General features: G+C 49.9%; 1 protein-coding gene across 1 annotated transcript; it reads left to right on the top strand.

Annotated features, from left to right (window-relative positions):
* Nucleotides 1-34106: 34106 nt before the first annotated feature.
* On the top strand, nucleotides 34107-35560 carry LOC125554741 (40S ribosomal protein S28-like). Its single transcript, XM_048718183.1, has 3 exons — nucleotides 34107-34127; nucleotides 34454-34554; nucleotides 35126-35560. The coding sequence occupies exons 1-3, from the start codon at nucleotides 34107-34109 to the stop codon at nucleotides 35322-35324; spliced, it is 321 nt and encodes a 106-aa protein (XP_048574140.1). The 3' UTR covers nucleotides 35325-35560.
* Nucleotides 35561-72089: the final 36529 nt, after the last annotated feature.

The raw sequence follows: 72089 nt of genomic DNA, 5'->3' as shown, positions 1-72089 counted from the left end.
GAGAGAGTTGAGTGTTGGGGAGACTATCATTTGAAGCACAAGAGCAAGGAGTTCATTACCTACACACCATTTGTTACTTCTTGGAGAGTGGTGTCTCCTAGATTGGCTAGGTGTCACTTGGGAGCCTCCGACAAGATTGTGGAGTTGAACCAAGGAGTTTGTAAGGGCAAGGAGATCGCCTACTTCGTGAAGATCTACCGCTAGTGAGGCAAGTCCTTCGTGGGCGATGGCCATGGTGGGATAGACAAGGTTTCTTCTTCGTGGACCCTTTGTGGGTGGTTGCTTCTTCGTGGACCCTTCGTGGGTGGAGCCCTCCGTGGACTCGCGCAACCATTACCCTTCGTGGGTGGAGCCCTCCATGGACTCGCGCAACCGTTACCCTTCATGGGTTGAAGTCTCCATCAACGTGGATGTAGGATAGCACCAGCTATCCGAAGCACGGGAAAAACATCCATGTATCCAATTGCGTTTGAATTCTCCAAACCCTTCCCTTTACATTCTTGCAAGTTGCATGCTTTACTTTCCGCTGCCAATATACTCTTGCATGCTTGCTTGAATTGTGTGATGATTGCTTGACTTGTCCTACAATAGCTAAAATCTGCCAAGAACTAAAATTGGGAAAAGGTTAAGTTTTTATTTGGTCAAGTAGTCTAATCACCCCCCCCCTCTAGACATACTTTCGATCCTACATTATGCAACTCCCGTTTGCCGGAGGAACACTTTGTGTGCTACCAAACGTCACAACGTAATTGGGTGATTATAAAGAAGCTCTACAGGTGTCTCCAAAGGTACATGTTGGGTTGGCGTATTTCGAGATTAGGATGTGTCACTCCGATTGTCGGAGAGGTATCTCTGGGCCCTCTCGGTAATGCACATCACATAAGCCTTGCAAGCATTGCAACTAATGAGTTAGTTGTGAGATGATGTATTACGAAACGAGTAAAGAGGCTTGCTGGTAACGAGATTGAACTAGGTATTGAGATACCGCCGATCGAATCTCGGGCAAGTAACATACCGATGACAAAGGGAACAAAGTATGTTGTTATGCGGTCTGACCGATAAAAGATCTTCGTAGAATATGTGGGAGCCAAGATGAGCATCCAGGTTCCGCTATTGGTTATTGACCGGAGACATGTGTCGGTCATGTCTACATTGTTCTCGAACCCATAGGGTCCGCACGCTTAACGTTACGATGATAGTTTCATTATGAGTTTATATATTTTGATGTACCAAAGTTAGTTCGGAGTCCCGGATGTGATCACGGACATGACGAGGAGTCTCGAAATAGTTGAGACATAAAGATTGATATATTGGAAGCCTATGTTTGGACATCGGAAGTGTTCCGGGTGAAATCGGCATTTTACTAGAGTACCAGGAGGTTACAAGAACCCCCCGGTAACCTAATGGGGCTTAATGGGCCTAGTGGAGGAAGAGGAGAGGAGGCCTAGGGGCTGCCACGCGCCCCTCCCCCCCTCCCCCAAGTCCTTATTGGACAAGGAGGGGGGTGGCGCCCCCCCTTTCCTTTCTTCCCTCTCTTCCTTCTTCCCCAAGTCCTAATCCAACTAGGGAAAGGGGGGAGTCCTACTCCCGGTAGGAGTAGGACTCCTCCTACGCGCCGCCTCCTAGGGCCGGCCGCACCCCCCTTGGCTCCTTTATATACAGGGGTAGGGGGCACCCCTAGACACGCAAGTTGATCTCTAAGATCGTTCTCTTAGCCGTGTGCGGTGCCCCCTTCCACAATAGTCCTCGATAATATTGTAGTGGTGCTTAGGCGAAGCCCTGTGACAGTAGAACATCAAGATCGTCACCATGCCGTCGTGCTGACGGAACTCTTCCCCGACACATTGCTGGATCGGAGTCCGGGGATCGTCATCGAGCTGAATGTGTGCTAGAACTCGTAGATGTCGTAGTTTCGGTGTTTGATCGGTCGGGCCGTGAAGACGTACGACTACATCAACCGCGTTGTCATAACGCTTCCGTTGTCGGTCTACGAGGGTACGTAGATCACACTCTCCCCTCTCGTTGCTATGCATCACCATGATCTTGCATGTGCGTAGGAAAATTTTGAAATTACTACGTTCCCCAACACTTTTCGGTCCCTCGATTAACCGTTGGAGTATCAAACGAAGTCCAAATGGCACGAAACTTGAGAGGCGGTCTACCGGTGGTAAACCAAGGCCGCATGACAAGTCTCGGTTCAATCCGAAAACGTTTAACTCCCACACACGAAAAGAGGTAGAAAGGGACACCGGAGGACATAGGAGCGTCGGAATGCAAAACGGACAACAGGGAAAATGCTCGAATGCATGAGACGAACACGTATGCAAATGCAATGCACATGATGACATGATATGAGATGCATGACAAAGACAAAACACACGGAGACAAAAACCCGACAACGATGAAATAAAATGACTTAGTGCCGGAAACGGCAAGAGTTGGAGTACAAATAAGGTAGGTTACATCCGGGGTGTTACAAAAGGGCACTTAAATAATCATATATGGAGTTCGAATTTGAATCATGTATCCAAACCAACTTCACTTAAATCATAGCTAGATGCATTAGCTCAAATCACAGCATATTGCCATGTCATGATCATGCATCATATTGTGGCATTGCATTGATTGTGTTCTTTCTCAGTTGCCGGTATTTGTCCCCTCTCGGAAGATGTGTATCGACGACGAGAACGATGACACCGATCAAGTATGTTCCTCTTCAGAAGTTTCAGGCAAGCAAAACCCCCTTGTTCATTCCGATACAATCCCACTCTCTCGCTCCTGCTCTCTTTTACTGCATTAGGACAACAACGATTCAACTGTTACATGTTGCGGTAGTTGAACCCCTTTCCTCTACATGACCTGTCATTGCCACAGTAAATAGATGAAACCCACTAGCATGAGTAGGATTTGTTTGAGCCCTGATGTGCCTACTCATTCATGCTTGTTGTCATGCCTGCTACTGCTTAGAGTTGAGTCAGGTTTGATTCATCGGGAATGAATTCGAACGTGGTGAACATGTCCTACCATTGAGAGCTAAGTGTGTGGACACGACTTGGTAAAGGTAGCAGTGAGAGGCCATGTAGCATGTAACTGAGTTCTCAGGAACTGAGTTCTGTGTTTGTGATCCATGAACAGTTACTACCACACATTGGGTTCCGGTAGCTCGGCCCCTCTCGGCTTATTAATCAACTCAATCTCTGTCCAGGAGTTGCAACTAGTTTCTGGTGTTTGTAGGTAGTGTTAGTAGTCTACCAAGTGGCACCCGGTACAGGTGGGCTTGGGACAAACTAGGCACAGTGGCACGGTGTACCAAGTTGCACCCGGATGGTGGGCTTGGGAACCCTGCACACATCGTTTGGGGCCGTGAGCGACACCCCGGCCGGATCTCCTTGCGGATGGAACCCGAATAGGTGATAAACCTAGACGAGAGACTTGTGTGGTTAGTCAGGTCGTGGCCGACTCCCTCGCTAGGCTTCCGCTTGAAGGTTGCCGAGGTACACGACGTGTACATGGTGGTAAGTGACGTGAGCATGTGTGAAGAAGTACACCCCTGCATGGTTATCATTATCTATTCGAATAGCCGGATTCCACGGATATGGAAACTTGGACCCCTTGCGTCGTTCATAGACAAGTGAAAGTGGATACTCTAAAACTCGCAAGATAAGTGTGAGTGTTATGGATGGCTTCTCGTAGGGAGACGGGAGCGGATCCATAGTGGTGTATTGGTATGGTGAATATGTGGACTCATGTGCGCCACCTCAAAGAGTTATTTGCAGTAGTAGTTCAGGTTAGCCACTAAGTCAAAGTTGGCTTGCTGCAGTTAAACTCCACCACCCACTTTGTCGCTACCAATGCATATGTAGTTAGTTCTGATGTAAGTCTTGTTGGGTACATTTGTACTCACATTTGCTTAATTTATGTTTTGCAGAGAGACTTCAGTCTCGCTAGTAGTTCCACGTGGACTTTGATGTTTAGCTTGATACCTTAGCTACGATCTTGTGCCCTCGGCAGGATCTGGTAGATAGTCAGGATTCTCGGCCTTTTTCATTTGTAGAAGTCTGTACTCAGACATGTTAAGCTTTCGCATGTGCTTTGACTTGTATGCTCTGAATGTTGGGTCATGAGACCCATGTTTGTATTATCTGGCTCTTCGGAGCCTAATGAATAAATACTTGAGTCATAGAGTTATGTTGTGATGCCATGTTGTATTTACACATATCGAGCATATTGTGTGTATGATTGAAATGCTTGGTATGTGTGGGATCCGACAACCTAGTTGTTCATCCTTGGTAGCCTCTCTTATGGGGAAATATAGTCTTGTGCTTCCATGAGCCATAGTAGTCCACTACAGCCCGGTTCACTGGAGTCCTGCTAGCCCAGCACTACTGCTCCGGAACACTTAGACTGGCCGGCATGTGATTCACTTCGTTCATGTGTCTGTCCCTTCGAGGAAATGTCACGCGGTGACATCCGGAGTCTTTCTAGCCTGCTACAGCCCGGGTTCCCGGAGTCCTGTTAGCCTAGTTGCTACAGCCCGGATTCACACGCTGCTGAACGACATGCTCGATGTTGATTCATGTATGCCTATCCCCGTAGGTTAGTGCCACTTTAGGTTAACGACTAGTCATGTCGGCCCGGGTTCTCTGTCATATGGATGCTAGCGACACTATCATATACGTGAGCCAAAAGGCACAAATGGTCCCGGGCCATGGTAAGGCGACACCCATGGGGATACCGTGCGTGAGGCCGCAAAGTGATATGAGGTGTTACAGGCTAGATCGGTGTGACTTAGAATTGGGGTCCTGACAGTTCGTAGATCTTCCTCGTAGTGTGTCCGATGCCACGGAATTTTACCGGGCCGATGAAGGAAGCTCGACAGAGAAGTTGTTCTGGTCTCAGTATAGTGGGACCGAACATCCAATGCCATTGAGCGACCAGTTGAAGCAATTCGTCGAGCTCCACAAGGCGGCCGAACAGGCCATGAAGGGCCTCATAGTCCGGGTGTGGCCCGGCGAGCCCCTGCCTGGTAGCTACTTTGGCTTGGTGAGGTGGCTTGGGAATGCCGGCCCATGGCTTGAAGTCATAAAGCGGTCTGTCTGCATTGAGGGTGCGCGCAGGGCTTTTGCCCAAGAGAAAGTGCACTGGGCGAAGATGGACGCCAAGAAGCTGATGAAGGAGGGGCCACCGGAGGGCAAGGAGCATCGCCGCCCTAAAAATTATTATGACAGCGTCCTGAAGGGTGCCCGCCTTGTGGCGGAGGAATGTTCTACGGATGTAATATTTGAATGAGTGTACTCATGTGATCCTGTAATATGAAAACGAGTTCGTCTGCGCTATATAACGCTTGTTGATTTAAAATATTACCTTCTGTGCGACCGTTTATAAAATCTGAGAGTTGGTCAGTCATTGGCTTCTGCCCCCATGTAGCTAGTACTGAGGTGTTCGGGGTAAATCTGATCAATCTTTATCCCAGTTTTGGGTCCTTCAAAGGAGGTGTTCAGCGCAATGAACCAGGCAATCGGACTATAAGGCTTTATCGCTCTCACTTAGCCATAGAAGTCTACAATTTTAAATTTTGGCGAAGCCCCTAGTATTCGGAAGGCCAAACTTGGGGCGCTATGAACGCCTAAATCGGACAAGGCCGACTCCTCACCTGAAGCGGAAAAAATATTTAGGGATTTGGGACCTCTCGAACAGCGACCAGCTCTCGCCGCATCATGACAGTCAGTTTTAGGCTTTCTCTACTGAGGTGCTTGTCCGGAAGAACCGGGACACAATCGCAGTAGTTCTCCCAGTGCTACCTTAGCCGATATAGGGGAACGTAAGGCACCAAAACATGGGAGCCGGGCAAACCCAACTATTGACCCAAGACATGACTCGGAGCTGATTCATATAATGCTATAAGTTCGGGGTGCTGCACTGTCGAAAGTGTTCAGACTTTTTTTGTCGTGTTATGGGGTACACTGAAGCCCCTAGCGTACTGAACGTACCAGAATGTACGGGAGAAACTTGTCGTGAATAGACAAACAAGGAAAAGAGAAAAATAAAGGTGAAGAAATGTAATAATAAGCTGACGTTGTGCATTGTTATTTATAGGATACGTCATAGCATATGTGTATAAGTAGTACAATAAGCAAAAATATGACTATCTGACATGTCCGATCCAAGGGCGAGCTGCGTGCGGGTATGTAAAACAGGTATAATGATCGGTATGAGAAACCACCTGGGTATTCCCTTGTACGTCAAAGGTTATTGCTCCCTTGGTGCTTCCCTCCTGGAATGGGTTCGATGATCTAGCTATCAGATAGGGCCTTTAGAGAATAGGGTCCTGAAAGGAAGAAAATGATAAAGATATACTGGTCCTGAGGCGGTTGAACCGCATTGTGGGATGTGCCATAGCCGTGCCTCCGCCTATACCCATGGTATCTTTAGTGCGTAGTTATGTACGCGCGGCATAAATTTCCTCGCTTGACTGGGACTAGGACGGAGGCCGAATTGTTAGGCAAGCTCTGAACGCGCCTGGCGATTCTATTGCAGGTTATTCCGGACTCGCTTGAATGTGTCTGCGGACCTTGACACCGAATTGGCGGTTTGCCTCAAAAGGCTGCTTTGCATTTCTGCTGCAAGGGCCGCAATGTGCTCCTCCGTGCGGAGCGAGCGTTATGTGTTTCCGTTAACTGTTATAACCCCACAAGGTCCTAGCATTTTGAGCTTGAGGTATGCATAATGCGGTACCGCATTGAATCTAGCGAATGTGATTCCTCCGAATAGTGCGTGATAGCCACTGCGGAAGGGGATGATATCGAAGATTAACTCTTTGCTTCGGAAGTTATCCGGAGATCCGAAGACCACTTCCAGTGTGATTGAGCCCGTGCAACAGGCCTCTACACCTGGTACAACACCCTTGAAGGTGGTTTTTGTGGGTTTGATCCTCAAGGGGTCGATACCCATTTTGCGCACCATATCCTGATAAAGCAGGTTCAAGCTGCTGCCACCGTCCATAAGGACTCGAGTGAGGTGGAATCCGTCAATGATAGGATCGAGGACCAATGCGGCAGAACCGCCATGATGGATACTAGTGGGGTGGTCCCTGCGATCAAAAGTGATCGGGTAAGAAGACCATGGGTTGAACTTTGGGGCGACTGGCTCCATCACATAGACGTCCCTGAGTGCACGCTTCCATTCCCGCTTGGGGATATGGGTTGCGTATATCATGTTCACCGTTTTCACTTGGGGAGGAAATTTCTTCTGTCCTCCTGTGTTTGGCAGCCGGGGCTCCTCCTCGTCGTCGCTATGCAGCCCCTTTTCCTTGCTTTCGGCATTCAACTTGCTGGTCTGTTTGAACACCCAGCATTATCTGTTGGTGTGGTTGGCTGGCTTATCGGGGGTGCCGTGAATTTGACACAAGCGGTCGAGTATGCAGTCCAAACTAGACGGGCCCGGATTGTTTCTTTTGAACGGCTTTTTCCGCTGACCGGATTTAGAGCCACTGAATCCGGCATTGAATGAAGTGTCTTCGATGTTATTGCCGTTGATGCGGCGCTTGTATCTGTTGCGACGTGGCTTGCCGTTGCTGTCTCTGGCCTCCGATGTGCCAGGGTTGCTTGCTGTGTTGTTGCTATGGGCCAACCAGCTATCCTCGCCCGCGCAAAAGCGGGTCATGTGTGTTGTGAGGGCTACCATGGACTTTAGCTTCTCTTGGCCGAGATGTCTGGCGAGCCACTCTTCACGGATGTTATGTTTAAAGGCCGCTAGGGCTTCGGCATCCGGACAGTCCACAATTTGGTTCTTTTTGGTTAGGAACCAAGTCCAAAATTTCCTGGTTGGCTCTCCGGGCTATTGTGTTATGTGACTTAAACCATCAGCATCCGGTGGTCGCACATAAGTGCCCTGGAAGTTGTCCAGGAATGCGTCTGCTAGGTTCTCCCAACTTTCGATGGAGTTTGTTGGCAAGCTATTTAGCCAATGCCGAGAAGGTCCTTTGAGTTTTAACGGGAGGTACTTGATGGCATGTAGATCATCCCCGCGGGCCATGTGAATGTGGAGGAAAAAATCCTCTATCCATACCATGGGGTCAGTAGTACCATCGTATGATTCAATATTCACGGGTTTAAACCCTTCTGGGAATTCATGATCCATTACTTCATCAGTGAAGCATAGGGGGTGTGCGGCGCCTCTGTGCCGGGCTATGTCACGACGCAGTTCATACGAGTCTTGCCTGCTGTGTTCGGCCCGGCCGGATTTGCTTTTGGTATATCCGGCATGACGGTCGTCGTCATGTGTTGGGGCGCGTCCTCGTGATCCGAAGATCGATCTTATGTGTCCTGCTTTGTTTTCCAATACGTCTCGCAGGTCCTGCGTGTTACCCCAGGCTTTGCTGTTCTTGTTTGACTGGCGACGGGGTGCGGGCTGGACTTCGGGCTTATATGCCACTTTGTCTCGGCCACGAGGTGGCCGGTCTGCCGCATCATACGCTGGAAGTGCAGGCTTTAATGCTTCCTCATCAAGGTGGGGGAGCAACCTGCGCTTTGGGAAACTTTTGATTGGGCGCTCGAGTTCGTGTTCCTTGGCTGCCAGGACCTCAGTCCATCTATCCGCTAGCAGATCTTGCTCAGCTTGAAGCTGTTGTTGCTTTTTCTTCAGGCTTTTTGCTGTGGCAATAAGCCGGCGCTTAAAGTGCTCCTGTTCTACGGGATCCTCAGGCACAATAAATTCTTCGTCGCCGAGGCTCACCTCGTCTTCGGAGAGAGGCATGTAATTTTCATCCTCTGATTCTCTGTCTGCTGCCTGTTCCTTGGGGCTGGCTTGCCCATCCTCCTGCTCAAAGCCTGGTTGGAGGGGATTGTCTTCGTCTTCGGCACTATTTGCAGCGTTATTGTCTCTTGTGCCGGTATCGCTGTTTTTGCTATGGCGGGGCTTAGAGCGGCGCCGATGACGCCGGTTCATGGATTGCTTCTCAGGGGGATTATCCTCCGTTACCTTGTTGCCATCGCTTTCTTTGGGGGTGTCCACCATGTATATATCATATGATGAGGTGACATTCCAGCGCCCTGTGGGCGGTGGTTCCTGTTCGTCTCCCACATCGTCGTCCATACCGTCGATGTCTTCGGAGTCGAAGTCGAGCATGTCGGTTAGGTCGTCGACAGTGGTTATTAAGTGGGTGGTGGGTGGGGAATGAATTTCTTCGCCGTCCGCTTCCCACTCGAGCCAGACATAGTTCGGCCAAGGGTCTCCTGACAAGGAGAGAGATCGTAATGAGTTTAGCACATCTCCTAGGGGCGAGTGCTGAAAGATATCCGTAGAGGTGAACTCCATGATCGGTTCCCAATCAGATTGGATGGGCACGGACGTGAGTGGTTCGGAGATGTGGCCGGGGATGAATCCGAGTGTCCGGCAACACAGGTCTCATAGGAGGTGAAGTCAGTATTCGGCTCTATCGCCGCTGAGTGTGCGGCCTTCGTGGCGGGGTGCATCCACCCGTCCTCGGACGGTGTGATCTATTCCGGATTGAGGGCCAGAGTAGTTACAGGTGTGATCTCCCGCACACTATCCGATGGCAGAGTTAAATCATGCTCATCGTGACTGTGCGGCGTACCTGACATGGGTTCGAATCCGTCGAAGATCAAGTCTCCGCGGATATTGGTGGTATAGTTCAAGCTTCCGAACCTGACGTGATGGCCAGGGGCGTAGCTCTCAATCTGCTCCAGATGGCCAAGCGAGTTGGCCCGCAGTACAAAGCCGCCGAATACGAAGATCTGTTCGGGGAGGACAACCTCACCCTGGATCGCATCGTTGCCGATGATCGAAGGAGCCATCAAGCCTTGATTGTGACGGCACAGTGGAACTCTCAATGAAAGCACCAATGTCATGTCAAAACTGGCAGATCTCGGGTAGGGGGTCCCGAACTGTGCATCTAAGGCAGATGGTCACAGGAGGCGGGGGACACAATGTTTACCCAGGTTCGGGCCCTCTCGATGGAGGTAATACCCTACTTCCTGCTTGATTGATCTTGATGATATGAGTATTACAAGAGTTGATCTACCACGAGATCGGAGAGGCTAAACCCTATAAGCTAGCCTATGGTATGATTGTTGTTGTCCTACGGACTAAACCCTCCAGTTTATATAGACACCGGAGGGAGCTAGGGTTACACAAAGTTGGTTACAAGGGAGGAGATCTACATATCCGAATCGCCAAGCTTGCCATCCACGCAAAGGAGAATCCAATCCTTACACGGGACGAAGTCTTCAATCTTGTATCTTCATAGTCCAACAGTCCGGCCAAAGTATATAGTCCGGCTGTCCGAGGACCCCCTAATCCAGGACTCCCTCAGCATCCACCGCCAACCCCTCGCCTCGTAGTTGCTTCCAGAAGAACCGCCGTGATGCCCCCTTTGTCGGTGTTCTGGGAACGGGGGTCCCCAGACTTGCCTGCCTGCGGCTTGCGGCGTGGCTCAAAGGGGGGCCCAGCACGGCCCATCTTCACCAACACAAACCCAAGACCCTCGCGAGGGGCCAAGCCTCGCGGGGCGTACGACACAAAGCCTCCTCAGGCACGGCCTCGGCAGGCCGGCTCACGAGGAGGCGGAGAGATCAAGGCGGGGTACCTCATGAGGTGCCCATGACGCAAGCCATGACAACTCAGGGCGCCAGGCGGGTGCTAGCCCGCGTAGCATCCTCCTTTCCTCTTTGGTGCAAAGGGGGCAAGCGCAGCCGCGGAGTACCGAGGCATCAGGCAAACGTTGCCATTTCGGTGCAACGAGACCAAGACCAGGAGGACGACGAGACGGAGGTCACCGTGGAGCCCAAGACGGTGTCATCACCAGAGCTTTGCGCAGGCGAAGACTACTTTTGTCAGGATAGCTGATACTTGTTGTCTCCCTTCAAATTAGCCCGCCATTGTTGGCTCCCTTCCCGTTCAATATTTGGGGAGAGGACCAGGGCCTCTATAAATAGGACCAGCCACCCACATGGCTGGGGAGGACGAAAAAGAGAGAGGAAGGAAGAGGCTCGTTAGAAGGGTCGGCCAAAGGAGAGAGAGAGAGAGAGAGAAAGGTGGCTGAACACCTCCCAGCAGTTCGTCGCCTCAGCCAAGAACAGACCCTCGCGAGGTTGTTCTTCCTTGTATTGTTCATCATCAGCCCAAGAGGCAATCCACACACCACACACTGGAGTAGGGTATTACACCACAACGATGGCCCGAACCAGTATAAACCATGTGTCTCTTGTGTTGTTCTTTCCTTAGTTTAGATATTAGCATGGCGGAGGGGTGCGGGTAGGTAGGAGGCGAAATCTCCGTGCGCACCCCAGTATTCGAACCTCAAGGGTCTGCCGGAACCCGAAATCAGACATTTGGCGCGCCAGGTAGGGGTGCGCCGGAATTCGTCTTCCACCGCCCCGTTCTCCTCCGACCGTCACGCCCATGTCTGACGCTCGTCGGGCCTGCGCCGAGCGCCGGGCCGCGCTCGCTTCCCGCGTCGCCCAGACGGCCCCTGTCGGCGGGCATCCACGCCGTTCCCCGTCACCTGCCGTCAACGCCGCCACCGGCCCGACGGGGGACGAGCGGCAAGCATCGTCCCAGCATCCGTCCGTGCGGCAAGACGGCCGCACCGCAACTCCCTCGCTGGCCCCAGCTGGATCTTCGTCCCGCGCGCTCCGCGCCCCCATGGAGGTTCGGGCTGCACTCATCGCGGCAAACGAGCTCCTGCGGTACCGTCCCGTCGACGACGTCTACGAAGAATGGCTCGACCACATCGCCGAGCTCGTCCGTGCTGCAGGGGGCTCTTCCGCGCCGCCCATTCCGCTGCACCGCACCCCACCCCGCGCGGGCGAAGAGGCTCCATTGGCGCCCCGGCCGCCTCCTCCTCAAGAAGACGCCATGGCTCCAAGGCGCATGGCCCCTGGGCGGAACCCGCTCCGTCAGGTGCCACCGCAGCAAGAACAGCGCTGCCAAGAAGTCCCTCGCCCGCCAGAAGCTGCCCGGGCGCTCCCTGCTCCAGCACGTCGCGACCATCCCCCTGCTCCAGCGCGTGGGGGCATGCAAGACCAGGCTCTCCGTCACCTAAGGCCTCCCGTGGCCACAACAGGCTGCCGCGCCTAAACCACCGAACTACGCAGCATCGCATGGCCCGACAAGGTCAAACCAGACCTGCCTCCTCGCTATGACGGCACGGCCGACCCTCCGGAGTTCCTCCAGCTCTACGAGCTGGGCATCGAAGCTGCCAACGGAGACGAGAAGGTCATGGAGAACTGGTTTCCCATGGCGTTCAAGGACGGGGCCCGCACGTGGCTCCTGAACCTGGCTCCAGGCACAATCTCCTCCTGGGAAGAGATGCGCACCCGCTTCATCGCCAACTTCCAAGGTACTCGCGACCGGCCACCCGCCGTGAGCGACATGCGCCGCATCAAGAAACAACTCGGGGAGACCCTGCAGAAGTACATCCAGCGCTTCAACAACGCACGCCTCAAGATCCCCAAGGTGACTGAGGAGGCCATCATCTCAGCTTTCTCCGACGGAGTGCGCGACGTCAAGATGAAGGAGGAGCTGGCGATGCATGAAGACCTGTGCACTTCCTTGGAGCTGTTCAACTTGGCAAACAAGTGCGCCAGGGCTGAGGAGGGGCGTCTCTCCCTCCTCGAGCTGCCTGCCGCAGAACCAAAAGAGAAGAAGCTCAAGGCCAAGGATGTGAAGCATAAGGGGGCTGCAGTGCTCGCGGCAGAACCAGACACCAAGCGGGGCAGAGATCAGCCCGAACCTCCCAAGGGCAGCCGGTACTGCGTGTACCACGACCTCCACACCCACAACACCAACAAATGCCAAGAACTCCGAGCTGTGCGTGAAGGAAGGATCGGCCATCGCTCCGACCACGGTGACCGGGGCTACGGTCGAGGAGGAGGAAGAAACACAGAACGCTGGGAAGACCATGGGCCGCGCCAAGGGTGGCGCGACCAACCTCGCGAGGATCGCTGGAAAGACCCGCCTCGCGAGAGAGGATGGAGGGATCAGCCTCGCGAGGGAGACTGGAGGGATCAGCCTCGCGAGGATCGCCCGCTAGGCAACGCAGGCCTCCCACCGCTGCTGCCGCAGCCAAGGAGAAACGAGGACCGCCATCAGGACGAGGAGGCTGGGGGCTTTCAGGAGTCGCGCGCGATCGCCTGCATCTTGGGCGGAGCACAAGCCCCAGCCTCTCAGTGCATCTTCAAGCAGTTCGCCCGTGAAGTGAATGCAGCACTCCCCAGACTCGAAGCCACACGCCCTCTCAGGTGGTCGGCGTGCGCCATCACGTTCATCTCGGCAGATTAGCTCAAGTGTGCGGCAACAGCCGGAGTCCTCCCGATGCTTTGTACCCCAATCATCAGCAACGTGGTGGTCACCAAGACCCTCATCAATAGCGGGGCAGGGCTCAACGTCCTGTCCGTGGAGACGTTCAACAACCTCCAAGTGCCCTACAGCCAGCTTCAGCCAACCAAGCCCTTCTCCGGCATCACTGACGGCTCCACGGTCCCGATTGGGCAGGTCCGCCTCCCTGTCACCTTCGGGGGCACGCGACAACTACCGCACCGAGCTCATCGACTTCGACGTCGCTCACATTCGCCTGCCGTACAACGCCATCCTTGGGTACCCAGCGCTGGCCAAGTTCATGGCCGTAACTCACCACGGCTACAACGTCCTCAAGATGCCAGGAAGTGGCGGAGTCATCACGGTGCCCTGTGAAGAGAAGGACGCGGTGTGTTCCCTGGAACGAGCCTTTCAGGCCGCATCACTGGAAGACCCGGATCGCGGAAGCAGGAGGCTTCCCGGAGACCACCCCCAAGAAGAAGAAGACATCGTCCGGCCGACCCTCAGGAGGCAGGCCCCTCTGGGCCCGCGCCTGCCCAGGGAGCCTCCCTCCATCGCATAGGAAAGCGCGCCCGGCGCCCTCCTCAGGCAGGGCTCGGGGGCTCTCCCCTGGAGGGCCACCGACCTAGCTAGGGTCACGAGGGAGGCGCTTGGGCACCACATGGAGGCGTGTTTTGAAGCACGTTTCCCTCAAGAAGGAGCAAGGCAAGGAGATCCAGACCCACAGGAGTTCGTCAGCAAGGCCATTCAGGAGCTACAGGAGTCAAGAGTCATGAGAGGCGCCCGCCGCCTACCAGCAGTGGCCCCCCATCCAGGCGAGGATGGTGGGCTGCGCGTCTGCATCGACATACCAGGGCTCAACCGAGTCGCCTCTCTGGAGCGCCTCTGGCCCTCGCGAGTGGGGCGCTGCGGAGGTCCACCCCACAGCTACGTTCGCATGCCTTACGGCTTGCCGAACGCGCTGACGCGTACCAGCGCCTCATGAGGGGCATCATGGAGGCACGAGAGGCCAGGCGTTCCGCAGCCCTGGCAGAGATGGAGATGGCCCGCGAGGAGCCTGCCAGCGCCTCGGAGCCTCCCGAGGCCCCTGGGCCTGGGGGCTCGTGAGGATCGGCTCCCGCAGCCCCCCGAGCCTGCTACACTCAACACCCCTTCGTCCTCAACATCATCAGGTGACATCTTTCGAGTTTTACTTCCAGCTGGGAGCGCCCCCAGGGCTGCATTATTCCCAGGCCGCGTGGGTCCGTCCCTGCGGCGTGTATCCCTTTATTCCTGTTTGTTAGCTTACCTTGTTGGGGGCGCCCCTCAGGCTGCATGATCCCCAAGCCGCTCGGGCCAGGCCCAGTGGCATGTATCCCATTTGCGTTTATTTCCGATTTGCGTTAGACCCACCATGCTTGATTATTTGACGCCGGTCCATGGCACCTCTTCTCCTCCATGGCCACTTGCACGTTAAAGGGGGGCACCTGAGCATCGCGACTCAGGGCTCTTACTGGCTCTCCAGCCCTCACCCTCTGGCCTTGTCCATGGCATCGCGACCTGGCATACGCGACGGCTGAGACCAGCTCGAGGGCCGGGACCCGAGGACGTAGAGTGCCTACAAATTTGCAGGGACACATCACAAGATAAGGCCCAGTGCCAGGCGCAACCCGCCTAGAGGTAGGGCCCCGTGAGTCCCGCGCTGGCTCACGGGTGCCCAGATACACCTCGCCAAGCCCTACTGTGCCAGCCACGTGTCAGGGCGGGGCTGTACACGCCCCGGGGGCTCCTCCTAGAGGGGGCCCCCCTCCCAACGTACCAGTGGAAGCACCATGCTCCGCGCTGGCTGACGACACTGCCGAGGAGCGGCTATGCCCGTACACATACGGTAGCACTATGCTCCGCGCTGGTGATAAACAACTGAGGGTGGCCCCCGGGCCGCATCAACCTCAGGGAGCCCAGAGCTCAGTGTCTAGCCTCATCGTAACGCCTCCCCTCGGGAGTGCCGCGCGAGGGGGCTGGGCACGGGGGCTGCGCCTGGGTCACACCCAGACGCACGCCGCCCGGCCAGGTCCCCCCGGGCCTGGTTCGTCGCGCGTCTCTCCCCGAGCGGAGCCAAGGTACGAAGGCCGTTTGAGCGTCAAGGGGGACTCCTGAGCATCGCGACTCAGGAGCCTAACTGGTCACGTAGCCCCTCACTCCGTGGCCCCGTCCTGGTTTCCGGTCGGGACCATCGCTGGGTGAGGCACGCGCGCGGCCGGGCTCTGCAGACGTAGAACGGTGGATCCACCCGCATCACACCTCCCTACTTGCTGTTCGTGCGCCAAGGGGGACTCCTGAGCATCGCGACTCAGGAGCCTAACTTGTCACGTAGCCCCTCACTCCTTGGTCCCGTCCTGGTTTCCGGTCGGGACTATTGCTGGGTGAGGTACGCGCGGGGCCGGGCTCTGCCGGCGTAGAACGTAAGCAAGTAGGAAGGAAAAGCGCTAATCTCAAGGAATTCAAAAGCAAATATTACAGTCCACACTGTTATTTCAATGCCAAACGCAAGTTTAAATGCCTCCCCGAGGCATGATACGTGTGCAGGAATTAAAAGCAGGGACAGGAGCCACACGGAGTCACTTCGGCGGGGGAGCAGCGCGGAGCGGGTTCGCCTCACGGAGCAGCAGGGTCGGCAGCGCCTTGCTCCGGCTTGGTGCTGAAGGCCCGGAACTTCCCCAGCAGAGCCTCCGCGCGACCCTTCACGGCCTCGGCAGCGGCAGCGGCACGCTCACCTCACTGGCTCCAGCAGGCTGTCGAGGTCGACACCGGGATCGCGAAGGTAGATGTGGGTGAGGACCCGCGTCAGCGCTGCAGAAGACAGGACACGCGCCTCGGCCTCGGCCGTGGGGCCAAGGCCAAGGGCGATATCTTCAAGAGCGTGAACCAGGAAGGGAAGCAGCTTGGCGGGGCCGTCCTTGGTGCCAGCCAGCGGGCTCTCGAGGCCGCTGTCATAAAGCGTCCTCAGCGAGGAGCGAGCCTTCGCCTCCAACTCCGTGAAGGCCGTGCGGTCCTCGGCAAGAACCAGGGCCTTGCCATCCAGCTCGGCCTTCCTCGCCCCCAACTCCTGCTCCAGCGCGCCTAGGTGGTCGCGGCGCTTCCTGAGCTTGGCCTCCTGGCCCTCGACGGCTGCCTCGCGAGCCTTCACGCCTTCTTCCTGCTCTTGGTGAAGGCGGACCTCTTCCGCGAGCCGATCCCGCAGGCCTTGCAGCTCGTCCTCCAGCGCCTTGTAGCGACCGCGGACGTCGACCACCTCCCCCAAGGCTGCATCACGGGCAGCCTTCGCCTCCAGGACGGCCTGCTTCCCCTCGTCGCATGCCGTCGAGGCCTGGACCAGCGTCGCCCGAATCGAGGCGTCGGAGCAAACCCATCCAGAAGCAAGCTCCAAACGCCCGGCAACCAAGCGGGGGTCGGAGCCAAGAAGATCCTACCGCAGTCGGTCCAGCTCAGCAATAGCACGATCCAGAACGGCAGAAGGAGTCGGAGAGACAGCGGTCGGTGGAGTAGGAGGAGAAGGCGGCGGCGCAGCCGCAACATCCTGAGGCGGAGTAGTGGCGGCGGCGGGCAAGAGCACCTCGGGAGCCACTTGGGCCGTGGGGGCCGAGCTCGCCCCAGCCGGCTCAGCCAGACCTCGCGAGGACGACCGGGCAGGAGAAGCCTATGCGTCGCGGTCACCTTCCTTCGCAGGCAGAAGCGCCGCCACGGATGGAACCTTGGGAGCCCCCTTCGGCTTCTTTGCTGCGGGCGCCAACCTATCCAAAGATGCGGACGTCAAGCCTCAGAAGCAGAGCAAGAGATAAAGACAAGAATTGAATGCTTACGGGTCGTCGCCAGTGAGCCCAAGCGGCCTCCGGCCAAATTTGAAGCCTGAAAGACGGCTGGAAGGGTCAACCTCGGGAAGCTTGGAGGCGGAAGGTGCATCTGCGATTCGCCCCGGGGCCGGGGGAGACCCGCGGGAGATCAGCCCGGTCCTCTCCTTCTTTGGGATCGGGGGCGAGCTCCCGCCGTCCTGCTCGTCGTTGTCTTCATCGTCATCCTTGTCGTCATCATTCGGAGAGAGGCGGAGAACGCAGGACCTGCACCGGGAGAGGGGAGCCCTCGACTCTCCGTTAGTCGCCTCGGAGTCAGGCCCCTTTCCGCGCTCCCCTCCCTCTTCCTCTTCGCTGGAGTCGCCAGAGGGCACGTCCACCGGTTCCTCGGGAGCTTCCAGGGGCACTGGCCCATCCCCGTTGAAGACGGGCATGGACTTCACCACCCGCTCCCAGTCGTTGCGGAGGAACAAGGGCGTAGGAGCGCCCTCCTCCCTCGCCACATTGCCCCCGACCAGAGATTGGAGAACCACAGCCAGGTCTCCGTCGGCCAAGGCCGCGGGGTTCGGACGGGGCCTCCACATTGGAAGCGAGTACTGCCGAAGCGGAGCCAGCTGGTGCTCCAGGAACTCCCTCAGCAGCGACGCGCCGGTCAGCTTCGCCACCGCCATGTCGGTCAGCCTCAGATCCACGTCCATCTTCTCCAGCACCATCTTCGCGCGGGGATCCGTGAGCTCCGCTCGACCCCAGTCGCTGGAGCTCGTGGGCTGCTCCGTGGGCAGGATCAGCCGAGGGTGGATGCGTCCAGCATCCACCAAGACCCACTTGCTCCTGAAGCCCTCAATCCTCTTCCCAGAGTTTGAGATGGCAATGGCGCCGCCGGACGCAACGAAGCTCGCGCACGCGGAAGCAGTCCCACGAGAGGTCCGGAGGTAGAAGTAGTGGTGCAGCAAGGCCACTGAGGGCTGCACCCCAACATGTGCTTCGCAATAAGAAGCAAAGATTGCCAGGAGAAGGACGGAGTTGGGATGGAGATGCAGAGCCTGTAGCTTGTAATGGCGGAGGACAGAGAAGAAGAACTCGGAGAAGGGAGGCACCAGGCCAGCAACAATGGTACTTACAAAGAGCGGATAGAAGGTGCTCCTTTGACCCTCAGGGGAGGCGGAGCCGGCCTTGAACACCTTCTTCCCGTCGATGCCCCACGCCGTCGCCATCTGGTGCAACCGGGCAAGGCCCGCCTCCGACATGTTCGGCGAGTCCAGGGCAGACGAGTACCAAGCTGTGGCCGGGGGCTGACGAGGCGCCATGGCTCCCTAGGCCGCACGGTCAGAGCGGATCTGGAAATCTCGGAGGAAGGAAGGAGAGGCGCAAGAAGGGGGATCTGAGCAGCAACCGGAGAAAGCAAGAAGCGGGGCCTAGGCGGATGCCACACCTTTATCAACTCGCGCGGTCGCTGAGGCGCCCATGTCCAGTCAACCGCCACGCGGCACCCAAGGCCGCAGGCTGTTAGGGCCCGCGGCGCTTCGCTCTTGCCCTTCCGCCTCCCTGCACGGCCAAGTCCGGGCGCGCCTTGGGCCCGGGGGCTGCTGTCGGTGTTCTGGGAACGGGGGTCCCCAGACTTGCCTGCCTGCGGCTTGCGGCGTGGCTCAAAGGGGGCCCCAGCACGGCCCATCTTCACCATCACAAACCCAAGACCCTCGCGAGGGGCCAAGCCTCGCGGGGCGGACGACGCGAATCCTCCTCAGGCACAGCCTCGTCAGGCCGGCTCACGAGGAGGCGGAGAGATCAAGGCGGGGTACCTCATGAGGTGCCCATGACGCAAGGCATGACAACTCAGGGCACCAGGCGGGTGCCAGCCCGCGCAGCGTCCTCCTTTCCTCTTTGGTGCAAAGGGGGCAAGCACAACTGCGGAGTACCGAGGCATCAGGCAAAGGTTGCCATTTCGGTGCAACGAGACCAAGACCAGGAGGACTACGAGACGGAGGTCACCGTGGAGCCCAAGACGGCGTCATCACCAGAGCTTTGCGCAGGCGAAGACTACTTTTGTCAGGATAGCTGATACTTGTTGCCCCCCTTCAAATTAGCCCGCCATTGTTGGCTCCCTTCCCGCTCAATATTTGGGGAGAGGACCAGGGCCTCTATAAATAGGACCAGCCACCCACATGGCTAGGGAGGATGAAAAAGAGAGAGGAAGGAAGAGGCTTGTTAGAAGGGTCGGCCAAAGGAGAGAGAGAGAGAGAAAGGTGGCTGAACTCCTCCCAGCAGTTCGTCGCCTCAGCCAAGAACAGATCCTCGCGAGGCTGTTCTTCCTTGTATTGTTCATCATCATCAGCACAAGAGGCAATCCACACACCACACACTGGAGTAGGGTATTACACCACAACGGTGGCCCGAACCAGTATAAACCCTGTGTCTCTTGTGTTGTTCTTTCCTTAGTTTAGATCTTAGCATGGCGGAGGGGTGCAGGTAGGTAGGAGGCGAAATCTCCGCGCGCACCCTAGTGTTCGAACCTCAAGGGTCTGCCGGAACCCGAAATCCGACACCCGTCCCTCCTGCCGAGCCACGCGAGCCGGGAAGCTCTGCATCGCCTCCACGCCATCGTCTTCAACCTTGGCCATCGCCGATTGCCGACTCCGATTCGCCGTCTTCAGCACCTCCCCGAGTCCTCTGCGAGCTCCTCTGTCGTTCGCCTTTTTTCCTGTCGCCCCGCATGTCCTCTAGCGCTAGTGTCGTCGTGGCCGAAAGCTTGCTCGCCGCCGGCCATGCCGCCATCGTGGCTAGAGCCCACACATGTCGCGTCTGAGCACATTTTCATCCTCACCGCACACCCAGGAACCCGTAGACACCACCAGCTCGCCCAGAGATGCCCCGTAGCGTCATTTCCGTCAAGGTTCGAACTCCGGCCGCCGCGGAACTCGACGCCGTGCCCAACTCCATCAACCTCGCGCCCTCCCCCTACCATAGATGGATGTGCACGAGCCCGAGCTCCTCGTAGATGGGCTCGGCCGTTGTCTTGGTCGCCGGAGCCACCGTCCCGATCATCGCCGCCGCTGTTTGTGGTCGCCGGCGGCTAAACGACGGGTGCTGACGTGGAACCATTAGCTTAGGTGCTAGTCCTGTTTAGCTAGTGCCCTCTGTCGATGACATGTCGGTCCCAGAACCTAATTAGGTTAGTCTAATTTTCCTGTTTAGATTAGTGCTAATCTATGTGGACCCCACGTGTCAGCTTTGACTTTGGTCAAGTCAGCGTTGACCAGTCCCATCTATTATCCACCTAACCAACTCTGAGACACTGACGCGTGGGTCCCAGCCATCAGGTTTGACCTGGTCTGGCATTGTTGACTTGCTGACATCATGCTGCCATCATGCTGACGTGGTTAACATTTTCTGGATTAAAAACAATCCAGGAAATTCCAGAAATTAGTTTAAAATTCTAAAAATCATAAAAATCATCTATAACTCCAAATGAAATAAATTATATATGAAAAATGATCGAAAAAAAATCCAATCTTTCCATCTGTACTGGTTTCATGCATGTTTAAACAACTTAAACTTGCTGTTTAGTTCAAAACATGATAATGCACTATTTGAATCCATAACTTGAGTGTGAATTTGAACCCTTGGTTCAATTAAGCTCAAACCTTCCTATTCTAGTTGCATTAGCCTAAATCAAATCATATTGCCATGTCATGATCATGCATCATATTCTTGCATTGCATTGATTGTGTTCCTTCTCTGTTTGCCGGTGTTGTTCCCCCTCACTAGGCGTTTGTTCCGACGATGAGTTCGATTACACCGATGAAGAGCTATACTATCTTCAGAAGTGCCAGGCAAGAAAAAAAACCCTTGTTCATTCCAATACAATCCCACTCTCTCGCTCCTGCTCTCTTTTACTGCATTAGGACAACAACGATTCAACTGTTACATGCTGCGGTAGTTGAAACCTTTTCCTCTGCATGACCTGTCATTGCCATAGTAAATAGATGAAACCTACTAGCATTAGTAGGAGTTGTTTGAGCCCTGTTGTTCCTACTCATTCATGCTTGTTGTCATGCCTGCTAGTGCTTAGAGTTGAGTCAGGTCTGATTCATCGGGGATGAATTGGAATGTGGTGAACATGTCCTACTATTGAGAGCTAAGTGTGTTAACACGATTTGGTAAAGGTAGCGGTGAGAGGCCATGTAGGAGTACATGGTGGGTTGTCTCATTGAAACCATCCTCAGGAACTGAGTTCTGTGTCTGTGATCCATGAACATCTACTACCACACATTGGGCTCCGGGCACTCCAAGCTCTCTTGACTTATCAATCAACCTGATCTCTATCCAGGAGTTGCAACTAGTTTCTGGTGTTTGTAGGTAGTGTTAGTAGTCTACCAAGTGGCACCTGGTACAGGTGGGCTTGGGATAGACTAGGCACCGTGGCCGGTTATACCAAGCGTCGTCCGTTTGGTGGGCTTGGGAACCCTGCACACATCGTTTGGGGCCGTGAGCGACACCCCAGCCGGATCTCCTTGCGGATGGAACCTGAATAGGCGATAAACCTGGACTAGAGACTTGTGTGGTTAGTCAGGTCGTGGCCGACTCCCTCGCTAGGCTTCCGCTTGAAGGTTGCCGAGATACACAACGTGTACATGGTGGTAAGTGGCGAGAGCATGTGTGAAGAAGTACACCCCAGCAGGGTTAACATCATCTATTCGAATAGCCGTGGCCGCGGTAAAGGACTTCTGGGTTGCCTGTACAGTTCATAGACAAGTGAAAGTGGATACTCTAAAATGCGCAAGATAAGCGTGAGTGCTATGGATGGCGTTCTCGTAGGGAGACGGGAGCGGATCCATGGTGGTGTATTGATATGGTGAATATCTGGACTCGTGTGCGCCACCTAAAAAGAGTTACTTGCAATCGTAGTTTAGGATAGCCACCGAATGAAAGCTGGCTTTCTGCAGTTAAACTCCACCACCCCCTTTGTTGATACTGATGCATATGTAGTTAGTTCTGATGTAAGTCTTGTTGGGTACATTTGTACTCATGTTTGCTTAATTTATATTTTTGCAGAGAGAGTTCAGTCTCACTAGTAGTATCGCGTGGACTTCAATGTTTAGCTTGTTACCTTAGCTACGATCTTGTACCCTTGGGGGGGTCTTGTAGATAGTCAGGCTTCTCAGCCTTTTTCATTTGTAGTTGTCTGTACTTAGACAAGATAAGCTTCCGCATGTGCTATTGCTTGTATGACTTGAATGCTGGGTCATGAGATCCATGTTTGTAATATCTGACTCTTCGGAGCTTTATAAATAAATACTGGAGTAGTAGAGTTTTGTTGTGATGCCATGTTGTATTTACACATAGCGAGCATATTGTGTGTATGATTGAAATGCTTGGTATGTGTGGGATACGACAACCTAGTTGTCTATCATTGGTAGCCTCTCTTACGGGGAAATGTAGTCTAGTGCTTCCACTGAGCCATGGTAGTCTGCTACAGCCCGGTTTACTGGAGTCCTGCTAGCCCAGTTACTACTGCTCCGGAACACTTAGACTAGTCGGCATGTGATCCACTTCATTCCTGTGTCTGTCCCTTCGGGGAAATGTCACGCGGTGACTTCCGGAGTCCTTCTAGCCTGCTACAGCCCGGGTTCCCAGAGTCCTGTTAGCCCAGTTGCTACAGCCCGGATTCACACGCTGATGACCGACACATTCGATGTTGGTTCATGTATGCCTGTCCCCGTAAGTTAGCGCCACTTTGGGTTCACGACTAGTCATGTCAGCCCGGGTTCTTTGTCATATGGATACTAGTGACACTATCATATACGTGAGCCAAAAGGCGCAAATGGTCCCGGGCTAGGTAAGGTGGCACCCGTGGGAATACCGTGCGTGAGGCCGCAAAGTGATATGATGTGTTACATGCTAGATCGGTGTGACTTAGAATCGGGGTCCTAACAGCTGGCCAGGTCTGAGGCCCTCCAGAAGAGAGCCCCCGAGCCCTACCCGAGGAGGGCGCCGGGCGCGCCTCCCTATGCGAGGGAGGGAGGCGCCCCAGGCGCTGGTGCAGATCCTGAAGTGGCGCCGCTGGAAGTGCCGCTCACTTGAGGCCCGGTGCGGAGTAGCTGCTTCTTCTTCTTGGGGTTGGCCTCAGGATGGTACTGCGCACCCACACTGTCAGGGTCTTCGATTGCTGGAGCTTGGAAGGCGCGCTCGAGGGAGCACACCGCGACTCTTTCTTCGCAAGGGACTGTGATGATCCCGCCGCTTTCCCAGCATCTTGAGGATGTTGTAGCCATGGTGGGTGACTGCCATGAATTTGGCCAGCGCTGGGTACCCGAGGATGGCTTGTACGGCAGGCGGATGTGGGCGACATCGAAGTCGACGAGCTCGGTGTGGTAGTTGTCGCGCTGACCGAAGGTGACAGGGAAGCGAACTTGCCCTATCGGGGTGGTGGAGCCGTCTGTCACTCCTGAGAAAGGCTTGGTAGGCTGGAGCTGATCGTATGGCACTTGAAGGCTGTCGAACATCTCGACGGACAGGACACTGAGCCTTGCGCCACCGTCGATGAGGGTCTTGGTGACTTGGACATTGCTGATGATGGGTGAGCAGAGCATCGGGAGGACGCCAGCGGCTGTCGCGTATTTGAGCTAGTCCGCCGAGCTAAAGGTGATGGTGTACTTGGACCACCTGAGCGGGTGCGTAGCCTCGAGCTTGGGAAGAGTTGCATTCACTTCGCGAGAGAACTACTTGAAGATGCGCTAGGACTGGGGCCTGAGCGCTACCCAAGATGCAGGCGATGGAGCGCGGCTCCTAGAAGCACCCAGCCCCTTCGTCCTGTTCATGGTCGTCATTCCTCCTTGGCGGCGGCAACGGAGGGAGACCAGGGTTGCCCTAAGGGCGGTCCTCGCGAGGCTTCTCCCTCCAGGCACCCTCACGAGGCTGGTCCTGCCAACGATCATCGCAAGGCTGGTCGCACCACTCCTGGCGAGGGTCGCGGTTGTCCCAACGTCCTCCACCACATCCACCTCCTCGGTCGTAGCCCCGATCGTTGCACTTGGGGCATCGACCGAAGCGTCCATCTCGAATGGCCCTGAGCTCTTGACAATCGTTGGTGTTGTGGGTGCGCATGTTGTGGAAGGCGAAGAATGTACGGCAGCCCTTGGACGACTCGGGAAGATCTCGGCCGCGCTTGGTGTCTGGTTCTGCTGCGAGTACAGCCACTCCTTTGCGCTTCACGTCCTTGACCTTGGCCTTCTTCTCCTCTGGATCCACAACAGGGAGCTCGAGGAGGGAGAGGTGCCCCTCCTCAGCTCTTGCACACTTGGTTGCTATGTTGAATAGCTCCAAAGTCGTGCACAACTCCTCATGGATGGCGAGCTCCTCCTTCACCTTGAAGTCACGTATGCCGTCAGAAAATGCTGAGATGATGGCCTCGTCTGTCACCTTGGGGATCTTGATACGCGCGTTGTTGAAGCACTGGATGTACTTCTGCAGGGTTTCTCCCAGCTGTTGCTTGATGCGGCGTAGGTCACCCGCGACCGGGGGACGGTAGCGAGTGCCCTGGAAGTTGGCGATGAAGTGGTTGCGCATCTCATCCCAGGAGGAAATCGAGCCTAGGGCAGGTTCAGGAGCCATGAGAGAGGGCCGTCCTTGAGAGCCACGGGAAACCAGTTAGCCATGACCTTTTTGTTGCCGTTGGCCACCTCGATGCTCAGCTCGTAGAGTTGCAGGAACTCTGCAGGGTCGGGGGTGCCGTCGTAGCAAGGAGGCAGATATGGCTTGAACTTGCCTGGCTAGATGACGCTACGCAGCTCAGGAGTGAAGGTGCGGCAGCCCGCCGTGGCCACCGAGGCCCGTCGAGGAGGCGGAGCTTGACCTTGGTGTCCCTGCGCCACCATGACAAGTGGTGCATGGCCTTGCCGCAGCAAGCGATCCTGACATGGTGATGCTGGAAGCGGTGGAGCGTTTTCTTGCGGACGGGGAACCTCCTGGCAACTTCCTTCTTCGCGCGTGGGCACACGGTGCGGTGGATCACGCCGCGGGACCACACATCTTGGAGCGAGGACGCCGTCTTGACGCGAGGGAGGCTGAGGCACCCCATGAGCCATGCGCCTTAGCGCGAGGGCGCCATCTTGGTGCTGAGGGGGCGGAGGCGCTCCGTGAGCCACATCGCCCGCAGTCGGGGGTGGGAGAGGCAGCGAGAGGGTTGGTGCAGGAGAGCCCCCCGCAGCGCTGACAAGCTCGACGATGCGGTCCAACCAGTCCTCGTAGAGGTCGTCCGACCGGGCGGTAGTGCAGGAGCTCACGTGCCATGAGCAGCGCGGCCTGTGCATCCGTGGGGCACGGCGAGTGTGAGACGGTGAGAAGGCCGGAGTAAGCGGCGGGGTGGCGGTGCGACCGTCACGGCGCACGGAGGGGTGTAGTGATGAGGCTTGCTGCTTGTTTGCCGCCGGGCCAGTGGCGGCATTGGCGGCTGGTGACGGAGAACGACGGGGAGGTCCGCCGACACGAGTTGTCTGAGCGACACGGGTGGCGAGAGCGGCCCGGCGCTCAGCGTGGGCCCAATGAGCGTCGGCCATGAGCTTGGAGGAGTGGTGGAGCGCGGATCGACAAAGAGGAAAGCTTAAGCGCACCCCTACCTGGCGCGCCAAATGTCGGATTTCGGGTTCCGGCAAAACCCTTGAGGTTCGAACACTAGGGTGCGCACTAAGATCTCTCCCCCTCTCTAGCTTGATCACTCCGTATGATTTCACGGCCTTGCTCGACGAACCCAAAGAACATGAGACACAAGATTTATACTGGTTCGGGCCACCGTTGTGGTGTAATACCCTACTCCAGTGTGGTGTGATGGGTTGCCTCTTGGGCTGAGGATGAACAATTACAAGGGAAGAACAGCCTCACGAGGTGAGGTGTTCTTGTGCTTGTTGTGCTTGTGTGGTTGAGGATCGGAATCCGATGCCTCCCTATGGTGGCGGCTAGTCTTATTTATAGAGGCCCTGGTCCTCTTCCCAAATATTGGGTGGGAAGGGATCCCACAACGGCCAAATTCGAAGGGAGACAACTAGTACAAGCTATCACGACAAAAGTAGTCTTCGCCTGCCAAAGGCTCTGGTGGTGACGCCGTCTTGGGCTCCACGGTGACCTCCGCCCTGCCTTCATGCTGGTCTTGATCTTGTTGCACCGATATGGAAACCTTTGCCTGATGCCTCGGGACTCCTCACCTGCGCTTGCCCCTTTAGCACCAAGGAGGAAACGAGGACACTGCGCCCGCCTGGCGCCCGCCTGGCTCCAGTCGTCATGGCTTGCGTCACAGAAACCTCACGAGGTGTCCCTTGCCTTGATCACTCCGCCCCTCGCGAGCCAGCCTGATGAGGCTGCCCCTGAGGAGGTCTTGCATTGTCCGCCTTGGCCCTCGCAAGGGTGTTGAGTGTTTGCTGGTGAAGATGGGCCGTATAGGGCCGCTGGTGGAGCCACACTGCGGGCCGCAGGCAGGCAAGTCTGGGGACCCCCGTTCCCAGAACACCAACAGTAGAATATGTAGGAACCAATATGAGCATCCAGGTTCCGCTATTGGTTATTGACCGGAGATGAGTCTTGGTCATTTCTACATAGTTCTCAAGCCCGTAGGGTCCGCACGCTTAACGTTTGATGACGATCGGTATTATGAGTTTATGTGTTTTGATGTACCAAAGGTTGTTCAGAGTCCCGGATGTGATCACGGACATGACGGGGAGTCTCGAAATGGTCGAGACATAAAGATTAATATATTGGATGACTATGTTCGGACACCGAATGAGTTCCGGGGGTCACCGGATATATACCGGAGTGCCAGAAGGGTTATCGGAACCACCGGAGAAGTAATGGGCCTTATTGGGCCAAGGGGAGACAGAGAGGGGCTACCAAGGGCTGGCTGCGCTCCCCCCATGGGCCTAGTCTGAATTGTACTAGGGGGATGGGCGACGCCCCCTCCTTCCTCTCTTCCCCCTCCTTCCTTCTTCTCCTGGTAGGACTAGGAAAAGGGGGAGTCCTACTCCTAGTAGCAGGAGGATTCCTCCCCCTTGGCACGCCTATGAGGGCCTACCGGCCTCCCCCTCCCTCCTTTATATACGTGGGGAGGGGGCACCCTAGAACACATCAAAGTTGATCTTAACCGTGTGCGGTGCCCCCCTCCACAGATTTCCACCTCGGTCATATTGTTGTAGTGCTTAGGCGAAGCCCTGCGTCGGTAACTTCATCATCACCATCACCATGCCGTCGTGCTGACGAAACTCTCCCTCGGCCTCAGGTAGATCAAGAGTACGAGGGACGTCATCGAGCTGAACGTGTGCAGATCGAGGAGGTGCCATGCGTTCGTTACTTGGTCGGTTGGATCGCGAAGACGTTCGACTACATCAACTGCGTTACTTAACGCCTCCGCTTTCGTTCTACGAGGGTACGCGGACACACTTTCCCGCTTGTTGCTATATATCACCTAGATGGATCTTGCATGTGTGTAGGATTTTTTTTTTGAAATTACCGCGTTCCCCTATACGCATGACTTGGAGAAGCTCGGTTTCCAAGAGTTTGAGAATATAAAGACGAGGAGAGCTCACCTTAGGACTAAACATGCTTATGCTTTTCGGGTTAAGCTCTACAATGCACTTAATCACTCACATTTTGGTTGCTCGAATTGGGAGCTCTCTACAAGGCCTATGGATCTGAGGAGAATATGCAAATAACTTCTGATATTCGTCCTGAAGATGATATTGAAGATAATATCGACATTTGGGTGGATGTGGATATGCCTCCAGTTTTGCCTAATGTGAGTTTGTCAATCAAATTTGTTAAGTAATTTATATTTTTTATTTCAAAATATTTGGTGTTCATCCCTACTAAACTTGTTTATTTATAATTGTTAGCTTATTTATTATCTTCAAGAAATAGTCGAAAGGGCTGTAGACAAGACGTACTACAGCTATGGCTCCAAGCTTAATTGTGAGGAGAAGGGATATCTTGTCTCATTTATAGATGATGTTGAGACTTTTAAGACCAGTCACTTTATCAGCCCAAAATTTAGTGGGTACGTGCCACTAGTCCACGAGTTGCATGATGGTAACTTCATTGCCAAAAACTTGGTATTATTTGGTTAATGATGGTGAATTCATTGCATACATTCTTCTTAAGTAAACTACAGTGCTAACTATATATGTTACTATTATGTTGTTCAACAGAAGCTTCCAAAGGAGGTTGTGCCTCACATGATGCTTACCGAAGGTCATATGCATATGGTTAGCTTACAACCATTTTCGCCGATGGCTTACCAAAGTGCATACTCTATTTCTTTTAAAGATGCAAGGCTCAATATCAAATAATGGAGCAAACTAATGAATGCGCACACGCAACCAATTGGAGACAACATGAATGTGTGCAAGCCACAAGTTGGCGACAGGTGGATCTCCATTCTCCATTTTGGAGATGGACTGGTTTACCTGTTTTATGTATTTTACCTAAGAGAGAGGAGTAGGTCCTAGGTAGTAGGAACAATTACATAGTGTTGATTATGACTATGATGATGATGAGGAGTTGTTATTATTATGATGATGAGTTATGTGCTAGAATGTGTTAGAATGATGTGTTGTTATATGACTCATAGATGATGATGATGAGGAGGAGGAGGAGGAGTTGTTATGATGATGAGGAGTTGTTATATGACTATGATGATGGTGATGATGATGGTGAGTTGTTATTATGATGATGATGAGTTGTTATTAGGATGATAATGAGTTATTATATCATTGGGTGAAAAGAAACGCCGATTAGATTCAAATGGATGGATCATGATCATAATGATATAACAATCTCTAAATTGCTACTATGTGAAAACTTGTATAATGGTGTATAAATATAGTACAAAACAAAAGAGAAATGGAATACGGAAGGATAATAGTAGCACAGGGTTAGGGCGCACTGCTAGAAATGAGCAGTAGTGCGTGCTGGAACACGCGCTACTGCTAACTGAGTTAGGAGTAGCGGGGGCTTAACCAGAGCTACTGCTAAAAGTTAGTAGTTGCGCTGGCACCCGCGCTACTACGAGGGTTTTCCCTAGTAGTGGTTGTGAATACATAGCGATCAACGTCAAAATGACTCAACAAAATAGAACACGTAATGACCACCACCCTTGCCTACGGAAGCTCTTTGCTCTGCCAGAACTCATGCAAGCATTCGTCCAACCGGTTGACATGCTCGTGGTACATCTGGAGCACGGCCTCGAGCTCCAAGTTGGCTATTTTGTTGGAGATCACCAGCTCGAGGATGCGACGATGATGTTCCTCTACTGCGCCTAGGTGGACACCTGGTCCAAGGAGGCGCTTGAGCCTAGCGACCAGCACGTTGGCATCGTGCGGGTCGCGGACAAGGTGAATGACATGACCCATGCGAACAGCGTGGCCAACCTCTGGTGCAAGTACGACGCAGATGTCCTCTACCCACTCCCAGCGAAGAATGGGGCTACTAATGGGCCATGTACCCAGCTGCAATGCCCTATCGACAGTAGGCAAGCGTTGATGGATCCACTCTTGCTGTGCGGGGCGCCATGCCTCTCACTGTGTGGCACTCCATCAGTCTTGCTATGTGGCACCCCGCATCCTATTGGCACGGACACGCCTACGGTGGACCACCGATCATGTTGTGCGGCGAGCTATGGCCTCTCGGCGGTGACGTGCCTATCTTGATCGGCGCTGCCTCGCCCAGCGCCAAGGGTATGCTCAACCCTGGCGATGAGGCGCAGCACGACGCCGTCCATCACATTGTCGGGGACGCCTTCGGCCTCGACCGGATGTGGTGCATGCACCGTCCGGCTCGTTTCCCTCGTCGAGGACATTGATGGGAGAGTACTTCGATGGTTTGGCATGCTTGGAAAAGTAGAGGGGTTATAGGCTGCGCTTGTGCCTCCGTGTGCCGCATGCCGCTTAGGCTAATGCGCAATTGCCGGTGGCGGGAATCTGATAGGGAAGTGGCGGGAAATGGTGGCGTGTTCACAAAGCACCATCAATTTATGGAAAAATAGCAAATAAGGAAGCGTGAGTTAGCACGATGCGTGTGCCCAATTGAGCAGATCACATCGCACACGGACAGGACTGCAAAACCAGTTGGTGATGACTTCATCAATTACTGATAATTATATGACAGCATGCGTTTGCTCACAACACACACAGCTTGTTAGCAGGAATCGTCTGTGTTATTATCTGTCTTCCCACACAATTCTGATTACTAACTTGTTTACCGAGTATCAGACACATCTGGTTAAGATGAATCATTTCTATTGTTTTGGTTCATCGCAAACAGTTCATCCAAGTGAACTGTATGCCATCTATCGCACACACCTTGATCTAGCCGGCCATTTCTGTTGTTTTGGCTCATCGCAAGCAGTTTGTATGGATCAACTGTATGCCATGATTCGCACGCAATGCTAATCTGAATCGTATTTGATGTATCCGCCATCGTATACAGTTCATTTTACTGGTGATGGTTTTATTACCATATATTGCTTGCGATTCGTGCATCGTGCACAGTTTGGTCGATTGGTCTCCTCATGTGTCCCGGTAGGACCATCCTGCAGTAGTGATGATTTCTACTTGCCTCATGCTTCGACGCCAAGGACATCATGCACAAATGTAGCGGCACACATATAAGTCCCATATGCCGGCCACCATCCTCGAAACAATCCCTCTCACTTAGCCTTTCGAGATTTGGGGACCTGGCAATGTTAAACCCCTCACAAGCCCCCGGCAGCTTCAACTTTGTCTTGGTCGCCATTGATAGGATTACCAAGTGGGTTGAAGACAAGCCCGTAACAAATGCAGAGGCCGATACAGCCATCAAATTCATCTCAAACATCATCCATTGGTTCCACGTGCCACATAGCATCGTCAACAGCAGCTCCAACTTCAGCGCACTAGTATTCCACAACCGTAGGATCACCATCCACTAAGCATCAGTGTTGCACCCGTAGTCTAACAGACAGGTGGACCAGGCCAACAGGCTCATTATATGAAACTTGGGATACACCGTCGAGCCATCCCGTGTTTCCATCCTTCTAAACTTTGCTCCTACTTTGTTGCAAGTGCTATCTTCCACAATCGTACCCTTGTTGGCGTAGATGTGTTGGTATTTTATATGGTGAAAAAGTCTTGCATAAACTTGCCAACACTAATGTTTTGAGGTATAATTTTTTATAATACCATTCACCCCATTTATTCCGTTGCACTCGATCTTACAATCTTGTTCATATATTTTGGAAGTTGTTTTCTTTGACACCTTGTACCGACTTAAGTAGCATATGGCTTGATTAATTTGAAGTTAGGTAGAATGCCTTCATTATAAAAATATTGAGACGACCTTAATTAGTCATATATTATTGATTTTTTATCCTTTACAAAACTTCGTTCACCAAAGACAAAAAATATCCGGTTCACACAATAGTTTCTTTTGCAGATTAGGGAGCGGAGACAAAATTAACGAGGTATTACTTTGTTCGTATGCCAATTGTAGTTGATCAAAGGAAAACCGGCTAATATTTAATTTATCCAATGTGTGGTCCCGCACAAACTCACATGGTTTCATCTACTTATAATTGAAACCATGCCTAAAAATTATACCAAGTTATTTCCCACAGGAACTCACATGGTTTCATATAGTTATAAGTGAAACCATGCCCTAAATCTTACAATGCTCAATTGGTAGAGAAAAGGAAAGCGACTGAAAACTAAGACATAATAGGAAACTAGCTAAACTCTATGTTGACACTGTAACACGACACAAACATGCAAAATAAAAGCCAATAAGACTCAACACATACAATTTAGGTGCACATTTGCCACGTCATCAACCAATTCACTAGGACAATTTAAGGAGGAAAAATTTCAAGAGAACACTTAGACATAACATGAAACTGGCTAAACTAGGCATGTACACTGCTATCTCTTGAGCACTGCGTTGGTTTTCTCTTGAAGAGGAAAGGGTGATGTAGCAAAGTAGCGTAAGTATTTCCCTCCGTTTTTGACAACCAAGGTATCAATCCAATAGGAGGCCACACACAAGTCCCTCGTACCTACACAAACGAATAAGAACCTCGCAACCAACGTGATAAAGGGGTTGTCAATCCCTTCACGGTCACTTACGAGAGTGAGATCTGATAGAGATGATAAGATACTATTTTTGGTAGTTTTATGATAAATATTAAAAGTAAAGATTACAAAATAAAAGGTAATAGAAATAGCTTGTTGACTGAAGATTAATATGATGGAGAATAGACTCGGGGGCCATAGGTTTCACTGGTGGCTTCTCTCAAGATAGCATAAGTATTACGATGGGTGAACAAACTACTGTCGAGCAATTGATAGACAAGCGAATAATTATGAGAATATCTAGGCATGATCATGTATATAGGCATCACGTCTGTGACAAGTAGACCGACTCCTGCCTGCATCTACTACTATTACTCCACACATCGACCGCTATTCAGCATGCATCTAGAGTATTAAGTTCATAAGAACAGAGTAACGCATTAGGTAAGATGACATGATGTAGAGGGATAAACTCAAGCAATATGATATAAACCCCATCTTTTTATCCTCGATGGCAACAATACAATACGTGTCGTTTCCCTTTCTGTCACTGGGATCGAGCACCGCAAGATTGAACCCAAAGCTAAGCACGTCTCCGATTGCAAGAAAGATCAATCTAGTAGGCCAAACCAAACTGATAATTCGAAAAGACTTGCAAAGATAACCAATTATGCATAAAATATTTCAGAGAAGAATCAAATATTGTTCATAGATAGACTTGATCATAAATCCACAATTCACTGGATCTCGACAAACACACCGCAAAAAGAGTTACATCAAATAGATCTCCAGGAAGACCGGGGAGAACTTTGTATTGAGAAACTATGGACCCGAAGGTCTGAAGTAAACTACTCACATATGATCGGAGGGGACATGGAGTTGATGTAGAGGCCCTCCGTTATTGATGCCCTCTCCGGCGGAGCTCCGGAAAAGGCCCCAAGATGGGATCTCTTGGGTACAGAAGGTTGCGGCGGTGGAAATAGGGTTTCGTGGTGCTCCTGGTTGTGTTCAGGGTATATGAGTATATATAGGAGGAAGAAGTAGGTTGGTTGAGCCACGAGGGGCCCATGAGGGGGGGGCAGGGGGGTAGGCGCGCCCCTGCCTCGTGGACTCCTTGTTCGTTTCTTGACGTCCACTCCAAGTCCTCTAGATCATGTTTGTTCCAAAAATCACGTTCCCGAAGGTTTCATTCCGTTTGATATTCCTTTTCTGCAAAACACTGAAATAGGCAAAAAAATAACAGCAATTTGGGTTAATAGGTTAGTCCCAAAAAAATATAAAAGTGTAAAATAAAGCCCATTAACATCCAAAGCATATAATATAAGGGCCGCATATCTTATCCCACAAAGCCGGCATATGTTATCCCACACGACAAGGCATTGCCGTCCGTTCACCTTATCCTTGCCCGCCCAAAAAAACAACCGCATCCACTTATTTATCTCCTCAAGCACCCAGGCCGAGGCCTCCACAATCATCAGGTGATGTACCGGTCTTGCAGAGACAATAGATTGCACCAGGATCAGTCGGCCAGGTCGTTGAATCACCCCCCTTTGCCATGCTGGAACAAAGTACCTCACTTTGTCCAGCATGGGCTGCCAATCCGCTTGACAGCCTCTTAACCGCAAGCTGTAGTCCAAGGTACCTGCACGGGAACTCTGGCATGTCACACTGCAGCAGCGCAGCCACCCTCTGTTTGTCCTTCATATCGCCCCTAATCACAATGGCCGATGATTTCCGGTAGTTCACACTAAGCCCCGATGCTTCACGAAATGCTTCCAAGGCCTCCTTCACGAAGCTCAGATCCAAGGCAGTAGGTTTAACGAACAACGCCACGTCGTTAGCATATATGGAGATCCTTTGCATGGCCGTGATACCAGGGAAGGTGCTGAGCACGCCAACCTCCATAGCTCTCTACATGAGCTTCGTCAGAGCGTCCATTGCAATGACGAAGAGTAGCGATGAGATAGGGTCTCCCTGACGCAGCCCATAAGCGTGCCCAAAACTCTTCCCAACCACCTTGTTGACGATCACCTTGGTGGTTGCGGATTGGAGTAGAGGCCTAGAATTGCAATGAAATTTTTTGAAAGAAGTCGTGAAAAAACCCTAGAGAGAAGCAGCAGTCGTTTGGGCTTTAGGCCCAACAGACCATTCGCTCGCATACGATGCGGCAGGCAGCGCAACCTTATATAAGCATCAGACGAGCGCTAGGGTTTTACCTTTGTCTTCTTTCCGCCCTACTTGCGCCTGCGCCGCCGCCTCCGTCGTTGTAGCAGAAGCAGCGATCCCCCGTCACCAACAGCCGAAGAAAGGTTGTCACATCCCTCCACTATGCCTATTCACCCGTGGCTCTACGGATCTGCAGGCTTTATCTCTACGTTTGGTGCTGGATTTAGTTGCTGTGATTGATGATCGTGTTGCCTAGTTTCCTTGGGAGTTTCGTTCCCGATGGTGTTGCTTTATCGTTTGTTGAGATGCTCCTTTCATTTTCCACTTGTAATGCTTAGTTTTGTGCCGATGTTGGTAGCCACTGTTTAGATCTCAAATAAACCCTGGGTTCTTAGTTGCAAAATTCTTGCTGAATATCTGTATGGATGAGTAATTGGACCTTATTGTTAAACATATTTTAGTTGGAGCTGTATTATGCCTCGGTAGTTATTTTGCTGCCGATTTCTTGGTTGGACCCGTCAGAAAAGTATGCAAAACAGGGCCTCTGAATTGCTTGCTTTTCGGTGACCGCTTACTTATGGATCACTTGCTAGCATGTAGGCATTCGTTTTTTATTTGGATCTCCATACATGATTTGGGTGCTCTCCTGTATTATCTGAATTGCAATTGAATTGTACACCAGCATTTGCCTAATGCAATTCCTTGCGTTTGCAGCATGGATACCCAGGTCAAGCTCGCAGTCGTGGTGAAGGTGATGGGCCGCACCGGCTCCAGGGGTCAGGTGACCCAGGTCAGGGTGAAGTTCCTGGATGACCAGAACCGTCTCATCATGAGGAACGTCAAGGGCCCTGTTCGTGAGGGCGACATCCTCACCCTGCTCGAGTCTGAGCGGGAGGCCAGGAGGCTGCGCTGAGCGGCTGCTTTTCCTGTCTTCGGAAGTAAACTCTACTGCATTTAAATCAACTTCTTGAATGCTGGCTTTGTCTTTTGCCTAGGCTATGGAAATGTAAGCAGTACTTAATATGTTGCAGTTTTCTTCTGTTGCCTGAATTAAAGTGCACTTGATGTTGTGAGACTTGATAATCCTTGCACACCTCTGGGTTATTTGAATTGATTGGATGAATGATATATTGTATCCTATGATTTGAGGGCTGGTATAAATCTGAATCGCTTCTACTTGTAAATTTATGATGTACCTGTGGTGACCTCTGCCCTTGAACACTTGAACTGGAAAATTCAGCAGTTCTCTCTCACAATATTGCTACCGCTAATAATAGTGAATGCAATTTGGGTTACATGTTCATCTTTTGTTAGCTTATAGTTGTAATTCTCCTGGATTACGAAAGCCTGTTACATGCACTTGAGGTGACTGGCTGATCGTGGGCACGTCTGATCCGAGTGCTTCATTGAGTTGGTTTGGCACAAGCTCAGCTCCTTCGACTTGGCATCATGATCATTGGCATGCTCACTGTGCTCTTTTGGTATCGTTTTAGTAGGAAAGCCAAATCTGCTCATTTCGTTGAGTTGCGCCACTTGTCTGTTCTTGCTCGGCATCAAGTCGACCTAACAACTGCTGCTCACTCAACATCATTTTCACCTTCTGATATGCTCAGCCTTGGCAAAACTGAGAACGAACACAACAAGGATCTCAGTTTGAGTAAATTCGTGTATCATCCTGTAGGATGAGGAGAGGTGTCTAGAGGAGGTAATACACCCTTAACAAAACATTTCAAACAAGCATGACAAGAGTATATGAGACTTCAACCCATAGAGGGTAACGGTTGCGCGAGTCCACGGGGGGCTCCATCCATGAAGGGTCTACAAAGACGCAACCTTCTAAAAGGTAATAAATGGTGTGTTGATGATGAACTCCTTACTCTTGTGTTTCAAATGATAGTCTCCCCAACACTCAACTCTCTCACTGATTTAGATTTGGTGGAAAAATGATTTGAGTGGAAAGCAATTTGGGAAGGCTAGAGATCAAGGTTCTTGTGGTTAGATTGGAATACTATGGTCTCAACACTTGAGTAGGTGGTTCTCTCTCAGAAAATGAATCCTAAAAGTGTAGGCACGTTCTGATGACTCTCTCCATGAATGGAGGTTGGATGAAAGGGTGTATAGCCTCCACACAAAATCTAGCCGTTACACACAATTTACCAAACTCGGTGGGATCGAATCGAGAAACTCGGTCAGACTGATTTAGTTCAAAATTTGAACGTGAGGATGTTCGGTGGGACCGATGTGCTAGGGTTAGGGTAAAACTTTAACTCGGTTTGACCGCTTACGCAAACTCGGTGGGACCGATTTTGATAATAAGCAAAAGAGTTGATCAAGCAAACTCGGTGGGACTGGAATTATTGCAACAGGTAACAGAGAGTTTGCAAACCCATCTCGGTTAGATCAAGATCCCATCAGTGAGACCGAACTGACTAGGGTTTCTAGCAGTGGCTATGTCAAATGAACTCGGTGGCGCCGGATAGATCAAATCGGTGGGGCCGAGTTTGACTTTTGGTTTGGGACATTGTGGATATGAGAAAGTGGTTGAGGGCTTTTAGAGCATATCACTAAGCATTTTAAGCAAGCAAGCCATTAAGCAACACCTCATTCCCTTTTAATAGTATTGCCTTTTTCTATGAACTCAATGTCATGTTGGATCACTAAAATAAAAATATAGAGTCTTGAGCTTTTTGAGCTTTTGCCAATCTTCTGCCCTTAGCATCTTGAAGGGGTTCCATATCCTCTTGTCCATGCCACTTCATTGTTGAACTCATCTGAAATATACTAGATAAAAGTCTTAGTCCAACAAGAGATATGTTGACATTAATTACCAAAATCACCCAGGAAACAGTTATGCTTTCAATCTCCCTCTTTTTGGTAATTGCTGACAACATACATCAAAGATTTAGATAAATATACGAAGACTAGCAAGTAAAGCTTTGGAAAGACATGTAATATGCATAGGCTTCCCCTACATGTATGCATTCATGTAAATATTGAATATAAGAGTATGTGAATGCATAAGCATGATAGAGCAAGCAATGAGTTACATGTATCTTGGCTATATGCATCAGAGCAAATGATGTGAATAAAGGAAGTGTACATTCATGTTCATGAGTCCTTGCAAACAATATGTACATCAGCAAGAGATCATCATGCACATGAGTGTGATGCATATACTTACCTTGTGGTCTTGAGCTGGCTTTGGAAAAGATGAGCCTGAGTAAACAAGGTTAGATAACACAGAAACATATACTAAACAAAGTAAGAATAGCAAACCACAAGAGTACCAAGATTGGAATGACATGTAGTGAGTGAGTACTGGGTACTCTATTTGAGTATAGACATGTCCCCAAAGAGTAAATATATGCAATGAATTCTAAGATTTCCTTCTCTTAGATGTCTTTCTCCCCCTGAATATTATATGGGATACTGGGAGAAGATAGGGACAAGAAAATCAGAGCAAAATGAGAAAAACAACACAAAGCAATCATAACACATACTAACATGCCTTTCTCGTCTTAAAGACATGTGACTTCTCTCCTCTTGAAAACCAGTCATCTGTGGTCTCTCTCCCTTTGATGTGATTAAGCACTCCCCCCTTTGATGTAATTAAGTTTTGATGTAATCTCTCTCTCCCCCTTTGAAATCAATTTCCATGAAGGGATCTTCTGGAGTGTGAGTCGAATAGGTTTGGTCCTTGAGTCACATGACAAAGCAACATATAGAGTATGATGAAGTGGAGCTGAAACAAATATGCATGATGCAAATGACAAAGTGTCTCCTCAGAAGTAAAATCGGTAACACCGAGTTGTTTTCTTCGGTGGCACCGGAGTAGTTTGGTTAGACCAAAAAAGACAAACCGGTGAGGCCGAGTTCATAGAGAGGAAACAGTTTTCATCTCAGCTCACTAGGCAAATAAGATCTCACAAAGATTTGCAAGGAATTTACTAAAGGATTTGCAATGAATTGGGTGCAGGGAATGCAGAACATAATAGAGAAAAGAAAAGAAGTCTGGATGAAGTTTTTTTTGATTAAAGAAGGGGAACAAATATGCAAGAGACAAATGCAAGAACTCAGAGAAACACTAGAGAACTTCATCTAGAATTGATCGGCAAGAAAGTCACCCATGTTAGAGTATATTGACTGAGGAGTCAAGAGAGAACACTTGATCGTAGGTCATACTCATCGTTTAAGCTCAAAATGGGGTTACCATTTTTCATTTAAGCATCTTGATGTATTCACATCTTGTTGAGCTACTTTGACCCATGAATTGGGGTAAAGCTTCTCTAAGATGGAATAACAAACCTTGGGTGGTGGTGTTGATCTTGATCATGTAGTTGAACTTGTGTGGGATGCTCAAGATTGATGTAGCTCATCAATGAGGTGGGAGTACCTCTTGTAGTTTGAGTTCATCTACCTACATGGGTTAGTCTTGCAAGGAAGAGCACTTGTGTATCCAAAATGACAATCATATTTGATATCAAATGAAAGTTGATATGGAGAAATTGTCAAAGGATATGTTGAAAAGGTTTCAAGCTTGTCTTCAACCACCATGTTGTAGAGACTTGGTGATGTAGAGATTGCTTAAGATTTGAGTGAGCGACAATCTCATAGAATTAGATTCATCCAAGTACCTATAAGGGTTAGATAGCATGCAATGGTACAAGTATATTCAAGACATATGATCATCATCATAAGAGAAATATTAAGGATTAGTCAAAGGCTCATGCCTTGCATGTATCCAAATGGAGTTTCTACTCCAAGTTTGAGGCATTAATGATGTTCAATTCACCTCTCAAACGGCAAAATATTTTCTCATCAAGCGGTTTGGTGAATATATCCACTAATTGCTTATCGGTATGAACATGCTTAAGATCAATGTCCACTTTGGCAACATGATCTCGAATGAAATGATGACGAACTTCAATATGCTTAGTTCGAGAATGTTGCACGGGATTGTGAGCAATCTTAATAGCACTTTCATTGTCACAAAGCAATGGAACATGTTTCACATAGATCCCATAATCTTTAAGAGTTTGGGTCATCCAAAGTAATTGAGCACAACATGAACAGCGGCAATGTATTCCGCTTCAGCGATAGATAAGGATACCAAGTTTTGTTTCTTGGAGGACCAAGACACAAGAGATCTACCAAGAAATTGACAAGTACCCGAGGTGGACTTTCTATCAACCTTTTCTCCGTCATAGTCCTAGTCAGAATAGCCAACAAGATCAAAAGAAGACCTTTTAGGATATCAAATGCCAAAATTTGGTGTATGAATTAAGTATCTCATTACCCTTTTCACAGCCTTAAGATGACATTCTTTGGGGGTCGCTTGATATTGTTGGGGAACATAGTATTTAAAAAATTTCCTACGATCACGCAAGATCTATCTAGGAGAAGCATAGCAACGAGTGGGGAGAGCGTGTCCATGTACCCTCGTAGACCGAAAGCGGAAGTGTTTAGTAACACGGTTGATGTAGTCGAACGTCTTAGCGATCCAACCGATCAAGTACCGAATGCACGACACCTTTGTGATCTGCACACGTTCAGCTCGGTGACGTCCCTCGAACTCTAGATCCAGCTGAGGTCAAGGGAGAGTTTCGTCAGCACGACGGCGTGGTGACGGTGATGATGAAGTTACCGACGCAGGGCTTCGCCTAAGCACTATGACAATATGACCGAGGTGGAAAACTGTGGAGGGGGGCACCGCACACGGCTAAAGATTAACTTGCGTGTCTATGGGGTGCCCCTTCCCCCGTATATAAAGGAGGGGAGGAGGAGGAGGGCCGACAACAAGGGGCGCGCCAAAAGGGGGGATTCCTACTCCTAGTGGGAGTAGGTTTCCCCATTTCCTAGTCCAAGTAGGAGAAGAAGGAAGGAGAGGGGAGGGAGAAGGAAAGAGGGGTGGGGGGGGGGGGGCCGCCCCCTCCCTAGTCCAATTCAGACCAGCCCATGGGGGGGCGCTGCCTGTTGGGGAACCCAGTAATTTAAAAAAAATTCCTACGCACACGCAAGATCCATCTAGGTGATGCATATCAACGAGAGGGGGAGAGTATGTCTACGTACCCTCGTAGACCGAAAACGGAAGCGTTATGAAATGTGGTTGATGTAGTCGAACGTCTTTGCAGTCCAACCGATCAAGTACCGAACGCACGACACCTCCGCGATCTGCACACATTCAGCTCGGTGACGTCCCTCGTACTCTTGATCCAGTTGAGGCCGAGGGAGAGTTTCGTCAGCACGGCGGCGTGATGACGGTGATAATGAAGTTACCGACGCAGGGCTTCACCTAAACACTACAACGATATGACCGAGGTGGAAATCTGTGGAGGGGGGAACCACACACGGCTAAACAATCAACTTGTGTGTCTATGGGGTGCCCCCATCCCCGTATATAAAGGGGGGGGGGAGGAGGAGAGGGCCGGCCTAGCAGGAGGCGCGCCCAAGGGGGGCAATCCTACTCGAAGTAGGTTTGCCCCCCCTCTTTCCTATTCCTACTTGGAGAAGGAGGAAGGAGGAGGAGCGGAGAAGGAAAGGGGGGCCGGCTCCCCAAACCCTAAACCAATTTGTTTGGGCCTAGGGGGGCGCCCCACCACTTGCCTACTGCCCTCTTTCTCCACTAGGGCCCATTAAGGCCCATTGACTCCCCCGGGGGGTTCCGGTAACCTCGTGGTACTCCGAAAAATGCCCGAACTCATCTGGAACCATTCCGGTGTCCAAACATAGCCTTCCAATATATCGATCTTTATGTCTCGACCATTTCGAGACTCATCGTCATGTCCGTGATCACATCTGGGACTCCGAACTACCTTCGGTACATCAAAACACATAAACTCATAATACCGATCGTCATCGAACGTTAAGCGTGCGGACCCTACGGGTTCGAGAACTAGACATGACTGAGACTCACTTCCGGTCAATAACCAATAGTGGAACCTGGATGCTCATATTGGTTCCTACATATTCTACGAAGATCTTTATCGGTCAAACCGCATAACAACATACGATGTTACCTTTGTCATCGGTATGTTACTTGTCTGAGATTCGATTGTCGGTATCATCACAGCTAGTTCAATCTCGTTACCGGCAAGTCTATTTACTCGTTCCGTAATGCATCATCCCGCAACTAACTCATTAGTCACATTGCTTGCAAGGCTTATAGTGATGTGCACTACCAATAGGGCCCAGAGATACCTCTCCGATACACGGAGTGACAAATCCTAATCTTGATCTATGACAACTCAACAAACGCCATTAGAGACACATGTAGAGCATCTTTATAATCACCCAGTTACGTTGTGATGTTTGATAGCACACAAGGTGTTCCTCCGGTATTCAGGAGTTGCATAATCTCATAGTCATAGGAACATGTATAAGTTATGGAGAAAGCAATAGCAATGAACTAAACGATCATAGTGCTAAGCTAACGGATGGTTCAAGTCAATCACATCATTCTCTAATGATGTGATCCCGTTCATCAAATGACAACTCTTGTCCATGGCTAGGAAACTTAACCATCTTTATGTAATGCCGTCGATGCGGCTATATCTCCCACGTGTCGAAGTACGACTTAGAGGCATAACCGCATTGAAAGCAATGTCGCAAGTGAGGTAATCTTCACACAACCCATGTAATACATAAGGGAAAAGAGACATAGTTGGCTTACACTCGCCACTTCACACAAATACATGAATAAAGCATTACAACATCCAAATACAGTAAGGTCCGACTACGGAACCAAAATAAAAGAAGAACCCCAAATGCGACAAGGTCCCCGACCGACCCCAACTGGGCTCCACTACTGCTCAACTAGAACAAAACAACACAAAGGACAAGATCTTCATTGAGCTCCTCCTGAGCTTGGTTGCGTCATCTGCACGGACTCATGGGCACCTGCAAGCTGGTTTGGAAGTATCTGTGAGCCACGGGGACTCAACAATCTCCCACCCTCGCGATCAAGACTATTTAAGCTTATGGGTAAGGTAAAAGGTATGAGGTGGAGCTGCAGCAAGCGACTAGCATATATGGTGGCTAACATACGCAAATGAGAGCGAGAAGAGAAGGCAAAGCACGGTCGATAAAAGTATGATCAAGAAGTGATCCTAGAACAACCTACGTCAAGCATAACTCCAACACCGTGTTCACTTCCCGGACTCCGCCGGAAAGAGACCATCACGGTTACACACGCAGTTGATTCATTTTAATTAAGTTAAGGTTCAGGTTATCTACCACCAGACATTAACAAATTCCCATCTGCCCATAACCGCGGGCACGGCTTTCAAAAGTTCAAATCCCTGCAAGGGTGTCCCAACTTAGCCCATGACAAGCTCTCACGGTCAACGAAGGAATAGACCTCCTCCCGAGACATTCCGATCAGACTCGGTATCCCGGTTCTACAAGACATCCTCGACAATGGTAAAATAAGTCCAGGAAAACCACCCGATGCGCCGACATCCCGATAGGAGCTGCACATATCTCGTTCTCAGGGCACACCGGATAAGCTAAGCGTACGGGAGCCAACGTAACCCAAGTTGCCAAGGGACGGCCCCGCACGGTGCTCCGGGTTGGACCAGCACTTAGAGAAGCACTGGCCCAAGGGGGTTAAAATAAGATGACCCTTGGGCTGGACTAACCCAAGGGAAAAAGAGGCTAGGTGGCAAATGGTAAAACCAAGGTTGGGCCTTGCTGGAGGAGTTTTATTCAAAGAGAACTCTCAAGGGGTTCCCATTATAACCCAACCGCGTAAGGAACGCAAAATCCGGGAACATAACACCGATATGACGGAAACTAGGGCGGCAAGAGTGGAACAAAACACCAGGCATAAGGCCGAGCCTTCCACCCTTTACCAAGTATATAGATGCATTAATTAAATAAGATATATTATGATATCCCAACAAGTAAACATGTTCCAACAAGGAACAACATCTCCATGTTCCAACAAGGAACAAACTTCAATCTTCACCTGCAACTAACAACGCTATAAGAGGGGCTGAGCAAAGCGGTAACATAGCCAAACAACGGTTTGCTAGGACAAGGTGGGTTAGAGGCTTGGTTCAACAATATGGGAGGCATGATCAACAACTGGTAGGTATCGCAGCATAGGCATAGCAAAAGAGCGAGCATCTACCAAGCAAAGATAGAAGTGATTTCAAGGGTATGATCATCTTTCCCAAAATCCCGCAAGGAAGAAGAACGAGTCCATGAAGAACATAAAAAGACGAAGTTGAACGAATCCTCACAACACGACGTTATCAGAACCAACCCGAAGAAGCAACACCGGAAAGAAGCAAACAACATAGTAAACAATCAACACATAGACATGGCATGATGCACAATCAAGTATGATGCATGTCCGGTTTAATGAAGCATGGCATGGCAAAGTGCACAAAGAATCCTACAAATTAAGTGGAGCTCATTATGCAACGGAGTTGCATATTGAAGAAAACACCACATGACTTATTTAGTTCTCTCTCGTTTATGTACCCAACAAGATTAAATGTTGTTAGCATGGCAAGAGATGAAGCATAAAGAAACTACACATCTAGTCAAGGTTAAATGAGGCCGGAAGCAACGAACAACAAATCCGGAAACTCCTCATGTGCATATATTAGGTTAGGTCCTGTTCTGCCCTAAACCATATTTTTAGAGTTTTTTAACATGCAAAACAAGTACACCATGTTAAACTAGGCATTTTTCTACCCCATTTACATATAAAGATTATTTAAAACCGAGCTACGGTTATTCAGTTGTGAATTAAATAATTTTAACATGGCATAGGAGCAAATTTAAACAAACATCATTTAAACATTTTGAACCTGGATGAAAGTTGGATATTATGAATCTAGACAAAATTCTAAGCAAGTTTCATGTATAATTCAATTTAATCCGATGCACCAATTGTGAGTTATTATATGCATGAAACTAGGGGGGTTTTCTGTAAAATCTGCCGTCTCAGGATTAATAGAAAAAAACGTTCTGCGAGAAAAACAATATGTCCTGGGCCGAATCTGGCCGGCCCAAAAGTGCACAGAGATAGGGGCTGCTCACTAGGCCTCATGGGCCGGTCGGTGGAGGAGGTTGGGCAGGCCAAATCTGGCTTGGGCCTTGGGAGGCTGCGGTGGCCTAGGCAGGCAGGTCAGCGCGGGCGTTGACTCGATCTTGAGCAGCAGTTAGATGCAGGGGGCTGGGACAATGCGTCGCTCTCCTTGCGAAGCAGAAGCCGGGGATGTCGGGGAATAGGTGGATCCGGGAGATGTGTGGGAGGCTGGATCCAACGGTGAGGAGGACTTGGACGGCGTCAGAGATGTCCGGTGGTGGTGGCCGCGACTCCATGGGGATGGTGCCATGGGTTCCTGCAAGAAGAAGAGATGGAGAGGTGAGGGGCATCCAGAGGGAGCAGATAAAAGAGAAAGGAGGGACATGGCAAGGAGCGGGACGACCTGGCATGAGGCTGCTTTGGCTAGCTCCAGCGGCAGCGCGGTCGACGCCGGAGGGAGGCGTGCGTGCGGAGAGGCGGTGAGGTGACGAGCGGGATGCGGCGCGCGAGGGAGGGGGCTCAGCTGCAGAAGAGGTCCGGTGGGGTAGTTCGTGGAGGAGGGCACATGCACGGCTAAAGCCCCGGTGGAGTCCCGGCGTGGAGATCAAGAGGAGGTGGCCTCGGGCATGAGAAAGGGATCGAGGGGAAGGCTCAGATGGAATCTTGTTGGTCTGGGACCGAGGAGAAGGGGATCGGGGAGGATCCCGATGTTATTTGAGTGTGGCGGCGGCAAGGGGGGAGGATGGGACATTGTCCCTAGATTTTAGGGTTGCTACCTAGGGGATTGGTCTATATGTAGTAAGTGGATTTTTGGATAGGGGCATTAGGTCCCTCCGATCTTAATCGGACGGACGGGAAAATTAGGTTAGGTAGCCCAAAGAGAAAAATGGAGACGTTTTGTAGATGTTTGGGGATGATCTGAGTCCAATGATGACGACTGCCCGATCCTGGTTCGGGTAAGTTTCGGACACGCGCGAGGGGTCGGTGCACTATGCAGAGAGGGTCTCAGGGTCTGGCGGTTGATAGCGGACTATGCAGAAAGCTTTGGGCTGGGAAGAGAGAGACCCGGCGATTGTTTCCGAAGACCGAAAACGTCCGACGTTAGACCGACTATAATGCCGCTATAGTTAATCGTTGGGGCGTCAAATGAACTCCGATTGCGATGAAACTTGACAAGCGGTCTATCTACACTATAATAAGACCACACGCCAACTTTCATCCCATTCCGAGAACATTTTCCGGCCACTTATAAAATACTATTTCGGACATGCCGCGGGCGCGTGCAAGTGTGTCTGGGCTCAGAACGGACAACAGACGGAACTGGGAGACCCGGACTAATGCAAGTTTCGAAAACATGATGATGCAATGCAGATGATGACATGGCAAGATGCAACACGAAAGCAAATGACATGGCAACGACAGCGAATAACTGGAGGACACCTAGCACATCGGTCTCGGGGCGTCACACTTTATTAACGAGCTAGTCTAGTAGAGGCATACTAGTGACACACTGTTTGTCTACGTATTCACACATGTATTAAGTTTCCGGTTAATAGTATTCTAGCATGAATAATAAACATTTTTCCATGATATAAGGAAATATAAATAACAACTTTATTATTGCCTCTAGGGCATATTTCCTTCAGTCTCCCACTTGCACTAGAGTCAATAATCTAGTTCACATCGTCATGTGATTTCACACCAATAGTTCACATCTTTATGTGATTAGTTCACATCTTCATGTGACTAATACCCAAAGGGTTTACTAGAGTCAATAATCTAGTTCACATCGCTATGTGATTAACACCCAAAGAGTGATCATATTTTGTGAGAGAAGTTTAGTCTACGGGTCTGCAACATTCAGATCCGTATGTATTTTGCAAATTTCTATGTCTACAATACTCTGCATGGAGCTACTCTAGCTAATTGCTCCCAGTCTCAATATGTATCTAGATCGAGACTTAGAGTCATCTAGATCGGTGTAAAAAGCTTGCATCGACGTAACTCTTTACGACGAACTCTTTTATCACCTCCATAACCGAGAAATATTTCATTAGTCCTCTAAGGATAATTTTGACCGCTGTCCAGTGATCTACTACTAGATCACTATTGTACTCCCTTGCCAAAATGATGCTAAGGTATACAGTAGGTCTGGTACACAACATAGCATATTTTATAGAACCTATGACTGAGCCAGAGGGAATGAATTTTCATTCTCTTTCTATTTTCTGCTATGGCTGGGTTTTGAGTCTTTACTCAATTTCACACCTTACAACTCAGGCAAGAACTCCTTCTTTGACTAATCCATTTTGAACTCCTTCAAAATCTTATCAAGGTATGTATTCATCGAAAGTCTTATCAAGCGTCTTGATCTATCTTTATAGATGTTGATGCCCAATATGTAAGTAGCTCTACAGGTAATTCTTTCTTTGAAAAACACCTTTCAAATTCACCTTGATGCTTTCTAGAAAATTCTACATCATTTACGGTCAACAATATGTCATTCACATATACTTATCAGAAATGCTGTAGTGCTCCCACTCACTCTCTTGTAAATACAGGCTTCTCTAAAAGTCTGTATAAAACTATATGCTTTGATCAACTCATCAAAGCGTATATTCGAAGTCAGAGATGCTTGCACCAGTCCATAGATGGATCGCTGGAGCTTGCACACTTTGTTAGCACCTTTAGTATTACCAAAACCTTCTGGTTGCATCATACACAACTCTTCTTTAATAAATCCATTAAGGAATTCTGATTTGATATCCATTTGCCAAATTTCATAAAATGTGGCAACTGCTAACACGATTCGGACAGACTTTTAAGCATCGATACGAGTGAGAAAATCTCATCGTAGTCAACACTTTGAACTTGTTGAAAATATTTTTGCGACAATTCGATCTTTGTAGATAGTAACACTACTATCAGTGTCCGTCTTCCTCTTGAAGATCCATTTATTCTCAATGGCTCACCGATCATCGGGTAAGTCAATCAAAGTCCATACTTTGTTCTCATACATGGATCCCATCTCAGATTTCATGGCCTTAAGCCATTTCGCAGAATCTGGGCTCATCATCGCTTCCTCATAGTTCGTAGGTTCATCATGGTCTAGTAACATGACTTCCAGAACAGGATTAACACACCACTCTAGTGCGGAATGTACTCTAGTTGACCTACGAGGTTTGGTAGTAACTTGATCTAAAGTTTCATGATCATCATCATTAACTTCCTCAGTAATTGGTGTAGGCATCACTGGAACTGATTTCTGTGATGAACTACTTTCCAATTCAGGAGAAGGTACAATTACCTCATCAAGTTCTACTTTCCTCCCACTCACTTCTTTCGGGAGAAACTCCTTCTCTAGAAAGGATCCATTATTGGCAACAAATATCTTTGCCTTCAGATCTGTGATGCAGCACTTAAAAGAGTGACAAGGGAGATGCGTCCTCTGGCGAGTCAGCTGGCAGAGGATGCTAACTTGACGGTTCACCGGTCTTATTATGATGCCAACAACAAATGGGTTAACCCTATCATTCTGGAGGCGCAAAATCTTATTCCAGGAATCCGTAAGCACACTTATGCCCCTGACATTGATCCGTCAGAACTTATTAGTGAAGAAGCTATCTTTCAGGCCTTAACCCGGATTGACTGGACCACCACAAACATCCAGCCGCTAGGTGGGGAAGAGGAAGCTGAACCGACGCTAGATGACCCATCAACTTCGCAGCAACATGGTAATGAGACTTGATCCGGCAATTAGAGTGATGCTCTAGAAACCTTGTTCTGCTGGAAACACCATATTTTGGGCCTTCAAGCGCCTTGTAATAAGCTAGTGGAAATGCTTTGATCCGTGGCCCTCGTGCAGCGGGATACACTTTGCATTGATTTGTCATGAGAATTTTAGTACTGGCTTATGTATTTTTACAATATTATGCAATCCCTGTGTCTGCATACAGAAAATCTGTCCAGGTGGTTTACCACCGGACGGGTCAAAATATCCCACTTGGTAAGCAACTATGGGTTACCTATGATATAAAACATTGCTGTCGGTTTACCAATTGTGATTTGAAGAAGGGTGAAAACCCAAACTCCACCGTACCATGTTGGTATATATATGATATAGAACCGGGTTGTGATGAACGCCGGCCGATTGCTGGAGACAAAGCGTCAAAGCCAGACCGGTTTTGAAGGATGCTGGATTACCTTTAATTGTATACTTGAACAGAAGATCCGTAAGCCATGCCGGGTTTAAAAAACTCCGGTTTAACGTAGACCTCATGAAAAATAGAAACCTGGCAGAAAAAAGCAAACAAAAAACTGTAGTCGAGGCTTTTCGAGGGCTGCCAGGCCCAAATCGAGGCTTTTCATGGGCTGCCAGGCCACTGAGTTAAACCATTTTGGCAAAGCCTTTTAAGATGGCCCTCCAACCAACCAATCATCATTTTAACTTTGACAAGTTCAGGGTCTCAATGAGAGTAACTATCAAACATTCGAAGGGTCGTGCCAGGATTACTTGGATAGGAGTGGCTTACTTGATGAAGGCAGGTTAACCCGGGGTTTTAGGTGAATACACCAGGCTTCCAAGCCGTGGGTCGATACCCAGCTACAAGGGTCCTTTCAAACTCTTTGGTATTTGACGCAAAGAGCCCCCAAGTAACTTTGTGAGCTGTGCTCAATGGGTGCCTATGTTTGAGTTGTGCGTAGCAACAAGACTCTCTTTGGCCCCTTGGTTGTGAAGCTCCCAAGCTTTGTTGTGGCGTGATAGCCGCATCAAAAGGGTAGTAACGCTATGTTCTCTTTGGTGAATACACCTATGTTTGAACAGGGAGCCCCCAAGGAGTGATAGCCGCATCAAGAGGGTAGTAATGCTATGTTCTCTTTGGTGAATACACCTATGTTTGAACAGGAAGCCCCCAAGTTAACAGATATTTGAAGGAAGAAAACGGCAGAGGCCCTGCTTGATAGCAAGGATGCCGGTTTATTACATTGATCATAATATATACATTGTTGAAATATGTACATATGAAAAGCCCGTGACTTTAAGTGTAATAAGGCCGTAGGAGAGCTATGTTCCATGGCCGCCGGGTCTCCTCCTCAGAGCTACGTGAGTCTTCTCGAACGTCAATGAGGTGGTATGATCCGTTGTGAAGATTTTTGCTGACCACAAAAGGCCCTTCCCAAGGTGGGGATAACTTGTGCATATCAGTCTGGTCTTGAATGAACCGAAGTACCAAATCACCTTCTTGAAAGGTTCTTGTCCTAACCCGGTGGCTGTGATAACGCCGTAGGTCTTGTTGATAAATCGCCGACTGAGCCAAAGCCATGTCTCGCTTCTCATCTAACAGGTCTAGCGCCTGTTGGCGTGCTTGCTCATTGTCCGCTTCAACATAATTCGCGACCCGGGGCGAGTCGTGACGAATATCACTTGGAAGGACAGCCTCAGCCCCATAAACCAGAAAAAGGACGTATATCCCGTAGATCGGTTTGGGGTGGTATTTATGCTCCATAACACAGATGGTAATTCCTCCACCCAACAACCCGGTGTCCGCTTCAAAGGGACCATGAGCCGAGGCTTGATGCCCTTCAGGATTTCTTGATTTGCCCTCTCAGCTTGACCATTAGACTGGGGGTGAGCCACGGACGCTACATCAAGCCGGATGTGCTCTCGTTGGTAGAACTCCTCCATCTCACCTTTAGAAAGGTTCGTACCATTATCTGTGATGATGCTATGTGGAAAGCCGAAACGGAAAATAATCTTTTTGAGAAATTGAACCGCCGTGGCTGCATCACATTTACTGACGGGCTCCGCTTCAACCCATTTGGTGAACTTGTCAACCGCCACCAACAGGTGGGTCTTCTTGTCCTTAGAACGCTTAAAGGGTCCAACCATATCAAGCCCCCAAGTAGCAAACGGCCAAGTGATGGGAATCATGCGTAACTCCTGAGCAGGAACATGAGCATGACGTGAAAATTTATGACAAGCGTCACACCGCTTTACCAAGTCTTCCGCATCAGAATGAGTTGTCAACCAGTAGAACCCGTGTCGGAAAGCCTTAGCAACCAAGGACTTTGAGCTGGCATGGTGACCGCAATCCCCTTCATGGATTTCCCGTAGAATCTCTTGTCCTTCTTCAGGAGAAACACAACGTTGGAATACGCCTGAAACGCTAGAACGGTGCAACTCGCCATTGTGAACGACCATAGACTTGGACCGCCGGACTATCTGCCTGGCGAAAAGTTCGTCTTCTGGTAATTCGCCCCGGTTCAGATACTATGGAACCGTCCAATCCGGAGTGGCATGTAGAACGGCTACCAATTGGGCCTCTGGATCAGGAACAGCTAAATCCTCTTCTGTAGGCAACTTTACAGACGGATTATGCAAGATATCTAGAAAGGTATTAGGTGGTACCGGTTTACGCTGAGATCCCAGTCGGCTTAGAGCATCTGCTGCTTCATTCTTGCGCCGGTCAATGTGCTCCACCTGATAACCCTTAAAGTGACCTGCTACAATATCCACCTCGCGCCTATAAGCCGCCATGAGCGGGTCTTTAGAATCCCAAGTACCAGAAACTTGCTGAGCCACCAGATCAGAATCTCCAAAGCATCGAACCCGGCTTAAGTTCATTTCCTTAGCTACACGAAGACCGTGGAGCAAGGCCTCGTACTCCGCTGCATTGTTAGTACAAGGAAACATTAAGCAGATAACATAACAAATCTTATCTCCTCGAGGGGAAGTGAGGACAACTCCAGCCCCCGAGCCTTCCAGCTGCCTGGATCCATCAAAGTGAATGGTCCAGTATGTATTATCCGGTTTGTCTTCTGGTGCCTGTAACTCGGTCCAATCATTGATGAAGTCCACAAGCGCCTGAGATTTGATAGCTGTTCGGGGTGTATACCTCAAACCATGGGGACCAAGCTCAATCGCCCACTTCGCAACCCGGCCAGTTGCCTCTCTATTCTGGATTATATCGCCCAAGGGAGCAGAACTGACCACTGTGATAGGATGACCTTGAAAATATTGCTTGAGTTTCCTACTTGCCATGAAAACTCCATACACTAGCTTCTGTCAATCCGGATATCTTTGCTTTGATTCGATCAGTACCTCACTGATATAATAAACTGGTTGTTGAACCAGATATTCTTTTCCGGCCTCCTTACGTTCAACCACAATCGCCACACTGACCGCCCAGGCGTTGGCAGCCACGTACAACAATAGAGGCTCATTATCAACTGGAGCAGCGAGGACTGGCGGTTCAGCTAGCTGCCGCTTCAATTCCTCGAATGCCGCATTGGCGGCATCAGTCCAGACGAATTTATCTGTTTTCTTCAACATCTGATACAGGGGAATCGCCTTCTCTCCCAAACGGCTGATAAATCGGCTGAGGGCTGCAATCCGGCCCGCCAGCCGCTGAACATCATTGATACATGCCGGTTTAGCCAAGGATGTGATTGCTTTGATTTTTTCCAGATTTTCCTCAATGCCTCTGTTAGACACAAGAAAACCCAAGAGTTTGCCTGCTGGAACACCAAAAACACATTTGTCCGGGTTGAGCATCATTTTATAAACCCGAAGATTGTCAAAAGTCTCCTTGAGATCATTTATCAGGGTTTCCTGCTTCCTGGATTTCACCACAATGTCATCCACATAGGCATGAACATTACGCCCGATCTGCTTGTGAAGACAATTTTGCACACTACGCTGGTAGGTTGCTTGGGCACTCTTGAGCCCAAAGGGCATAGAAACATAGCAGAAGGCTCCAAAGGGAGTGATGAAGGCCGTCTTCTCCTAGTCCTTAACTGCCATCTTAATCTGATGATAACCTGAATAAGCATCCAGGAAACTCAGGCGCTCACAACCCGCCGTTGCATCAATAATCTGATCAATACGCGGGAGAGCGAAAGGATCTGCCAGGCAAGCTTTATTCAAATCAGTGTAGTCCACACACATACGCCAAGTGCCATTTTTATTAAGAACAAGCACCGGATTAGCCAACCATTCGGGATGAAACACTTCAACAATAAACCCAGCCGCCAGTAGTCGGGCTACCTCTTCGCCGATGGCCTTGCGTCTTTCTTCGTTAAAGCGGCGAAGCTACTGCTTGACCGGCTTAAACTTAGGATCAATATTTAGGGTGTGCTCAGCGAGTTCCCTCGGTACACCTGGCATGTCAGAAGGTTTCCATGCAAAGATGTCCCGGTTCTCACGGATGAACTCGATGAGCGCGCTTTCCTATTTCGGATCCAGATTTGAACTGATACTAAACTGCTTGGATGAATCACCAGGGACGAAGTCAACAAGCTTAGTCTCATTAGCCAGTTTGAATGTCAGGGCCGGGTCATGTTCAGTCGTAGGTTTCTTCAGAGGGGTCATATCCGTCGGATCAACATTGTCTTTATAGAATTTCAGCTCCTCTGTGGCACAAACCGATTCTGCATAGGCTGCTTCACCTTCCTCGCAATCCAAGGCAATCTTTCGGCTCCCATGTACTGTGATCGTCCCTTTATAACCTGGCATCCTGAGCTGTAGATAGACATAATAGGGCCTCGCCATGAATCTCGTGTAAGCCGGCCGTCCAAAGAGCGCGTAATATGGACTCTGGATTTTCACCACTTCAAAGGTCAAAGTCTCAGACCTGGAATCAAACTCATCTCCAAACAAAACTTCCAAAGCAATCTTTCCCACAGGGTAGGCCGACTTACCTGGTACCACACCATGAAAGATAGTGTTTGATGGTTTAAGATTCTTATCCGTCAAACCCATGCGACGGAAAGTCTCATAGTACAGGATGTTGATACTGCTCCCTCCATCCATCAGAACCTTGGTAAACTTATAGCCTCCCACCTGAGGCGCTACCACCAAGGCTAGCTGACCCGGATTGTCAACCCGGGGCGGGTGATCCTCCCTGCTCTACACAATAGGCTGCTTCGACCATCGTAGATAATGTGGTACAGCCGGTTCAACAGTATTGACTGCCCTCTTGTGAAGTTTCTGATCCCTCTTGCACAAGCTGGTAGTGAACACATGATACTGTCCGCTGTTCAACTGCTTGGGGTGACTTTGGTAACCTGTCTGTTGTTGATTCCCTTGGTTATTCTGCTGGTTATTACCATGGTTGTTCTAATGGCCCTGGTTGTTCTGAAATCCAAAGCTTGAACCGCCGCCCCCATGGAAACCTGGGCCTGAACCACCGGGTGGATCCTGATCATACCGGTATAAATCAGAATTTTTGAACTCCCTCATTATGTGACGATCTTTCCAAACATGTGTGGCAGGGGCCTCCTTGGTTCCATGCTTCGGGCAGGGCTGGTTTAACAAACGCTCCAGATTCATGCCGCGCTGGGGCGGTTTACCTTTGCGACGCTGCATATTTGTGTTAGCCACCAAATCTGAATTATCCGCTTTACGCTTACTGTTATTCCCATGGCCCCTTGGTTGTGGTGCTGCCCTTTTGCACCGCTGTTCTTCTTTCCCTTCTTCGGTTTGTCCTCCTCTGAATCTGGATCCTTGGTATTATCTGAATCAGCATACTTAACTAAAGCGGCCATGAGTGTTGACATGTCGTTGCAATGACGTTTGAGCCTTCCCAACTTCTGTTTTAATGGCTTGAAACGGCAATTGCCCTCCAACGTTAATACTGCGGTATCTGCATTAATACAATCTAACGAATGCAAAATTGTCGAGACTCGTTTAACCCAATGGGTCGTGGACTCCCCCTCCTCTTGGACACAAGCGGCCAGATCTACAATTGACATCGACTGCTTGCACGTATCCTTGAAGTTCTAGATAAATTGACGCTTTAATTCGGCCCATGAGTCGATAGAGTTGGTTGGCAAGCTCTTCAACCAAGTATGAGCTGTTCCTTCCAGCATCATGGTGAAATATTTAGCACAAACCTCCTCATCCACATCTAACATCTCCATTGCCATCTCATAGCTCTCCACCCACGCCTCTGGCTGCAAATCGGCGGTGTAATTTGGTACCTTACGAGGTCCCTTGAAATCCTTGGGCAATCGCACATTATGCAATGCGGGAGTTAAACATGGTACCCCTAGGGAACTGAACATTACCCCTGGCTCCACGGAGGCAGTGGGGTGAACCGGAGTATGATGCCGTGCTTCGTGTCGAGCTGTCAACTCGGCCCCCCATCGTGCGCGGCCGTGATCCACAACATCTTGCACATTAGCACCTCCCCCGGCCGGGTTGTTCCCCCATGGCGAATTTCGATGGCGTGTGCTACTGGATACGGCCGGTTCGTCCTCCATGTGTCTGCTATAACTCCGGCTTGGACAGGGAGTGGAATGAATCCTCTCACGGCTGTGTGAATACGCTTGCTGTTGATTCAGTGCTGTCTGAAGGAGATCCCTGGCCCGACGCGCTTCCACTGCCACTGGTGATTCACCGTCGGTTGGGAGAGCCACCAGGCGTGAAGCGGCGGCCACAATATTATCCAACGGGTTGGAATAATGCCCGGGCTGAACCGGCGCTCCTGCTTCCGGTACCCCCGCCTGGTTTGGCGCGGGTTGATTACCAGCTCCTGCACCTGGCGTGTTGAAAAGCTTTTGCGGCTCATAAGCCGACAGGAGACGTGATCGGTACCTTCTTCTCATGACCTCTTCTGAAGCATTCTGATCTAGTCTAATCCGGTAATCCTGTGGTTCCAACTCGGCCCGCTCTGTGGCCATCCTGGTGTTCTCTGCCGCCAGGTCCGCTTTAGCCTGGGCTATCTGATCTTTTACCTTTAGAATCTCCGCATTGTGCTGATCCCTAGCTGCTGCGTCTACCTCCGCGGACATCAGTGCCGCTAGAGTGTCAAACAAATCAGACAAGACTTGGGCCGAAGGCGGTGCCGAGCTTCCTGCACCTGCTGGCGTGGCCATTGTTGAACCGGAGAGCATTGCTGCGGCGGTAGATGAATGAGGCGCTGGTCGTGTGCCGGCCATGAAGACAGCGGCCCGGTTTGGCAGACCGGGGGAATCCAGAATACTGTTGCCCTCGGATCCTCCCTCAATCCAGCCGTCGTACAACTGGTAGAGCGATTCAGTTTCTCCGGAAGACTCGTCATCACTGCGGACTACATTTTCTCCATCAGAGATCGGTTCCTCCTCGTAACCCGAACCATGGACGACACCCACAAAAACATGCCTGGACTCAGGCTGAGCCGGTGAAGAACTTGCGTGCCGAGCCGTCTCGATGATGTCAGTGCAGGTGTCCGGCTCGGGGGCCGGTTCGCTGATCTTGCCGATGAAGATGTGAATCCCACCAATGGGGACCCGGTACCCGTATTCAATTGAATCAGCCTCGGGACCACGTCCTGCGTTGTCGATGTAGAGCTTGCCGCGGTGACTCTTCGTCATCCGGCCCACATCGTATCCCTTCAGTCCATCGAAATTGCTCTTCAAGAACTCGAAACCATCGTGCGATAGCCCCACGATGGGCGCCAACTGTCGTGGAATTGTCACGGCAGATGTCCTCATGGAAGGACTTACTCGTGGAGCCATCACTACGGGTTAGCTTGAAGGGGTTAAACCGGACAAAGGGACACGAGAGTTTATACTAGTTCGGCCCCTTCGATGAAGGTAAAAGCCTACATCTAGTTGTGATTGGTATTGCTGGGGTTTCGAAGACCAGGGAGCGAATCTGCTTTGTCTGGCTTCGAGTTGTTGTTTCCTGTCCCTGAACCGCCACCGGGTCACCCCTTTATATATTCAGGAGGATCCCGGCCGGTCTACGGAGTCCCGAGGCTAGCTCATACAAGTGTCCGCCTCGGTCTCTTCTTCCTTATCTTACGATGCAAGTTTATACAATCATGGCGGTTTACTATCATGGGCCCTAAACCGCCTGTGGGCTCCGGGCCTCTAAGCTTCATCCGTAAAGCGCCATCTTCTGGGTTTCCTTGGGCTTCAGTATAACTGAAGGTGAACCGGCCCCTCCTGGGCGGTTTACCCTCAGTGGTTATGTCTTCAAAAGAAGGTGTATCCAACAGTTTCTTTTGGGTATCCTATGAAGACACACTTCTCCGATATGGGTTCGAGCTTATCACGTTGAAACTTTTTCACATAAGCATCTCAACCCCAAACTTTAAGAAACAACAGCTTTGGTTTCTTGCCAAACCATAGTTCATACGGTGTCATCTCAACGGATTTAGATGGTGCCCTATTTAACGTGAATGCAGCTGTCTCTAATGCATAACCCCGAAAACGATAATGGTAAATTCGTAAGAAACATCATAGGTCGCACCATATCTAATAAAGTATAGTTACGACGTTCGGACACACCATTATACTGTGGTGTTCGAGGTGGCGTGAGTTGCGAAACTATTCCACATTGTTTCAAATGAAGACCAAACTCGTAACTCAAATATTTGCCTCCGTGATCAGATCGTAGAAACTTTATTTTCTTGTTACGATGATCTTCCACTTCACTCTGAAATTCTTTGAACTTTTCAAATGTTTCAGACGTATGATTCATTATGTAGATATACCCATATCTGCTCAAATCATCTGTGAAGGTCAGAAAATAATGATACCTGCCGCGAGCCTCAACACTCACCGGACCGCATACATCGGTATGTATTATTTCCAATAAGTCAGTGGCTCGGTTCATTGCCGGAGAACGGAGTCTTAGTCATCTTTCCCATGAGGCATGGTTCGCAAGCATCAAATGATTCATAATCAAGTGATTCCAAAAGTCCATCCGCATGGAGTTTCTTCATGCGCTTTACACCAATATGACCTAAACGGCAGTGCCAGAAATATGTTGCACTATCATTATCAACTTTGCATCTTTTGGCATCAATATTATGAATATGTGTATCACCACAATCGATATTCAATAAACCATTTATATTAAGTGTATGACCATAGAAAGTTTTATTCATGTAAACAGAACAACAATTATTCTTTGACTTGAATGAATAACCGTATTGCAATAAACATGATCCAATCATATTCATGCTCAACGCAAACACGAAATAACATTTATTTTAGGTTCAACACTAATCCCGAAGGTAAAAGGAGTGTGCGATGGTGATCTTATCAACCTTGGAATCATTTCCAACACACATCGTCACCTTGCCCTTAACTAGTCTTTGTTCATTTTGCAACTTCTGTTTCGAGTTACTAATCTTAGCAACTGAACTGGTATCAAATACCCTGGGGTTACTATGAACACTAGTAAAGTACACATCAATAACATGTATATCAAATATACTTTTGTTCACTTTGCCATCCTTCTTATCCGCCAAGTATTTGGGGGTAGTTCCGCTTCAAGTGACCATTCCCTTTGCAGTAGAAGCACTCAGTTTCAGGCTTAGGTCTAGCTTTGGGCTTCTTCATGGGAGTGGCAACTTGCTTGCCATCCTTCTTGAAGTTCCCTTTATTTACCATGCCCTTTTACTTGAAACTAGTGGTCTTGTCAACCATCAACACTTGATGCTTTTTCTTTATTTCTACCTTCGCCGATCAGCATTGCGAAGAGCTTGGGAATCGTTTCTATTATCCCTTGCATATTATAGTTCATCACGAAGTTCTAGTAACTTGGTGATAGTGACTAGAGAACTCTGTCAATCACTATCTTATCTGGAAGATTAACTCCCACTTGATTCAAGTGATTGTAGTACTCAGACATTCTGAGCACATGCTCACTAGCTGAGCTATTCTCCTCCATCTTGTAGGCAAAGTACTTGTCAGAGGTCTCATACCTCTTAACACGGGCATGAGTCTGAAATACCAATTTCAGCTCTTGGAACATCTCATATGCTCCGTGGCATTCAAAACATTTTTGAAGTCCCGGTTCTAAGATGTAAAGTATGGCGCACTAAACTATCAAGTAGTCATCATACCGAGCTTGTCAAACGTTCATAACGTCTACATCGGCTCTTGCAAAAGGTCCATCACCTACCGGTGCATCAAGGACATAATTCTTCTGTGCAGCAAGGAGGATAATCCACAGATCATGGATCCAGTCCGCATCATTGCTACTATTATCTTTCAACTTATTTTTCTCTAGGAACATATCATAAATAAAATGGGGAAGCTATACGCGAGCAATTGATCTACAACATAGATATGAAAATACTATCAGGACTAAGTTCATGATAAATTTAAGTCCAATTAATCATATTACTTAAGAACTCCCACTTAGATAGACATCCCTCTAGTCATCTAAATGATCACGTGATCCATATCAACTAAACCATGTCCGATCATCACGTGAGATGGAGAAGAGAAGTTTTCAACGGTGAACATCACTATATTGATCATATCTACTATATGATTCACACTCGACCTTTCGGTCTCACTATTCCGAGGCCATATCTGCATATGCTAGGCTCGTCAAGTTTAACTTGAGTATTCTGTTTGTGCAAAATTGGCTTGCACCCATTTTATGTGAACGCAGAGCTTATCACACCTGATCATCACGTGGTGTCTCGGCACGACGAACTGTAGCAACGGTGCCTACTCAGGGAGAACACTTATACCTTGAAACTTGGTGAGAGATCATCTTATAATGATACCACCATACTAAGCAAAATAAGATGCATAAAGGATAAACATCACATGCAATCAATATAAGTGATATGATATGGCCATCATCATCTTGTGCCTTCGATCTCCATCTCCAAAGCACCGTCATGATCACCATCATCACCGGCTTGACACCTTGATCTCCATCGTAGCATCGTTGTCGTCTCGCCAACTATTTCTTCCACAACTATCGCTACCGCTTAGTGTTTAAGTATAGCAATTACATGGCGACTGCATTTCATACAGTAAAGTGACAACCATATGGCTCCTCCCAGTTGCCGATATCTGTGTTACAAAACATGATCATCTCATACAACAATTTATATAATCATGTCTTGACCATATCACATCACAACATGCCCTGCAAAAACAAATTAGACATACTCTACTTTGTTGTTGCAAGTTTTACGTGGCTGCTACGGGCTTCTAGCAAGAACCGTTCTTACCTACGCATCAACACCACAGCGTAGTATAGTGATTGCTATTTGATCTTCAGAAAGAACCCTGTTCATTTAAATCGATTCAACTAAAGTTGGAGAAACAGACACCCACTAGCCACCTATGTGCGAAGCATGTTGGTAGAACTAGTCTCCCGTAAGCATACGCGTAATATCGGTCTGAGCCGCTTCATCCAACAATACCGCTGAATCAAGAATCTACTAGTGACGGCAAGAAATATGTATATACCCACGCCCACAACTCCTTTGTGTTCTACTCATGCATATAACATCTACGCATATACCTGGCTCTGATGCCACTGTTGGGGAACGCAGTAATTTCAAAAAAATTCCTACGCACACACAAGATCCATCTAGGTGATGTATATCAACGAGCGGGAAAGTGTGTCCATGTACCCTCGCAGACCGAAAGCGGAAGCGTTAAGTAACGCGGTTGATGTAGTCTAACGTCTTCATGATCCAACCTATCAAGTACTGAACGTACGGCACCTCCGTGATCTGCACACGTTCAGCTCAGTGACATCCCTCGTACTCTTGATCCAGTTGAGGCCAAGGGAGAGTTTTGTCAGCATGATGACGGTGATGATGAAGTTACTGACACAGGGCTTCGCCTAAGCACTACAATGATATGACTGAGGTGGAAATCTGTGGAGGGGGCACCACACATGGCTAAACAATCAACTTGTGTGTCTATGGGGTGTCCCCTTCCCCGTATATAAAGGGGGAGGAGGAGAGGGCTGGCCTAGGAGGAGGCGCGCCCAAGGGGGGGGGGCAATCCTACTCCAAGTAGGTTTGCCCCCCTTTCATATTCCCACTAGGAGAAGGAGGAAGGAGGAGGAGAGGAGAAGGAAAGGGCTGGCCGGCCCCCCAAACCCTAAACCAATTTGGTTTGGGCCTAGGGGGGGCGGGTGAGGGAGTCCTGGATTAGGGGGTCCTCGGATAGTCGGACTATATACTTTGGCCAGACTGTTGGACAATGAAGATACAAGATTGAAGACTTTGTCCCGTGTCCGAGTGGGACTCTCCTTTGCGTGGAAGGCAAGCTTGGCAATTCGGATATGTAGATCTCCTCCCTTGTAACCGACTCTGTGTAACCCTAGCCCCCTCCGGTGTCTATATAAACCGGAGGGTTTAGTCCGTAGGACAACAATAATCATAATCATAGGCTAGCTTCTAGGGTTTAGTCTCTACGATCTCGTGGTAGATCAACTCTTGTAATACTCATATCATCAAGATCAATCAAGCAGGAAGTATGGTATTACCTCCATCGAGAGGTCTGAACCTGGGTAAACATTGTGTCCCCTGCCTCCTGTTACCATCAGCCTTAGACGCACAGTTCGGGACCCCCTACCTGAGATCCACCGGTTTTGACACCGACATTGGTGTTTTCATTGAGAGTTCCACTATGCCATCACGATAAAGGCTTGATGGCTCCTTCGATCATCGGCAACGATGCAATCCAGGGTGAGGTTTTTCTCCTCGGACAGATCTTCGTATTCGGCGGCTTCGTACTGCGGGCCAACTCGCTTGGCCATCTGGAGCAGATCGAGAGCTACGCCCCCGGCCATCAGGTCATGTTTGGAAGCTCGAACTATACTGCGAACATCCGCGGAGACTTGATCTTCGACAGATTCGAGCCCATGTCAGGTGCACCGCACAGTCACGACGAGCATGACTTAGCTCTGCCGTTGGATGGTGTTCGGGAGATCACACCTGTGGCTACTCCGGCCCTCAATCCGGAGCAGATCGTGCCGTCCAAGGACGGGTTGATAGACCCCGCCACGGAGACCACACACTCAGCGGCGATAGAGCCGAATACTTACTTCATCTCCTATGAGACCTGTGTTACCAGACCCTTGGATTCGTCCCCGGCCACAGGCTCTGAACTGCTTGCATCCGTGCCTATCGAATCTAACTGGTCACCAATTATCGAGTTTACCTCCGTGGATATCTTTCAGCACTCGCCCTTGGGCGACGTGCTAAATTCATTAAGGTCTCTCTCCTTGTCAGGAGACCCTTGGCCAAACTATGTCCGGCTTGAGTGGGAAGCGGACAAAGAAATTCATTCCCCACCCACCACCCACTTAATAACCATTGTCGATGACTTAACCGACATACTTGATTTCTACTCCGAAGACATCGATGGTATGGACGACGATGCAGGAGAAGAACAGGAACCACCGCCCACAGGGCGCTGGACAGCCACCTCATCATATGATATATACATGGTGGACACCCCCAAAGAAAGCAATGACAATAAGGCAACGGAGGATAATCCCCTTGAGAAGCAATCTAAGCACCGGCGTCATCGACGCCGCTCTAAGCCCCCCATAGCAAAAGTAGCGATACCGGCACAAGAGACAATAACGCTGCGGACAGTGCCAATGACGAAGACAATCCCCTCCAGCCAGGCTTCGAGCGGGAGGATGGGCATACGAGCCCTAAGGAACAGGCGACAGACGGAGAACTAGGGGATGACAACTACATGCCCCTCTCCAAAGACGAAGCGAGCCTCGGCGACGAAGAATTCATCGTGCATGAGGATCCCGTCGAGCAGGAGCGCTTCAAGCGCCGGCTTATAGCCACAGCAAAAAGCCTAAATAAAAAGCAGCAGCAGCTTCAAGCTGATCAAGATCTGCTAGCGGATAGATGGACCGAGGTCCTGACAGCCGAGGAACACGAACCCGAGCGCCCAACCAAAAGTTACCCAAAGCGCAGGTTGCTACCCCAAATCGAGGAGGAAGCATTAAAGCCTACACTAATAGCATATGATGCGGCTGACCGGCCACCTCGTGGCCGAGACAAAGCGGCATATCAGCTCGAAGTCCAGTCCGCACCCCGTCGCCAGTCAAAGAAAAACACCAAGGCCCGGGGCTACACGCAGGACCTGGGAGATGTATTGGAAAACAAAGAAGGACATACACGATCGATCTACGGATCACGGGGGCGCGCCCCAACGCGTGACGATGACCGTCACGCCGGATATACTAAAAGAAAATCTGGCGGGGCTGAATACAGCAGACAAGACTCATACGAACTGCGTCGTGATATATCCTGGCACAGAGGCGCCCCACAGCCGCTATGCTTCACCGATGAAGTAATGGATCACGAATTCCTAGAAGGGTTTAAACCCGTAAACATTGAATCATATGATGGTACAACAGACCCCGCGGTATGGATTGAAGATTTCCTCCTCCACATCCACATGGCCCGCGGTGACGATCTACATGCCATCAAGTACCTCCCACTAAAACTCAAAGGACCGTCTCGGCATTGGCTAAATAGCCTGCCGACAAACTCCATTGGCAGTTGGGAGAACTTGGAAGATGCATTCCTTGACAACTTCCATGGCACTTATGTGCGACCACCGGATGCTGATGACTTGAGTCACATAACCCAACAGCCCGGGGAGTCAGCCAGGAAATTCTGGACTCGGTTCCTAACTAAAAACAACCAAATTGTCGACTGTCCGGATGCCGAGGCCTTAGCGGCATTTAAACATAACATCCATGATGAGTGGCTCACCCGACACCTCGGCCAAGAGAAGCCGAAGTCCATGGCAGCCCTCACGACAATCATGACCCGCTTTTGTGTGGGCGAGGACAGCTGGCTGGCTCGCAGCAATAACACATCGAAAAATCCTGGCAATTCAGATGCCAGAGATAGAAATGACAAGCCACGTCGCAATAGACACAAGCGCCGCAACAATGGTGACAACGCCGAAGATACGACAGTCAATGCTGGATTCAGTGGCTCTAAATCCGGTCAGTGGAAAAAGCCATTCAAAAGAAGCAATCCGGGCCCGTCCAGTTTGGACCGCATACTCGGTCGCTCGTGCTAAATTCACGGCACCCCGATAAACCAACCAACCACACCAACAAAGAATGCTGGGTGTTCAAACAGGCCGGCAAGTTGAATGCCGAAAACAAGGAAAAGGGGCTGCATAGCGATGACGAGGAGGAGCCCCGGCCGCCGAACATAGGAGGACAGAAGAAATTTCCTCCCCAAGTGATAACAGTGAACATGATATACGCAACCCATATTCCCAAGCGAGAACGGTAGCGTGCACTAAGGGATGTCTATGCGATGGAGCCAGTCGCCCCAAAGTTCGACCCATGGTCTTCTTGTCCGATCACTTTCGATCGCAGGGACCACCCTACCAGTATCCGTCATGGTGGTTCTGCCGCATTGGTCCTTGACCCCATCATAGACGGGTTTCACCTCACTCGAGTCCTTATGGACGGTGGCAGTAGCCTGAACCTGCTCTATCAGGATACAGTGCGCAAAATGGGTATCGACCCCTCAAGGATCAAACCCACAAAAACCACCTTTAAAGGTGTCATACCAGGTGTAGAGACCTGTTGCACGGGCTCAGTCACACTAGAAGTGGTCTTCGGATCCCCGGACAACTTCCAAAGCGAGGAGTTGATCTTCGATATCGTCCCCTTCCGCAGTGGCTATCACGCACTGCTCGAATGAACCACATTCGCCAGATTCAATGCGGTACCGCATTATGCATACCTCAAGCTCAAAATGCCAGGACCTCGCGGGGTTATAACAGTTAATGGAAACACAGAACACTCGCTCCGTACGGAGGAGCACACTGCGGCCCTCGCAGCAGAAGTACAAAGCAGCCTTCTGAGGCAAATCGCCAATTCGGCGATAAAGCCCTCAGACACCTTCAAGCGAGTCCGGAGTACCCTGCAACAGGATCGCCCGACATGTTTTGAGCTCGCCTAGCAATCCGGCCTCCATCCCAGTCCTAGTCAAGCGGCGAAATTTGCACCGCGCGTCCATAATTACGCACTCAAGATAGGGCATAGACAGAGGCACGACTATGGCATGGTCTACAATGCGGCTCAACCACCTCAGGACCCGTATATCTTTACCATTTTCTTCCTTTCAGGACACTATTCTCTGAAGGCCCTCTCCGATACCCTGATTATCGGACCCATCACAGGAAGGAAACACCAAGGAAGCAATAAGCTTTGCCGTACAAGGGAATCCCCAGGTGGTCTCTGATAATGATCGCTATACCTGTTTTACATACCCACACGCAGCCTGCCCTTGGATAGGACATGTCAAATAGTCCTATTTTTGCTTATTGCACTACTTGTATACATACGCTTTGACGTATCATTTAAATAACAATGCATAGTGTTAGCTTATTATTGCTTTTCTCCCTGTCTGCTCATTTACGAAAAATTGCAACCGTACAGTCTGGTATGTCCAGTGCGCCAGGGGCTTTAGTGTACCCCATAACACGACAAGAAAAGTCTGAACACTTTCGACAGTGCGGCACCCCGAACTTATAGCATTATATGCATCCACTCCGAATCATGTCTTGGGTCAATAGTTGGGTTTGCCTGGCTCCCATGTTTTGGTACCTTACGTTCCGCTATATCGGCTAAGGTAGCACTGGGATAACTACTGCGATTGTGTCCTGGTTCTTCCAGACGAGCACCTCAGTAGAGAAAGCCAAAAACTGACTATCATGATACGACGAGAGCTGGTCGCTGTTCGAGAGGTCTCAAATCCTTAAAGATTATTTCCGCTTTGGGCGAGGAATCGTCCTTGTCCGATTTAGGCGTATATAGCGCCCCAAGTTCGGCCTTCCGAATACTAGGGGCTTCACCAAAATATAAAAATGTAGACTTCTATGGCTAAGTGAGAGTGATAAAGATGTATAGTCTGATTGCCTTGTTCGCTGCGCTAAACACCTCCTTAAAGGACCAATTTTTTTGGATAAAGAGTGTTTAAGATTTATCCCGAACACCTCAGTACTAGTTACATGGGTGCAGAAGCCGACGACTGGCCAACTCTCAGATTTTATAAACGGCCGCACAGAAGGTAATATTTTAAATCGACAAGCATTATATAGCGCACATGAACACATTTTCATATTACAAGGATCACATGAGTACATTCATTCAAATATTACATCCTTAGCACATTCCTCCGCCACAAGGCGGGAACCCTTTAGGACACTATCATAATACTTTTCGGGGTGGCGATGCTCCTTGCCCTCCGGTGGCCCCTCCTTCACCAGCTTTTCGGCGTCCATCTTCGCCCAGTGCACTTTCGCACGGGCAAAGGCCCTGCGCGCACCTTCAATGCAGACGGACCACTTTATGACTTCAAGCCGTGGGCAGGCATTCATAAGCCGCTTTACCAGGCCGAAGTAGCTGCCAGGCAGGGGCTCGCCAGGCAACATCCGGACTATGAGACCCTTCATGGCCAGTTCGGCTGCCTTGTGAAGCTCGACCAGTTGCTTCAGCTGGTCACTCAAGGACATCGGATGTTCGGTCCCAGTATATTGAGACCAGAACAACTTTTCCGTCGATCTCCCTTTCCTCGGACCGGTAGAACTCCGTGGCATCCGATACACCACTGGGTAGATTTGCGAACGCTCCTGGAGAGCTCCGAATTAGGGTAAGTAAAAAGAAAGTTTCCTTCACATGCTTGCTTTGCATAATGAATGCCTTACCCGCCGCTATCTTCTTGACCGCCTAAATCTCCTGGAGGGCCTTTTGAGCTTCGGCCTTGGCATTTTGTGTGTTCTCGAGGGCCTTCGCAAGCTCGGATCCCTGCGTCTTAGAGTCACGCTCCAAGGACTCATATTTTTTGACGAAATCCTGGAGCTCTTGCTGAACCTCGCCGACTCGGGCCTCTTGCTTCTCGCGCTCGATGCACTCCTGGGCCGCTCTGTCTTCGGCCTTGGACAACGCCTTCTTCAGGGCCGCCACTTCGGTCGTGGCCCCTATCAAAATTCATGATGATCCGATGATCTAGTAACCACTTTCATTTTTTTCTTTATCAATATACAGACGGGGTATCACTTACCTTTGTTCTCTTCGAGCTGCCTCTTGGTAAGGCCGAGCTCTTCCTCGGACCTCTCAAGGTCCCGCTTCAGTCCGGAGACCTCCGCAATACGAGCGGCAGCGACCAGCAGTGAAGCCTGCTTATTCACATAGACATATTCTGATTAGACTCCTACGATTATTTTTGATCCTCTGTTCGGCCTTTCTTTGCGAACACCAAACAGAGCATCAGGGGCTACTGTCTATGCTGTGATATTTTCTGATAATTTGATTACTTACCTCAAAGCCTGTTAGGAGGCTGCCATAGGCTTCGGTCGGTCCACTTTTGGCGGACCAAACCTTCTCGACCACCGCACTCATGATAGTGCGGTGCTCTTCGTCAATGGAAGCGCCGCGAAGCGTTTCCAGCAAGTTGTCCGATGCCTCTGGATGGACAAAGGCCATCGGCACAGATGGCTCGCCCCCCGTAGCGAGGGGTTGCCTAACAAAATCCAGAACCACTCGAGGTTCCGGGGCAGTATCCGGCTGGGGGCCAAACTTGCTGCGGCCCCCGACATTAGAGCCCATGGGAGTCTTGCCCCCCATGCGCCCAGTCAGTGCCCTTTGAGACAACACCTCAATGTCGTCTGTAGGCCGGGCGGAGGTGGCTGTCGGGAGTGAATCGCTGTTCATCGCCGACTGCCCAAAGACTCGTCCGAAGAGGATACGTCGATATGGGCTTTGGATGGACTGCATGATCATGTTTGACATGATAAGAAGTAATAAAACAAAACATACCAGAACTATTATAGTATCCGGATACTTATGACTTTGCCAGGGGCTTGTCCCTGGGCAACCACTCCTTGTCGCTATAAGCGGCTGTTGTGGAGCAGTCCAGAAGGAGGGTCCTTCCCTTCTTGGACCCTTTGGCCTCCCCAGATGGGGCGGCCTTCCTTTTCTTGTCTCCCCCGGCTGGGGGGGGGGAGAACTTTCCTCTTCCTCCTCCTCGTTTTCATTGGAGGAGTGAGCCTCGGTGTTTTCGGACGATGAGTCCGATACAACCTTGCGCCGAAGACCTTTTCTGGACCCCGTGAACTTCTTCTTGGCCTTCTTCTCCGGTGCCTCATAGGGCACCGGAACCAGCATCTCCGTTAAGAGATTCCTGGCTGGATCTTCGGGCAGTGGGGCCGGACAATCGATCTGCTCCGCTATCGCTACCCAGTCCTGTTAAATGGCGTGGAGGCTCAGATCCCTCACATGATTATACTATGGAAAGGAAAATCTTATGAGATATAAAGAACTTACCGGATTGGCGGGGCGCTTTGCGCTGAGTCCGCGATCCTCGGTAAGGGGAGGAGGTACCTGGCGGCCTTGAACAACACCCTCCAGACATCTTGGTGCGTCGTGTCGAAAAGCTCTCGCAGCGTCTGGTGCTTGGCCGGGTCGAACTCCCACATATTGAATGCCCGTATTGGACACGAAAGGATCCGGCGGAAGAGCATGACCTAGACCACGTTGACAAGCTTGATTATCTTGCTTACCATATTTTTAACACAGTTCTGGAGTCCAGTTAGCTCCACCAATGAACCCCAGGATAGGCCCTTCTCTTTCCAGGAGGTGAGCCGCATGGGGATGCCGGATCGAAATTCGGGGGCCGCCACCTAGTTGGTGTCGCGCGGCTCATTGATGTAGAACCACCCAGATTGTCACCCCTTCACGGTCTCCACATAGGAGCCTTCGAGCCAGGTGACGTTGGGCATTTTGCCCACCATGGCGCCTTCACACTCCGCTTGCTGGCCGACCACCACCTTCGGTTTCACATAGAAGGTCTTCAGCCACAGGCCAAAGTGGGGCTTGATGCAGAGGATGGCCTCGCACACGACGATAAACGACGAGATGTTGAGGATGAAATTGGGGGCCAGATCATGGAAGTCCAGCCCGTAGTAGAACATGAGCCCGCGGACAAACAGGTGGAGGGAAAATCCCAGCCCGCGGACGAAGTGGGTGAGGAATACAACCCTCTCATGGGGTGCTGGAGTAGGGATGATCTGCCCCGCGTTTGGGAGCCGGTGCGCGATGTCTGCGGCTAGGTATCCAGCTTCCCGGAGCTTCGTAATGTTCTCCTCCGTAACGGAGGAGACCATCCGCTTGCCTCCCGCTTCGGACATGTTTGGAATGGCTTTGCGGAGAAAATGAGAACTTGGGCGCTGGAGCTCGAGTGCGCGAGAATGGATGGGCAGGGGAAGAAGAAGGCGTGGGTGAAAAAGATGAGTCCTTGTACCTTTATAAAGGCAGTAGAAACTGTGCGCCTCCCTACTTGCCCCATAAAATCGCTTATTCCCCAAGCGCCGTGATTGATGGCGCGGTTGGGTTACCCATATTCGTATTGATGAGAATCCCGTGATAAGGGGAACACGATCTCTGCTCCGACAAGACGTGCCAGTAAAACCGCCTCGCAACACGTGCAGTGGCAGGCAGGGAAAAATGGTTCGTAATGACCGGGCCACGGCAGGACGTCACGTTTTAAAAAGTTGTCAGCATATTAGATTTGTGGAATAAAAATACTCTCTATGGTGGTATGTGGAATTTATTTTGCAGAGCCGGACATGATCCTTGTGTTCAAAATCTTCTATGGAGTATTCGGAGAAGAACCTGCCTTGCAATGTCGAAGACAATCTGCGCGCCGGACTCATCGTCATTGAAGCCTGGTTCAGGGGCTACTGAGGGAGTCCTGGATTAGGGGGTCCTCGGACAGCGGGACTATATACTTTGGCCGGACTATTGGACTATGAAGATACAATATTGAAGACTTCGTCCCGTGTCCGGGTGGGACTCTCCTTTGCGTGGAAGGCAAGCTTGGCAATTCGGATATGTAGATCTCCTCCCTTGTAACCGACTCTGTGTAACCCTAGCCCCCTCCGGTGTCTATATAAATCGGAGGGTTTAGTCCGTAGGAAAACAACAATCATAATCATAGGCTAGCTTCTAGGGTTTAGCCTCTACAATCTCGTGGTAGATCAACTCTTGTAATACCCATATCGTCAAGATCAATCAAGCTAGAAGTAGGGTATTACCTCCATCGAGAGGGCCCGAACCTAGGTAAACATTGTGTCCCCTGCCTCCTGTTACCATCAGCCTTAGACGCACAGTTTGGGACCCCCTACCCGAGATCCGCCGGTTTTGACACTGACAGCGGGCCCCACCACTTTCCTGCTGCCCTCTTTATCCACTAGGGCTCAATAAGGCCCATTGACTCCCCGGGGGGTTCCGGTAACCTCCTGGTACTCCGGAAAATGCCCGAACTCATCCGGAACCATTCCGGTGTCCAAACATAGCCTTCCAATATATCGATCTTTATGTCACGACCATTTCGAGACTCCTCATCATGTCTGTGATCACATCCGGGACTCCGAACTACCTTCGGTACATCAAAACACATGAACTCATAATACCGATCGTCATTGAACGTTAAGCGTGCGGACCCTACGGGTTCGAGAACTATGTAGACATGACCGAGGCTCACTTCCGGTCAATAACCAATAGCGAAACCTGGATACTCATATTGGTTCCTACATATTCTACAAAATCTTTATTGGTCAAACCGCATAAAAACATACGTTGTTCTCTTTGTCATCGGTATGTTACTTACCCGAGATTCGATCGGCGGTATCTCAATACCTAGTTCAATCTCATTACTGGCAAGTATCTTTACTCGTTCCGTAATGCATCATCTCGCAAATAACTCATTAGTCACATTGCTTGCAAGGCTTATAGTGATGTGCATTACCAAGAGGGCCCAGAGATACCTCTCTGATACATGGAGTGACAAATCCTAATCTCGAACTATGCCAACTCAACAAACACCATCTGAGACACCTCTAGAGCAACTTTATAATCACCCAGTTACGTTGTGACATTTGATAGCACACAAGGTGTTCCTCCGGTATTCGGGAGTTGCATAATCTCATAGTCATAGGAACATGTATAAGTTATGGAGAAAGCAATAGCAATGAACTAAACAATCATAGTGCTAAGCTAACGGATGGGTCAAGTCAATCACATCATTCTCTAATGATGTGATCCCATTCATCAAATGACAAATCTTATCCATGGCTAGGAAACTTAACCATCTTTGATTAACGAGCTAGTCTAATAGAGGCATACTAGTGACACTCTGTTTGTCTATGTATTCACACATGTATTAAGTTTCGGGTTAATACAATTCTAGCATGAATAATAAATCATGATATAAGGAAATATAAATAACAACTTTATCATTGCCTCTAGGGCATATTTCCTTCACTGCCTTCCCTTGTGGCCCTTCTCTCCTTTCCACTGAGGCCCATGAAGGCCCAATAGTTCCCCCGGCGAATTCCCGTAACTCTCCGGTACTCCGAAAAATACCCGAACCACTCAGAACCTTTCCGATATCCGAATATGGCCTTCCAATATATCGATCTTTACGTCTCGACCATTTCAAGACTCCTCGTCATGTCCATGATCTCATCCGGGACTCCGAACAAACTTCGTTCATCAAATCACATAACTCATAATACAAATGGTCATCGAGTGTTAAGCGTGCGGACCCTACGGGTTTGAGAACTATGTAGACATGACCGAGATATATCTCCCGTCAATAACCAATAGTGGAACCTAGATGCTCATATAGGCTCCTACATATTCTACAAAGATCTTTATCAGCCAAACCGCATAACAACATACGTTGTTCCCTTTGTCATCGGTATGTTGCCTGAGATTTGATCGTCGGTATCATCATATGTAGTTCAATCTCGTTATCGGCAAGTCTCTTTACTCATTATGTAATGCATCATCTCGCAACTAACTCATTAGTCACATTACTTGCAAGTCTTATAGTGATGTGCATTACCGAGAAGGCCCAGAGATACCTCTCCGACAATCGGAGTGACAAATCCTAATCTCGATCTGTGCCAACTCAACAAACACCATCGGAGACACCTGTAGAGCATATTTATAATCACACAGTTACGTTGTGATGTTTGATAGCACAACAAGTGTTCCTCCAGTATTCGGGAGTTGCATAATCTCATAGTCATAGGAACATGTATAAGTCACGAAGAAAGCAATATCAATAAACTAAACGATCATAGTGCTAAGCTAAGGGATGGGTCTTCGCCATCACATCATTCTCTAATGATGTGATCCCGTTCATGAAATGAAAACACATGTCTATGGTCAGGAAACTTAACCATCTTTGATTAACGAGCTAGTCAAGTAGAGGCATACTAGGGACACTCTGTTTGTCTATGTATTCACACATGTACTAAGTGTCCGGTTAATACAATTCTAGCATGAATAATAAACATTTATCATGATATAAGGAAATATAAATAACAACTTTATTATTGCCTCTAGGGCATATTTCCTTCAGTCTCCCACTTGCACTAGAGTCAATAATCTAGTTCACATCGTCATGTGATTTGACACCAATAGTTCACATCTTTATGTGATTAGTTCACATCTCCATGTGACTAATACCCAAAGGGTTTACTAGAGTCAATAATCTAGTTCATATCGCTATGTGATTAACACCCAAAGAGTTATCATGTTTTGTTTGTGAGAGAAGTTTAGTCAATGGGTCTGCCACATTCAGAGCCGTATGTATTTTGCAAATTTTCTATGTCCACAATGCTCTGCACGGAGCTACTCTAGCTAATTTCTCCCACTTTCAATATGTATCCAGATCGAGACTTAGAGTCATGTAGATCGGTGTCAAAATATTGCATCGACGTAACTCTTTACGATGAACTCTTTTATCACCTCCATAACTGTCGGTGTACAAAAGTAGGGGCTCTTCTTTTGGCCCCTTTACTTGT

This window comes from Triticum urartu, chromosome 4 (genome assembly GCF_003073215.2).
Source record: "Triticum urartu cultivar G1812 chromosome 4, Tu2.1, whole genome shotgun sequence".
Lineage (NCBI taxonomy): Eukaryota > Viridiplantae > Streptophyta > Magnoliopsida > Poales > Poaceae > Triticum > Triticum urartu.
Note: the sequence above shows the minus strand (reverse complement) of the source record. Positions and strands in the feature narration are given on the sequence as shown.

What these genes read in the sequence shown, in the direction of transcription:
- LOC125554741 (XM_048718183.1), top strand. Translation starts at nt 34,107, where the DNA reads ATGGCCGTGATACCAGGGAAG. An exon ending in TGGCCGTGATACCAGGGAAG is followed by an intron (nt 34,128 to 34,453) that starts GTGCTGAGCACG and finishes GACGAGCGCTAG; the next exon opens with GGTTTTACCTTTGTCTTCTT. An exon ending in TCACCAACAGCCGAAGAAAG is followed by an intron (nt 34,555 to 35,125) that starts GTTGTCACATCC and finishes TTGCGTTTGCAG; the next exon opens with CATGGATACCCAGGTCAAGC.